This window comes from Camellia sinensis, chromosome 3 (genome assembly GCF_055761805.1).
Source record: "Camellia sinensis isolate YWXY chromosome 3, ASM5576180v1, whole genome shotgun sequence".
Taxonomy (NCBI): domain Eukaryota; kingdom Viridiplantae; phylum Streptophyta; class Magnoliopsida; order Ericales; family Theaceae; genus Camellia; species Camellia sinensis.
The window spans coordinates 178,648,573-178,720,661 of record NC_138963.1 but is presented as its reverse complement, the minus strand read 5'-3'; the positions used below and the strand labels follow the sequence as shown (position 1 = coordinate 178,720,661).

The window sequence follows — 72,089 nt, the reverse complement described above, 5'->3', positions numbered from 1 at the left end:
CTTGGAGGCGGCATATCACCTGTACCTGAAAATGATGTCCCATATAGGGTGACCCAAAGCCCAGTAGAGATATACTAAACCAAATATGAGAAATAACTAAAACATTAGCATTCGATAAATGGTTAACACTTGTAGACCAACATACAACATTTCCCAGTTCAATGACACATACATCCGTGATTCATTCCACTTCCCTTTATTTATCCAATTCAATTCATAAACATGGCTCATTATTTAGCCAAACAATTAGATGAGACTACAACTCATCATTAAAAACACTTCCATTATCCACAATTCAAATGAGACTACAACTCATATTATTAACACTTACGTTCATCAACATCATTCAGATGCACATAAAGTTTCGGGACTTTCACCCTGGACTCTCTGGCCAACTTAATTATCTATGGAGTCCATCCCCTATCTCCTCCCAAACAATGGAGTACATCCCCTATCTCCTCCCACACATTGGAGTACATCCCCTATCTCCTCCCACACATTGGAGTATATCCCCTATCTCCTCCCACACAAATATACATATGCAATGTATGTAACCACTTCATCATATACAATGATCAATCAATACACATATTCGATGTATTAATCCAACCGTCATATTCAATGACATAACTCAGTTGATTAGTTTCAGTTTTCCCTAATCAACATGCAGTGTCTATAACAATCAAGACTATCCTCCACCGATAGCCCAAAACAGCTATCCCTAAACAGATAATAAATTTATCAAACAAATAAATAATTAACATTCTCATAGGTGAGTGATTAATTAATCCAACTAAACCATTCAACTACAATACCATCCAATTTCATGATTTCCAACTCAATTCCACATTTCCATATTTCCCAAATTAATTATTTAAACTTAATTAGGGCATTTTTCTCTTTTTCTCAACTTTAACCCTAAGGCTCACTTTCATCAATTCTACAACAACAATTCCATTTTTCAAGGTTTCACATACACATGGTACTCAACAATTAAAAATCCCTCTTTTATAATTTCAATTCCAAAACCCTATCTTCCCATAATTTCCATAATTCACTATTTATACAAAATGACCAAAATTTATGTTAAAACTCATAGGAAGGAGTAGGTTATCCCTACCTCAAATGAAGAGACTCAATGGAGAAGATGAAGAAAACTCAAGATGCTCCAAATCCCCAAATTTTCGGATCAAAAAGCAGCCCACGCGATACTCCACCCTTTTTACAAAGGAACTAGGGTAGAAACCCTCTAGATCAAGTGTATTAGAAGAGAGAAGAAGTGTGTAGAACGAGAGAGAGATGGATCTAGGGTTTGGAAAGAAATGGAGATGAAAAAGTGTGTAAAAACACGCTGCTGCGAATTGATATACTCGAGGCTCGCTCGAGCGAAGGAGTGGTCGCTCGAGCGACCAAACACAAAGAAACCTCGCTCAAGCGAACAACACGAAGCTTCAGGTCTGCAACCCAGAAGCACGCTCGAGCGAAGAAACCCAAAACATAGTCCTCGCTCGCTCGAGCGAAGGAAAGCTCGCTCGAGCGAAAAAACATAACCTTCAGGTCCAAACTAGATGCAGACGCACGCTCGAGCGCAAGAAAGCTCGCTCGAGCCAAGAGACACAGTACTCAAATCTCGCTCGAGCGATGGAACTAAAACACAGAGCTTGCTCAAGCGACAAAAGCCTCGCTCGAGCGAAGACACCAAAAACTGGATAGCAACTATTGGTTTCAAAACACACCCAACCTACTACAAACCTGCCCAACACATCCTAAAACTCAAATACAAAGAATTAAAGGGCGGAAAGAGACATAAACAACAATACTCAACCATGGAACCCAAGTTCGGATTACCATACATAAAGGGGAAAACCCGGGATCGCTATAAAATGTCTTCAGTGTCAACAAGTTAAAGCTGAACACCAGAAATCAGTAGGTCTACTCCAACCTCTCTCTATTCCGGAATGGAAGTGGGAACACATAACTATGGACTTTTTGTTGTTGGCCTACCTTGGACACCTAGAGGTATGGATTTTATCTGGGTTATAGTTGATAGACTGACTAAATTTACACACTTTCTACCTGTGAAAACTACGTATGATGCATATACATTAGCTACTATTTACGTTGATGAAATTATTTGTTTACATGGAGTTCTGGTGTCTATCGTGTCGGATAGAGATCCTGAAATTTGTATCTAGATTCTGGAAAAGTCTTCAAGCAGTAGTAGGAACAGAATTGAGATTTATTACAGCATTCCATCCACAAACTGATGGACAATCGGAACAGACTATACAGACTCTAGAATATATGCTTAGAATGTGTGTTTTGGATTTTCAAGGGAGTTTGGAGACTTACCTACTATTGGCCGAATTTGCATATAACAATAGTTTCTACTCCAGTATTGGTATGGCACTATATGAAACTTTGTATAGCCGAAAATGTTGATCTTCGATATGCTAGACTGAATTTGGGGATAGGGTCTTGCTTGGACTTAAGCTTGTGTAGACAACTACTAAAAAAATCAAAGTCATTTAACAAAGGCTTAAGACAGCACAGAGCTGACAAAAGAGTTATACGGATGTTAGAAGAAGGCCCCTTAAGTATGAGGTTGGTGATCATGTGTTCATCCATGTAAATCCAATGGAAGGCCAGTTAAGATTCGGTAAAAAGGGTAAATTATCACCCTGTTACATTGGACCGTTTCAAATTCTAGAAAGGTTTGGCCCAGTTGCTTATAGAGTTGCTCTATCGCCGGGAATGGAACAAATGCACAACGTATTCCATGTATCAATGTTGGGGGGCTATCTACGGGATCCGTTCCACATAATTGATTATCACCGAGTAACCCTTGACGAAAATATAGAGTACAAGGAGTGGCCAGAACGAATCATTGATCGACAAGTAAAGTAACTAAGAAACAAATCCATTCCAATGGTAAAAGTGGAATGGAAAGAACATTATGGAAGGGATGCCACATGGGAGAAAGAAAAAGAGATGCAACAACACTATCCATATTTGTTTCCGACGGAAGATAACATAAGTTTGGAGGACCAAACTTTCTGAGGCAGGAGATTGTGATAACCCTGTTCTGTGTTATGCTATTAATCCTAATTATGTCTGTGAATGTGTGCTTAGTTTAATTTTGGGTTCTAATTGCATGTTTAAATATATCTTTGAATTTATATATGTTCACCGTAGAGAAATCTATTTGCTATTCTGCTATAATTTGAAATTGAAGACCGTAGAGGCTATAGAAATTGAAATTGACTGTATTATTGTGATTAGCATGATTTTTAGAGCCTACGGTGAATTTGATTGAAATTTGATTCGGATCAAAATAATTAGATTAATTGATTTAATTAGGTCCATTTGATTAAGCCTAAGCTTTGATTAGTCAACATTACTAGAAATATGACTTTTTGCATCTATTTTTTTGTGGCTGATTATTTAACCGTCATTGAAAATCATTTTTAACATCAAAATCTAATTTTACAATCTCATTTTACTGAGCCAATCGTGTTCTTAACTATAAAAAAATAAATAAATAAATAAATAACCCAAATTAGTAAAACTTGACTCTCTCTTTCTCTCCATCTCAATCCCCTTTTTTTCTTATTTTCCAAATCTGAACTCTTTTCTCTCCCTCTCAAAATTTGTCTCTCGCTCGACTCTCGCTCGAATCTCACTGCCTCTCACTCGAATATGTCGATCGATTCAACTCTCTTAAGTCCACAACTGTTGAAGAATTCATAATCAGTAAGTCTAAACACATCTTCATCGATTCAACTCTCTCTATAATGATCCGAGTTATGTACTTCTCTGTAATGGAATCTGTCTCAAGAAGAATCTGTAACAGCGCTTTATACAGAGCTATGGCGCGCTTGTGCTGGTTCGCTCGTGACAGTGCCTCGCGAAGGCGAACGCGTGTTCTATTTTCCTCAAGGACATATTGAGCAGGTTAGTTTCCAACTCTAGGCAATCATATTCGGGGTTCTTTGTTTCTCTCAGAGGTTAGATTCATTAGGATTTCTCATAATGCTCCATAATTTTATCAATTTTGTCTCTCTTGGTTGTGCATCTCCAATTGTTCATCAATTTGTTCATCAGATTCAAATTTGATGAAAAAAATGGCTCCAAAAGTGCAAATTATTGTCTCTTATGACATTGAAGGTTTACCAAAGTAGAATTTTCAACAAAAGTGCAAATTAGAATAATCTGAAAATGTAGAGATCAGAGTTGTCTTACTCATTAAAGAGAACTCCAAATATTTATATGTTGTTTATGATTAGTCAGAAAAGAAGAGGAAAAAATGTACGAAATATTTCAGGTTGTCCCTGTATAAATACAAATGAAGGATGATTTGTGTTAAGCCATGGATTGTTGATAGGTGGCACAGATTTTTGATTACTTGAAACTTATTGACTGGTCAAAATTATGTTTATAATGTTAAGTTCCACTTTTGGCACATAGGTTGTGAATTTTTTTTTTTCTTTTCAATTTGAACGGGATATCTTATAGAAATGCCTGGCAAGTTGACCACCCCTTGGAGAGAAAGAAACTCTTGTAGTGGTTCCTTTTGTCAACTTTTTAGAATAAAATTCATAATAAGCGACAATGATTAAGAAAGAATCAAGCTATTATTTCATTTTAAAATGTAAGACTTCTTTTCTCTTAACATACTTATTAGACAATTCAAAAAATGTGAGGAAATAATATTTATAGTGTATTTATAGTGTATATTTATAGTGTTGAGTACTCTCAAGTATCTAGACCTTTTTACATTTGGATTAGTCTATCGCATCCTAATCACAAACTATTATTGTTAACTTATCCCATCATGTCACATTATATAAATCTGTCTCGAGACTAAAATCATGCAATCCTCCCCAATCTAACTATTGAAATGTGTGTGAGAGAGACTAAGGGATTGTTTGGAATGATCTAAATAAGTGCACTTTTTGACTTTTTGTGAAATATGAGTAGGGTTTGAAGTGATGTGGTAGAGAGGTGATGTGATTTAAATAAGATGATATGACTTAAATAGGATAGTGACTTTTTGACTTTTTTATGTTATGCCAAAGCTAGCCTAATACTCCACATTATATTGGCTATTCTTCTCGCCATATACAATTGAACAAAGTGGCACATGCCCCAAGGATATTACATGTGCAAGATATTGCATGAACACAACTCAATACTTACGCCTTGTTTGGCATATACTAAAAAATTCAAAAAGTCACTATCATATTTAAGTCACATCATCTTATTTAAATCACATTACCTCTCTACCACCTCACTTCAAACCCAACCCATATTCAACCCATATTTCATAAAAAGTCAAAAAGTATACTTATTTAGAACATCTCAAACCACCCCTTAATATGGTTACAAAAAAGAAAAGTATAACACTCCAGATCTTCTGACAGATCAAGCAACAAGAGGAAACATTCCAACTTCCAAAGCACAATGAAAACATTCTAAAAGACTTGTACACATACACTAAACAAGGTTATAAGGTAATGCATTTCCTATAAACTATAATAGATTGGGATGTTTGAGACATTACCCAACTCTTGCAATAACAATCACATGGCATTAGTTAACAGATCCCCTGCCGAAGCCTAGTAATGACTAAAACAATATGGTGTCCCTGCACGAGCCATCGCTCAAAATCGTTGGTTTTGATTATTTCTTCACAAGTAATACTATTATACATAAATGAATTTCTTACCAAATTTTCTTAACATTAGACACAAATGTAATGAGACACGCACAACAGAATATTCGTGTGACACACTACCATTGTGTCTATTGGTAAAAAAAAAAAAGTAAAAAAATCGTTTATGAATAGCATTTTCTTGTTTCTCATGGCCCTAGTCTGTAAGGACCTTGACCTTCACCTATGTAGTGTCCTTCAACATAGAGAGCTGCATTCTGAGGATGAAGTCCATCCATTACCATAAATTGCATATCTTCAGAAGGTTTCCAGTGTTGTTTCCTTTGGTTGATGAGCCAGTTATTAATTTGTTTATGGTCCAAACCTGTTGATTCAGCCATGGCCACCTTCTCGCTCTCCTGTGAGATTATCACAACAATCTGTTTTAATAACTCAACAAACACAATCTTTATCTTAGAATGCTCTGTTAATTTCATAAGAAAAGCTTGAGAATATAGCCTGAAGAGGATGCACGTACTGATGGGTATGGCCATTTGTAGTGTAACTTCCACCAATTGAGTAGCTTTTGCCGGGCATCTTTAGGTAGCTTCCCTTTCTTCTTTTTCTTGGATAGTTTTTGCTTGAGACTACTCAAATAACCACTGTACTTCCTGAACAGGTGGTTCTTAAGTTCCCGATCTTCAGCATGTGGATCAATCTCTAGCGGTTTTGTATGTAGAGTGAAAGATGCGACTGTAAAAGGAACTTATTGTCTACATACAAATAAATAAGTTAGAAAGCAACCATATAGGTAGTCCAGGGCCTTTGTTATTTTTATTTTTATTGGTATGAAAGTTGTATTAACTACAACTGTTGCTAAAAATTTATTATTATTTTTTTTGAATTTTTGTTAATACTGAAGGATAACTATGAATAATTCTAAAATTTCCACCATGTATGTGACGATTGAACTTTCGATTGAAATGACATCTGGGATCCTATTTAAATTATGTGGGAGGTAAGAAGAATACGAGTTGGACTAGTAGTGCGGTACAAGTATCATTTATTGGCAAGTCTTACCTGAGATGATCTGTAATGAAGTATGAGATGGTTGGATGAGGATGAAAGAAGTAAGGCTGGCCATAGGGTCATCCAACCTGCCCAAACCGCCCTACCCGATCCGAACCGCGCATGTATGGGCGGTTTCGCAAACACATTAGGGTAGGGTGCGGTTTGGCTTTTATCTAATTTTCGGGTTAAGGGCGGGTTGCAGATTTGACACGCACCCACCCAACCCGCCCGCATAAAAACTTTTTTTTTTTAAATTTAAATCTGACCGTTCAAAAAAACCCCTTTTTTTCTCCTTCAAATCTGATCGTTCAAAAAAAAAAACAACCCTAATCAAACTCACTAACTATATCTTCTCTCAGTCTGTCTCTCACTCTCACTCTCACTCTCACTCTCGTGATTTTCATCTTCACTGCATGCACCCACTGATCGAGTCTCTCTCTCATCGCAAGATTGACTGATCGACCTCATCGCACACCTCACAGGTAAAGCCCCTCTCTGAATCTCAGTCTATGTCTATGTCTCTCTCCCCGATCTTTGGTTTTTTTTCCAATATATCAGATCTCTCTATCTCTGATCTGTCTCCCTCACTCTCTCATCTCACAGTCTCTTACTCTCTAGTTTTGTATCTACACCGATCGGCTCTCTCTCATCACAAAATCGACCGATCGACCAACTCTCTCATCGCACGGATCAACCTTACATCACAAGTAAGCCTCTCTCTCTCACCCTAATCTTTGATTTATTTTGCAACATATCAGATCTGTTAAATTTTTTTTTATAGCAACAGATCTGTCTGTGTTTGTTTGGAATGTGTGTGTTTTTTGGATTTAATTTTTGATTTAATGTATGTGTTAATTTTTGGAATTAAATCTGTTGAATTAAATGGAGTATCAGTTCATAAATCTGTCTGTGTCTGTATAATTTTTGGAATTAAATCTTTTTTTTTTTTTTGAATCTGTATTGAAATTGGATTTGTATTGAATTGCACCATAATGGGTTAAACTTGGCTTAAATTTAAGCCTTTAAATGAAGTCCAGGATTTAGTTGCAGTTGCTTAGAAATTTTTATTATTATTATTCTGTTTTGTTCTTTTCTATAACCTCCCTACACCTTCTTTGTATCATCATCTGAGCACACGTAGTTCACTAACACCTAAACAATGGTAGTGCACAACTTGTTAAGTTTTTATATGGAGGACACGAATTATAAGAAATATTCAGTCCAATTCGGTGTCTTGAATTGACTAACTCATATTTTTTTGAAAATATGAGAAGCCAACATGGGGATATTGTAGGACTTTATTGATAAGAAAGTAAAATTTAAAGATCACAAGAGTTGCAGCCTAGGACTCTTGCCTTGTCTAGCTCTTTGAATAAGAAAACCATTAACCCTAAAATAGTAAAGACTTGAAAACTTTGCTGTCATTATAATGTCTCAGTTGACAGAAGAAATCATTAAACAGTTTACTGCTGGCAATTCGCCTATAATGGATAATAGCATATTATGATCCTTTCATGAGGAAACATGAACTCCCAAGTCCAATTCATTTTGGCTGTGGATAGAGGACTTGAAGTGGTTCTTTTATGGTTATGATAACAACCATATCCCTGTTTTGATTTTCTTCAAGATTTAATACTAAGATCTATGTGATTTATCCCGTATGGTAAGAGAAGGGTTATTGATTTTTTGAGAAGTCCACTTCTTAACTTGGAACAAAAGCTGGATAGTGCTTATTGCTTTCAACTTGTCACATGGTTATGTAAAAGCCATAGTTTTATCTTAACATGAGACTCATATGAACATCCTATTGTAATTTTGAGTTGTTGGGCCAAAACTGTTCAAAATCAAGTTATGTTTCTCACCCATGTGCTTAGTTTAACATGTAGAGTTCCTTCTTTCTTTTTCTTTTCTTTTTTTTTTTTTTCTTTTTTTTGAGGTCTGTGACATTAGTTTGCTAGCTATAGTTTTGAAATTATCAGAAATTAGTAAATGAAGTAGATGAAAACTCTTGTTGTTCAATAGTGGGTCATTTTTATATTTAAAAAGAAGAGTTGTGAAGAAAAATATTTGCATTGTCAAGGCCATAATATTTATGTTAATTTGTTGAAGCTAGTTAAATGTGGCTCCTCCTTGTATATTATCCATTTACTAGTGGCTGGTTTTATAAGTGATTACCAAGGTGGGTAATGAATATGATAGAAACCTTTTTATACACTTTTTTTTCTCAAAAGAATTATGAAGATTGAATATTAAAGTTTATATTTTTTTGTGCAGAGTTCATGAAAGTTGGATTGGATGATTCATGATGAAGTTTGATATCTTAGAAATGTTTTTATTTTATTTCATGGGCTTGAATTGAATGAAGTTTGGCAACATTTTTTTTTTTTAATTGCATTTTGGTTTTGGATGAATGTAAGTTAATGAATTTTTATTTTTAATTTAATATTTTTTTTTTTTCACATTTTGGATGAATGTAAGTTAATGAAGAATTACTCCTCTTTTTTTCTTTTCTTTTTTTTTTGTATTTGGGTTAGGAATGATGAATGTAGGATGAATGCAAGCTAATGATGAAGGTAGATTTTGAATGATTTGTTTAGGTTACGAATTGATTTTGTTGTGTTTTTTATTTTATAAGTTTTTTTATAAGTTTTAATTCATTAATTATTAATGTTAGAGCATTTTAGAAAATGGAAGGAAAAAGGTCTAAAAGAAATATTGATAAAAAAATGGTGAAAAAAAGGGTTTAACAAAAAAAAATTGAAAAAAAAGTTCAATCCGCAAACCACCCACGCAACCGCGAACCCTATCCGCACAAACCGCAAACCGCATTGCGGGCGGTTGCGGGTTGACTTTTCCTTAAACCGCATACATGCGGGCGGGTCCAAACCGAACCGCAAACCGTCCCAAACCGAACCGCGGACACCCCTAGAAAGAAGTCAGGTTAGATTTATTTTTTTGGGACCAAGCATTAGTTATGCTTCTGATGGTTCATTAAGGGGACTTGCTCTTGTTATTCATTGCATATATTTGGCTCATAGAAATTTTTACAAATATGTCTTTACGTTTATTGTATATAATATTTGAATATATATATGATTGTAGGTAATTTTTATTTTTATTTTTATTTTTTATTTTATTTTATTTTATTTTTTTTTTTTTTTTGCGACGGTGAGAAGATGGTCCCTAATACATTGCAGGCCTTTTTTAAACTCTTTTGCGACGGCAAAATATCAGTCGCTATAAGTAGGTTAGGTGGTCGCAAATAGTTTGTGACTGCTATTTTGCGATCGTAAAAAGCATTTGCCATCCCCACATTTACGACCCTCATTTGCCGTCGCAAAAAGTCTTTTGCCACTGTTTTTTTATTATTTGCGACGGCTTGTGGTGGTCGCAAAAGGTACTTTTTTTAGTAATGCAATAAGATGAAGGAAGCATATATATATATATGTATACATGCTAATTAAGGGGCTAATTCATATCTTTGAACTCAAAAACTTGTCAAGAGAGCTTTAGAGAGAGAAAACACTTGATTTAGAGAGAAAGAGAGAGAGAGAGAGAGAGAGAGAGAGAGACCAAATTCTTGTAGAATTGATCTAGAGATTGAAGATTTGAGAAGCTTGGCTCAAGAATTTGCTAGAATTGGAAGGATTGAAGGCTCCAAGTGAGTATTTGAACTCTAATTCATGAGTTTAAGTCCATAATTATGTGTATTCAAGAAGAATTGTTGAATTAATGTAAAATACAAACTTAATATGAAGAATTTGGTGCCAAATCACACATGCATTCATAATTTTGTTGAGCCTCATGATTCAGAACATCATTTGTACGATTTTAAAATGGAGTTAGAGTCTATGTTTTACATGGATGCATAATCTAAGGAGTTATGGGACTTGATTGCATGAGTTTTGAATTTATCAAGAAGAACATGAAATGATTTGGGAATTGGACCATGATTTTGGGCAATTGGTCTCAAATTACCTATATTTTCATGTTATATAATGTTTTTCCATGTTTTTGGTATCAAATTGCAAACTTTGAGCCTTTGGAAATGTGTTTTAAGCTTCAAACACAGTTGTGAAAATTCCAGAATTCGACCTGTCCGGTAGAGCGAGGAAAGCGTCGCTCAAGCGTAAAAATCAAACTCCTAGAAGTTTTGTAGAGAATTACACGATAGCTTGAGCGGCAAACCTTGCGCTGGAGCACACCCTGTTTTGCATGGCTCATCGCTCGAGCGATAGAAGTTTTGCTCGAGCGTAAAAATCATGCAACCAGTACTTTTACAGAGTTTTACAGACTGCTTGAGTGACCAAAGCTACACTCGAGCAGAGTGCCCTATTTCAAAAAAATTTGAAAAGCTATTTTATGTTCCAATTTCCGTTCTCTTTCATTTCTAAGCATTCTTAGGCACAGATTGAGCATCCTAAATGAATTAAAGGATACAAAATAAGCCTAAGAGAATTAAGCAAATGAAAAAACGGATTGAATTGTATTATGACCCAATGTGTTGTGAATTATATAGGGTCAAGTGCAAGGACAAATCAAGCACCGGAACACTGTGAGTAATATCTTAGTAAAAATAATTTTGTGTATGCATTATTTTCTGAATGTTACCTTTTCAAGTAGTACTGTAAATGAGTATTCTATTCGCTTGATTCGAAATGGAATATGTGAAGTGATTGACGTATGAATATGAAGTGGGCCCAAGGCCGTTCGGTTTATTCAATGAGGATATAGATTGGGCCTAAGGCCGTTTTATATGACTGTTAAATGGGCCTGAGGCCATTTTTTATGGCTATTAAATGGGCCAAAGGCCATTTTGAATAAGGATCGATTGGATCTAAGGTCGTTTTGAATACGAAGGTGAATGCGAACATGATCATGGATCTAAAAGTGCGCACAAATGTGTATATGAATTGGACCTAAGGTCGTTTTGCCTATGATGGCCCCAAGGTCGTTTGTATACTAATTAGACCCGAGGTCGTTTTGTGTTTGGATATGATATATTAGACCTAAGGTTGTTTTGCTTTGATATTGATCAACAAGCGTAGTTTATGGATTATGATTTAATGAATCTCATTCATGAACTCCTTGACTCTGGTATTATTCACTAGGCGTTAACTAACTCTTTATTTATATGTATATAGGGGAGCAAAGGGGTGTCCCGCCCCAGCCTTAGTGAATGTATGCAAGAGTACCCATTTTTTGGAAGTCAACTAAGGTCGCCTCACTCAAGAGGCCTTACTTTTGTTTTGCTTTTCCTTTTGTTCTTTTGTGGTCATGTGTGACCAAAATTGTGTATAACCTTAGTTTTTGTTAATACTGACTTTTAAATGATCCTAGACTTATGTAATGCCTACTATGGATGTTTGTATAGTGTGACTTATTACATATATGAGAAACGTTTTTGGTTAAGTCATGTAATCACGGCTCATTGGACAATCTTTGCAAGTTTTGCTTCCGCAATTTTGGCCCCTTATTATTAAATATGATTTGATTCTTGACTAAGGTCATAGGTGTAGACAACCCATTTTGACCGACCTTAAGACTCAGACGTCATCGATTGAGCACTCGGTGATTGCGCATGTTGTGCTTGTTTTGAGGTTTCGGAGTTTTTGGCTGGGTGCCTTACCTCTAGGCCTCTGAACACTTTGTGTTTTGGCTCGGTTTGCGAACCAAGCCTTGTTTCCCTTCCCTGGAGGGAGGGACAGGTCTTGTAGACCACCTTTTTTGTGGTCGTAGACCACTTTTCTCGTTTGGAGACCAGTTTTCGATTTTCGAAGCCTTTGGCTGCGCGCCTTGACTCAAGATCGCTTAACGTTCTCCGTTTGGCGTGGTTTTTGAACCACACCTTGTTTTCTCTGTCTAGAAGGACACTGTGGTCTGGGAGACCACTTTTGGTGCCTGTAAACTAGTTTTCGAGGCTCTCAGTCGCGCGCCTTGCCTCCTAGACTCTCGTCTTTCATCCTTTTTGGTTTGTTCTTGGTACAAACCTTGTTTTCCTTGTTTGAAAGGTGGTATAAGGGTGGGAGACCAGTTCTTCCCCTTGGAGACCACTTTCCTTCCTGCCAACCAGTTTTTTGGTCGGGCAACTGGTTTTCTTGGTCTTTGGGCCACCTTTTCTGGTCGGCCACCACACCACTGCCTTGCTTTCATGTTGCAGACCATCTCCCCCCCATGGCCGACCACTTTTTGCCCTGGATGACCACTTCCACTGGTCGGCCGACCAGTAAAAATAGCTGGCTGACCACTTCAAGTGGTCGGCAGCTTTCCGTCACCTTTTTGGAGATATTTTTAGGCCAGCTGTTACAGCTGGAAGGCACAAAAGCCATCCTCCATACACGTGTAGGGAGGGATGGCTTTAGGCCAAAAGCTTGTCCAACAAGCTTGTTGCTTGTTCTCTATAAGAGAGAACCTCCCCCTCCTCCTCCAAGTTCAGATTTTTGTGCTTGAGCTATAGATACACATATATCTCTATATCTCTCTCTTGGTCTCATTTTTGTGGCTTAAAGTGCTTATTCTTCATATTTTAACACACAAACACCATCCTTTTGTTGATGAGGCTCTTAGAAGCTAGTTTTGGTGTTTTTGGTTTGGTTTGGTTTGAACTCAAAAAAGTTGCTGGAGTTATAGCTTCAAAGTGGTTCTACAAGGGTGAGCCTTTAACCCCTTAAACCTTGGTTTTTGCTTAAGATTTTGGACCTATTTGCATGCTGTTTTTGGCTTGACTTTAAACTGAAAAAAGTTCTGATTTTGCATGCTCAACATGTTTGTTTAAGGTCTCTTTTGTGTTGGGGGTAGTCTAACCCCTCTTAGGCCTTGTTTGGCTTTGTTTTGTACCATCCTTTTAAGCTATTGGGACCACCTTGTTTTGGCCTTCTCACCACTAAAACTCAGAGGAATTTCAGTGGTGGAAAGGGTGTTTTGAAGTCCCAAATAGGAGAGGGTCATCCCCTCTCCTTGTGTCTTGTATGCTTACTTTGAATGCCTCATGTTTGAGCATGTTTGTTAAGGTTATGTTGGCCATATCTTAACATGTATTTGGGATTATTTTGACATGGCATACCACTGTTTTGACTTGGTTTTGTCATTCCTTGCATGCCTTATACACTTGTAGTGTAAGTGTTGCAAACTAGCTTTGTGTGCCTCATGTTTTAGCATGCCTTTCTAGCATGTTTTGGGTCCATCTCAGTAGGTTTTTGGTGTTATTTTAACATGCCTTAGGTCTGCTTTAGGTTGGTTTGATAGCCCCTTGCATGCTCCATGCACTTGTAGTGCAATTCCATGAACTAGCCTAATGTGTATCATGCTTTAGACCATTATTCTAACATGATTTTGGCTCAACTCTAAGAAGCTTTTGTCTATGTTTTAGCATGTTCTAGCTCTGATTTGTGTTGTTTTGGTCATGCATGTCATGCTTTGTATAGCTATAATGCATTCTAGCTTGTTAGCCTTGTGTATCAAGTCCATTAGCATGCATTGCTTGGTCTATTTGAATGATTTGGAATCATTTGTCATGTGATTTCAGTGCATATTTCATGGTCATACACTTACATCTTTCACTCTTTCTATGCTTTGGAGAGTTGGTGTTTTATGCCTTAAACATGAGCCACTGCGTATGCCGTCATGCCTAAGCTTGCGAGATATTGTAGATGTCCCCGAACGTCCCGGGAGGGAAATCTCCCCATTTTGTTCATTTGGGCTCACTACAGTTCGGACTCTCAAATTGTCGAGGTTCTTAATCTGATCTCGCAAAGTGCAATGCAAGATTGATAAATCACTAAAGAGTCCAAATCCAGCAAATCGTTTTGGAAAACTGATTTTTAGAAAGAAGTGCCAAACATGGACTGCTTTGCCAAATACAGAGTCGCCACCTAAATATTTTTTATGGGAAAATTTAGGAAACCCTGACTCGTTTGCCTAAGGCCACGTGTCCGTCATCACCAAAGTTGCCTCGGCTCGGGAACTTGGGTACGATTGGGGAAGGTCAGCTATGAGCACCCCCTCTCGCTCGATCAAAGATCGGCCTCTACTAACCATGATATCTAGTTTTGAAAACCTTATGCGTTCTTATTCTGATTAATTAGCTAATCTTACTATGTGATGCGCACGACACAAAAGTATAGACTAGATCGCCTAATTTGGAACAAAGCATCGCATATCCGTTTGTTTGGAAATCGGTTTGAAATTTGCTACTCGCAAGTAGGCTAAAACATGGATTTCAACGAGTTGTTCCAATTCAAACAATCCAACCTTCACCCACAAGCATTCAGGCAGATATATCACATAAGCATATAGCCACATGGTAAGCATGCTGTCATGCTAACATTCACACTCATGCGAGATGCTAAAGCATAAAACACTTACAGTGTACTCCAAGCCAAAACAATGAACATGTTAGCAATCAAATGTATGATCCAAGTCCATGTTATGTCACGCCCTCAAAATAAACCCATTATATATATATCATTGGTATGCAATATTAAAAGAAACCAATTCATTATCTCATTCATCAGAGTATTACAAAAAGAAAACATTACATGTAATATCAAGTTAAATGCCCTATGGGCTTACATCTTTCCAAGCCAACACTTGGACACAAAAATATGAGTTCTAACTCAAATACAGATAAAGCCCTAGGCTTGAATGTTTATCAAATAAAAACAAATAACTAAAGATAGTCTTCAAAATCCAAATCCTTCCAAGCTAAGTCCTTGGAGGTAGCTTATCACCTGGACCTGAAAATGATGTTCCCATAAAGGGTGAGCCACAGCCCAGTAGAAATATACTAAACCAAATATAAGCATTGATTAAAGGAATAGTATTCAATAGATGGTTAACCAAGATAATCAATTACATCATTTTACAGTCTCATGACACTATTGTCTAAGACACGTTTTACTTTCCAACTTTATCAATATGGCTCAGAACCTGGCCAAACTTACAACAGTGAACTATATATATCATATTCACATTCTTCCAATGTCAACAAACAGATGAGACTCAGGCTCAAATCAAAACACTTCATACTTCCAGTTTGATACACATGTTAGTGTTGTATCAATAAAAACACTTCAATATAAATAAGCACACATAAAAGTGTTGCTAATGGAGTCCATCCCCTATCTCCTCCCAAACAAAATTCGGTTTAGAGGTCCATCCCCTATCTTCCCCTAAATCGTGGAGTACATCCCCTATCTCCTCCCACACAAAACAATGTATGCAAACACATAACATATACAACACACAATCAATACACATAATGTCTGTATTAATTCAGCAGTCAAAATTGATGACTTAATCAATGATTAGTTTCAGTTATCCCTAATCCACATGCAGTGTCTACAACAAGCACGGCTATCCTCCACCGATAGCCCAAAACAGTTATTTCTAAACTGAAAATAAATATATCAACAATTCAATAGGCGAGTGATTTAAATAATCCAACTACGCCATTTAATCAATAATTTTCCCAATTCCATGAATTTAACCATATTTCCCCAATTCCATGAATTAATTATACAAATTAATTTATTAATACAACTAGGGTTTTTCCCAAAATTACCAAAGTACCCCCAACATATCAAAATACTAAAACTTAGAACAAAACGTATAAGATGGAGTAGGAAATCCCTACCTCGAAGAAAATAACCCGAATGGAGAAGACAGAGATAAATACCCAAATTCCAATGTGCTCCAAATCACTAAATGTTCAGATTAAATGGAAGCCTTCGACTCACTCTATCTTTTTAATAAAGGATCTAAGGTAGAAACTCACTCTAAGTAGATCAATCCTAAGAGAGAAGGTGTGTAGAGGGAGAGAGAACTCGTAAATAGGGTTTTGGAATCTGAAAGTGTATGAAAAACTGATCTGAAACACGCTGCTGCCTATTTAAACCTGACAAGCTCGCTCGAACGAAGACTTGGTCGCTCGAGCGACCAGACACACGAAAACCTCGCTCGAGCGAAGAAAAGCTCGCTCGAGCCAAGAATGCAATGCTTCAGGTCTGCAACCCTGGAGCACGCTTGAGCGACAGAATGCTCGCTCGAGCAAGGAACTTCGAAAACATACACCTCGCTCGCTCGAGCGAAGAAAATCTCGCTCGAGCGAATAAGCACTGCCCTCAGGTCTATACCAGACGCAGTCGCTCGCTCGAGCGAAGCAAATCTGGATCGAGCCAGAGGACACAAAAACAAACCTCGCTCGAGCGACCAAAACCTGGTGCGACCAACACAAAAACTGGACAGCAACACTTGGTTTACGAACCCAACCAACCTGAAACAAACCTGCCCAACACGTCCTATAATTCCAAATGAGAAAATAAAGGACGACAACAACAAATAAACAATGACAGAGTAAACAGAACCCAAGTCCGGATACAATAATCAAATGGGAAAAGACCGAGGTCGCTATATGTTAAATGGCTAATGCATCGCATACAAAATTCAATCGAGAATAGGCTCGGCTAATCTAAGAGTGGCATGTGGAATGCAACAAGTAACACGTATTCAAGTTAGATTTGAAATACTATGCAGTTAGTATGATGCGCCGAGCCCGGTGCATGCAATACAAATGAATGATGCACACATGCATAGCGTAAGGTATGCTAAATGAAACATGCCCTAGTACTAACCATCAAAAGCAAGTAAGTAAAAGGGAGAAAGAAGTGGGGGTTATAAGACATGCACACGCACCCACACTTATTACACAATTATGCTCTCTCTTGGAGAGACCGAATAAATAATACAAACCCGAATAAATAATCAACTATTCTAGATAATTAAATATTATAGACCACTTAACTAGTTAAGCAAATTAACTAAGCTAAGAAAGAAATAAAATAGCCTCGGGAAGAGGGTCCAATGCATACGTGCTCAGGTTCGCTCGGAAATCCGTCGCCATGCACAAGCTGCCTCTGTTTACACTGCTCTGCATCTCTGACACTTGCACAAATCCCAAGGATGCATCAGCATCACTCCCTAAAGGTTGTTGGATGTCACCGGCCAAGGGAGAACACCACCGACTATAGGGAATTGGTCATCAACCATTGATATGGCTCTCGGCCTCAAATGTTTGGTCGGTCGGCAATAGAGATGGTCGGCCGACCATGTATGCCTGCAGAATCCTGTTTTGACAACAGCAGAGGGCAAACATGGCATAGCAATACATTTCAAGCAAATGTGTGCACCAATACCCTCCTTATCATGTTCCTGACTCCAAGGACGATGGTCCTTGACCCTCGGATCACCAATCACGCATTTCAATGCGTGATGGCCAAATGAGTCAAGTTGTACATTTTGATGTCAAATGTAATGCACACAAACACATAAGGCCCAACCTCTATCATAATCAATTCAAGAGGCAAGGCATGCATGCCAAATGCAACCTAAGCATGCGAGCTAAGTATGCAATATGAGCATAGGGACAAACAATGTATGTTAGGTACACAACCTAAGCAAACAAGCATGCGAGGCATGTAACAACATATGCAAGCTAACAAGCATGCAAGATGCAATGCCAACATGCAAACGTGCAAGACATATTACATGTTGAGCAACCAAGACAAAAGAAAGGATGCATGCCAAATGCAATGTGATTCAAGTATGCAACACATGCGATAGGCCAAGTATGCAACAACACACAAGGCGAGCATGCAACAACATGCGAATGATGGACTCACACCAAGATGGACAGTTCTCTACCAGGCCCAAAATAGTGGCCAAATGCCAAGAACATGAAGTCTAAAATACATACAAACATGCATGCAAGTTGGCCTAAAGACTAAGGCACAAAAGAGGGACTTTTAAGCACACTTAAAAGGGGCAAGCATGGATATATAACCAACATGTTAAACTCTGAAAACATGCTAGAAAAGGTGTCAAACCAAACAAACCATGCAAGTAAGGCATGCAAACAAGCCCAAAGCTTAAGGCTCACCAAAGAGGTATTGAACTACACTTAGCAAAACCAAACATGACATGATTTGAACAACCAAAATCAGAGTTTTAGCATGTTAAAACAAAGCCAAAAAACACATTGACATGGCATCCTAGAGGCCTAAACATGATGACATACGCAATGACACATTCATGGAGCATGAAACACAAACTCTTTAAGGCCTTAAAGGAACATCAAATACAAGCATACAAGCATACCACAAGGACTGAAACGATGCTATAAGTGGTGCCAAACCACTGAAACAAGCCAAGCAATGCATGCTCAACACTCACATACCCAAGGCTAACAAGCCAAAATGTAAGGTGGCTATACGAAACATGTCATAGATGGCCAAAACAACCACGAACAGACCTTAGGCATACTAAAACATGCATAAACGCTTCACAAAGCTAGGCCAAAACAAGTAAGCATAGTGGTCTAGATGCTAAGTACATGTTAAGGCAATTTCATGGCATTACAAGACAAGTATGCTAAGCATGCATGGTGTGTCTAAACCAATTAAAAAACAATGCTATATCATGACAAAAATAAGCACAAATACTACTTAAGACATGGCCAGCATGAACTTAAACAAGATGCTCACACATGAGGCTAAAATGGCCAATATTGAAGGCAACAAGGAGAGGGGATGGCCCTCTCCTTCTTAGGACCTTAAAGCACCGTCCCCACCACTGAAATCCCACTGGGTGAGGAGGCCCAAACAAGGTGGTCCCGGAGCTCACCAAAAATGCACAAAAATGAGGCCAAACAAGGCCTAAGAGGGGTCAAACAACCCCAAACACCAAAACAACCTTAAACAACTATTTTGAGAACTTAAAATCAGAACTTTTATATGTTATAAGTTAATCTTAAAAACAGATGCAAGGATGGCTAAAAGCCTATGCAAAAATGGGAAAAAATCTCACCCTTGTTGACCTCTTCAAGAATGGAGCTCCAGCAGCCTTTCCAAGCTTAAATCAACTCAAGAACTCTGAAAATAACTACTTAGTACCTCTGTAGCTAAGGTATGGTGTAATACTATGTGTCTTAGTGCAAAACTAAGAACAAAAACACCCTAAACACACACAAGTATGCAAGGAGAGTGAGGTATAGAGATAGGATAGATACAAGACTCCTAACCCTAAAACCAGACCTCTAGAACTTCTTTGGAACCCTTGAAGAGGGAAGAGAAGGCCTCCCTTTATAGAGATTCACTCTTGCAAAGCTTACAAAACAAGCTAAGCAAGAGTGAAATCCCTCCATACACGTGTATGGAAGGGGTGCAAAATGGGTGCCAGTTATAACAGCTGGCACAAAATATCTGCCAAAAGCAGATGCACAGTGGTCGGCTAGCCAAAAATGACAATTTGACCAAAACAATGGTCGGCCGACCATAAATAGTGCCGACCGGCCAAACATTTGGCCGATGGCAACAAAACAATGGCCGGTGGCCTCAAGTCATGGCCGGTGAGATGTAGGGATGGCCAGCAAGCCATTCCTTGCCCCTCAAAAGAAAAACACAAGTGTTTGGTGCAAAACCAAACAAAAAACAAGCAAGTCGAGAGGTCTTGAGACAAGGCGCGTGGCCGAGACCTCCGAGAACTCAGGACGAACACGAACATGGATGATCACCGAGTGTTCAAACAGTGACATCCAAGTCTTGAGGACAATCAAAAATGGGATGTCTACAGTTGCCCCTCTTTGACAGAACTCAAAAGTCATAACAATGACGGGAGTGAGTGTTAAAGCCCAGAGACGACCCATTTTTGACAAGGCTGAAGACTTAGACAAAGCATACAAGCTGCAAAGAAAGATTTGCGCCTGAAGGCAAGGGCAAAATGCAAGACAATGCACAAAGCCGAGCATAACTTATGATCATGCAAAGAAAGCAATAACGAAGCATAACATGCGACAGTTTTAAGCTAGCAGAAACCAAACTACATTACAATGCAGAAAGGATGTAAGAGAATTATGTAATTCTCGCTACGTTTGACGCGGAGAATACAACACTTGTGCGGTTCGTCTGGTCGTGCCATCTTCAAATGAATCGTACATACAATATCGTTCCTGTCCGGTTCGTCTGGTCATGCCAGCCTCAAATGAACCGTACATACAATATCGTGCCTGAAAAAGAAAGAGAACTTAACAAGTACAATATCGTTAGCAACATGCATAACAATGCAATTGAAAGGTGCATGACAACGCAAGCGAAGGGGTGCATGACAATGCGGGTGAGACGGGTGCATAACAACGCAACCCAAGTGTGTGCATAACAATGCAATTTGGAAATAGGTATAACAATGCTATGAAGGCACAAACAAATATAAGTAAAGTACACGCGACAACGTGTACAATGTGTGGAGGCGAGGAAGAGTATACACATGTAAGTAAAGCACATGCGACAACATGTACAATGTGTAAAAAAATAAAGGAATTTGAAATGTACACATGTAAGTAAAGCATGACGCGATAACGCATGCAATGTGTATAATGAGGAACTTGAAATGTACACATGTAAGTAAAGCAATACACGACAACGCATGTAATGTGTATAAAAGAAACTTGAAATGTACACATGTAAGTAAAGCAATACGCGACAACACATGCAATGTGTATAGGAACTTGAACACATGTGAGTAAAGCAATACGCGACAACGCATGCAATGTGTATGGCAGGAATGAACACATGTAAGTAAAGCATGCACGCTAACGCAAGCAATGCGTAACCTCCTGAAAATATGCATGAACACATGTAAGTAAAGCACACGCGGAAACGCATGCAATGTGTAAAGCAAGCAAAGTATACACATGTAAGTAAAGTATGCGCGACAACGCATGTAATGTGTATAGCAGGAACAATGCAAATGAAACGTGTACGACAATGCGAGGTAGGAAAATGCATGACAATGCATATACTGAAATGCATGACAATGCATGTAATTGAAATGCATAACAATGGAAAGTAAGGAGATGCATGACAATGCATGATAAAGGTAGATGCATGACAATGTGGGTCCCGGAGAGGACGGGGGCCTAGTTGGCCCGCACTACCCATGACGATGACATGCAGAGGGCAGGGTGGGGAGACTTATCAGATCCCCATCGCTCCCCCTCCGGCTGATCATGAGTTAGTCAGGTTCTACGACTTGCCCTTGGTATGTATTATTACATTTTGTATTTTGCACCGTCATTTCATTTCATTTCGTTTGATATTCCGCAAAATACTGATGCTTCTAACACTTTTGCAGGCTTCCTCCGAGTACACTCGCCAGTCTTTGGAGTTGACCGGCTCCGTGATGGGGATGTTCCAGTGGAGCCTCGACCTGCTGGCCATTTACAGTACCCCGGTACGCTTTTCTGACCACAGTCTCAAACTCTACATAAACTGTTTCACATAATCTGAGGCATCGCACTATCAACACAACACTTGATATACGGCCCCCACGGCATTCGATACACTGTAACCCGTAGACTATTCACAGCATTGCTCACGACATTCATACACTGCACTCAGTCACTGCATTCTGTATTCATACACTGCTCAAGACAAATCGAGTAACACTCGAGACGGCTCAAGACAAGAATCGAGATAGTCAAAACAAAAAACATAACACACAGACGTGTTATAAAAGACAAGAGACCTCTAAGTTTGCGAGGAGCCAGTTTCTCCGGGTATTATTCCCACCCTTTCTTATTTGTGATTCTCACATCACTCGACCCTCAGGCTCAGTTTTTCTCTCAAAACCCCTTTTTGCTCACTTTTCTCTCGACTTGCACCTCTCTATTCTTCACTCTCTCATTTTTCTTCCCTCCCCAGATATGGTCGGTGAATAAACAAGAGGTTGTGGGTTCATGCCCAACACTGTTAGCTCGCAGCTATTTCCTCCGGTGACGTTTAGTCGATGTTCCTGATAAGGGAGTGGAGTATCTTGATCCATTTCGATTCGTGCTTCGCACTTGGATCGATACCTCGTTGCTCGAAGGTTGAGAGAGCTTTCAGCCCTTTAATGACAGCTTCAGCTGTACCCTTTTCGGCAAGTATGCTGGCAATGGGGGAAAGACAGGAAGCCTGACTCAACTGTGCCCCTTAGTTCATCATTTTGACCATTTTTTTGTTTTGGTTTTCTACTAAAACAATTTTGACCAAAATGAGAGTTAGATTAACATACTTGTTCGATTTTTTATTTGAAAATCATGTAAGTCAGGCTATGAGCACTGAAAATTTCCCTTTTTTGGGTCCAAGAAAATGGTCCGGTTTTGGAAAAATGAAATAATTTTTGAGAAAATAGTCAACGTCAGTAAAAACTCTCAAAAACCGTTTTGGCAAACAGCCAGTGCTCAACGAGCATGAAATTTACTCTCGAGATGCACAACCTTGGATCCGAAGGGAAATTGCCCCTTGCCTGAAGAGAGCTGCATGGCAATGGAAAGTTACCCCTTATTTGAATGGCGACTCATGGAAATGGAAAGTTTCCCCTTGTCTGAATAACGCCGCAGCATACTTGTAAACAATCCTCGTTAGTGATGATCGCAACCGAACTCTCGGATGAGGAGAAGACGAAGATGGTCAAAACCAATATATGAACACAGTCACTTTGAAAGTGTTGGTGGCTGGACTTCAGGATGAAGTTGCCTACGTATCCCAAACATGGGAATCAAGCCTTACGTAGTTCCGGTTTCGGTTCACTCGTGTATTAACCCTCACCTTCTACACTCTAACTTTTGCCAAGGCCGCCCTTCCGAGTTTTCAACCTTGCGAGCTTTGCTCTTCTTTTTTTTTCAATTCCCTTTTTTTTTATATTCTTTTCTTTTTTTTCTTGTTTTCTTTTTTGTATTCTTTTCTTTTCTTTTCCTCTTTTTGTTTTTGTTCTTTTTCTTCTTTTTCTTGCTCTAACTTTTGTCTGGGTCGCCCTTCTACGTTTTCGGCCCAGCGAGCCTCTCAAGGGTAAAAGTGTAGCTTTGTCCATGCCAAATGGTTTTAGGATTTTGAAGCCATCTAAATCTAGGAGAACGGCCATTGTATTGATTTGCGGAAGGATTCGTCTTCGGCTCTTCGAGCTCATTGGACATTATTACCCCTAGTTCGAAGGGGGTGCTTCTGATTTAGCTTCACAAGCTTGCCTTGATGACATCTGATCTTCTTGATCTGACTTTGGTGCCTCTTGTTCGAGGGCTACTTTGAATCTGGCCACGCGGGCCTCACATTGCGGTTTGGCCACTGAACATTCTGAATGCACGTTCAAGGTTTGAAAGCAAAGGGGTTGAAGAGCAAGCCATTTCTTGCCCCTCAAAAGCAAAACACAAGTGTTTGGTGCAAAACCAAACACAAAACAGGCAAGTCGAGAGGTCTTGAGACAAGGCGCATGGCCGAGACCTCCGAGAACTCGGGAAGAACACGAACATGGATGATCACCGAGTGTTCAAACGATGACGTCCAAGTCTTGAGGACGGTCAAAAATGGGGTGTCTACAGATATCATTTCAGTGTGTTTTTTGGGTTATTTTGCCATGAATAACTCTGATTTTTGTTGGCGAAGCCATCTCATGCTTGGTCTTGGTAGGTGTAGTGTAATCCTCCCTTTTGGCCTTGCATATTTCATGTTTCATGCTTACCATGCTAGCTTATTTTGGCTTCCTTCCATGCATGTTTTAGACTCATTTTGACATGCTCTAGGATTGTTTTGGGTTGCCTTGACCATATGCTTCATGTTTTGCATAGTTGTAGTGCAATTGACCTTGCTAGCTTCAAGTTCTGAGCACCATAGCATGCTTCATTTGCATTGTGTGCATGATTTGGATTTACCATGACATTTCAGAGCATATAGGACTGCCATGTTCCTATTTCATTCACTCTTTAAGTGCCTTTGAGTGTTATGCATTGTTGCCTTGTTTGTGGCCTAGCATGTATGCTGTCACGACCCGAACTCGCCCCCATGGGTTAAGGACGTAACCGGCCAGTAATCCTAAGATTACCTACGGCCTCAAACCAAAACAGACTTAACACATCAGAGTAAAGGGGCCAAAAGGGAAGCAAAATTTAAAACTTTGTCCATAGAGCCGTGCTTATATGCACATCATAACATTCCATACAGACTCATGTTAATAACTCACGTCAGAAATGTAGTAGCATAAAATTCTATACAGACAGGATCATCCAACTAAGTCAACCCATGAAACTATATACAGACATAATCAAAAACTTCGCCACCATGACAAGATATAAATATATAACTGAAGGGCGAAGACGGGTCTCGTGCGTGAGACACAAGGGCTAACTCTCCAAAAACCTCTGTTGTTCCTCACAGACTTCACTGGGGCTGGGTTTGGACTTCTCCGGGCTCACCTACAAACACATGAATGAGTGTGAGCGATAGCCCAGTGAATAATATCAAATACAGAAGTTACGTAAACAATGTAGAACAACAGGTTCCAAACGGCCTTAGGCCCAATTCCTATTTCTACTTAACAGATATATAAGTATACGAAATTCAAATCGAGTGACTGTAGTTCCAACCATTCTGGCCTTTGGCCCATTCAGATTTCCATTCATGTCAAAACGGCCTTCGGCCCATTCATTTATGTCAAAACGGCCGTCGGCCCATTCATCTATGTCAAAATGGCCTTCGGCCCATTCATTTCTATCAAAACGGCCTTCGGCCTACTCATTCGTGTCAAAACGGCCTTCGGCCCACTCACATATGTCAAAACGACCCTTGGTCCATTCGTTTACATCAAAACGACCTTCGGTCCATTCATTTATATCAAAACGACCTTTGGTCCATTCATTCACATCAAAATGACCTTCGGTCCATTCATTTACATCAAAACGACCTTTGGTCCATTCATTTATATCAAAACGACCTTTGGTCCATTCATTCACATCAAAATGACCTTCGGTCCATTCATTTACATCAAAACGACCTTTGGTCCATTCATTTATATCAAAACGACCTTTGGTCCATTCATTTATATCAAAACGACCTTTGGTCCATTCATTCATTCCTGTCAGACTTCTGTCCACAATCCCAATTAACAACTCATAACGTTTATAAGGGAATAAACAATTGGACATTGACAAGTTTTCAAATATTGATATTACTCACAGTGATCGGCTTGTGGATTTGCCCTGGAGCTTGACCCTACACGTTTCATGAACACAAAAGGGTCATTAACAGTTCAATCCGTTCTGTAATTCACATATTCCTCTTTAGGCTTTATTATTATCTCATTAACTCATTTACAATGCTTAACATATGCCTAAGAGTGCTTGCAAGTGAAAGAGAACGGAAAACAGAACACAAAATGCAAAAACATGATTTTAGAAAATAGGGTCCCCGCTCGAGCGTGGACCTTCCCGCTCGAGCGGACCCTTAGGTCTGCAAAAGTACTGGTTGCCTTCAATTCCAGCTCGAGCGTGAACTCGGCCGCTCGAGCGTACTGCCTGTCTACATAGCTCCTCGCTCGAGCGTCAACTTCCCCGCTCGAGCGGGAACCATGTCTGCAGAAAATGCTGGGAGCTCGATTTCTTCGCTCGAGCGTCACTCAACCCGCTCGAGCGGACATCAAAAATCTGGGTTTTCCAGATTGAGTTCTTGAGCTTCATCTCGACATTCAAAGGCTCTAAATGCATGATTTCGGCCCAAACTTCACATAATCATGTATTAACATGGTACAAACATAGAATTACAACATATTGAAGCTCAATTTCATAATTTATTTACATGCATGGCTCATTTTCCACCAACTCATTACCAATGTAACCATTTCATGCATTCAAAGCTCATATCTTCTCAATTTGTACATGCATGTGATGGATTAGCCATATTCTCAACTTAGATAACACAAATGGTGACCAAGACATGAGTTTCCTTTAATATTTCACATGGGTTATACACATTTGTGCTCAAACATGCAAATTTCGAAGTATTTCTTACATGCATGCACATATTAAGCTTCAATTCAACAACACAACTCAACTTCATTACAATCTTGTTCTTGATCATCAAGATAGCTTGGACATGCACAAAATTACAATTATAATCCAAGAATCACTCACCTAGGAGCTTGATCCTCACAATCTATGGTTAATTCTTGAGCTAGCCTTCAAGACTCCAAAGCTTCAAGAGCAAACTCAGATGATTTCCCCCTTTCTCTCTCAATTTCGGGTCTCTCAGTCTCTCTAGAGAGTTTAATCAGCCAAAGCCACATAAGGGAAGGAATTGAGGGTGTAGTGCCCTTTTACATCAAACCCCACTATTCCAAAATAATAATAATAAACAATTGGGCACTAAATTATCAATTTAATCAACTTAATCTGACCCAAATCAATTTCTAATTAAATTTCACTGTAGGCTCTAAAAATTATGCCAACCACAATGGCGTAATCGATTTCGGGTTCTGTGGCCAATAAGGCCTTCAATTTAATTCCTGAAGCGGTAAAATCAAACAGATATTCCTACGGTGAACAGATAGAAATTCAAAATCACATATTTTCACATAATGGCATACAAAACCAGGCTAAACACATAACCATAAACAACTTAAGGACCAATTAGCATAATACAGAACAGGAATGTCACATATGCCGTCTTGCCTAGGTCCTTGAGCCCTCATCTTAGCATGTTTTGGTCTTTGTTTAGACCTATTTGAGCTCTGTCCATGATTGGTTCATGAATTTGTGCCATGTATTGCATGCCCCCTTTGTAGTCCTCTTTGCTAGCTTCATACTTTAAGGACCATAGCATGCCTTGCTTGTGTTGTTTGAGTGATTTGGCATCATTTCATACCTTATTTCAGTGCACTTAGTGTTGTTACACTTCTATATTTGTCACTCTTTGAGCACTCTTGAGGGTTGTGCTCTTAGGCCTAGTGGATAGGCCAATGCATGTGCATGCTTGTATATGCTTTTGTGCCTTCATTTCTTAGCATTATGGCCACTGTTTTGGCATGACTGAGTTCTGTCCATTTTGGTTTAAGTCCATCGAGTATGTTATGTGAATGTTGTTACATAGCCTCATGTTGTTACATGCTTATGTTGCCTTGCATTGTGTATGCATGCATTAACCTTGACAGCATGCTCATGTTGCATTAGCATTGTTTGCATGTCATTAGCTTTGTTAAGTTGATCATGTCACATTGCATTATGCATGCCATGTTATTCTTTGCATTGTGTATGCCATGTTGCTTTGCATTGAGTGCATGCCATTTGCATTGTGTGTGCATGCCTTACATTGGGTTTAGAATGATTGAGTTGCATTGCATGTTTGCATGCTTGAGTTACATTGCATTTGTTTGGATTAGGTGTTAGTCCAAACACGAGGAACGAGGGACGTTTCATACTCGAAGTGATGAAACGTGCCTTAATTCTCGATCGCCGACTCTCTTGATCGAGCATGATAGAGGTCAAGGCTTTATGTGTTTATTTGTGCATTCATTTTACATTAAATTGTGCAATTTGGCTTCTCGGCCATCATGCATCGAGATGCGTGATTGGTGGCCCGAGGGTCAAGAACCGCATTCCTTTGAGCTCATGAAATGATAGGGAGAGTGGTTGTGCACACATATCTTGCCAATACATTGCCATGCCCTTTCTTGCTATCTGTTGCAGCAAGCTGGAAGAGTGCAACAAAACCTAGTCGACCGACCAGAACAACTAGCTGGCCGACCACTTTTTCTGGTCTACAACAAAGAAAAGTGGTCGGCAGGTGGTTGGCAACTCCAGAAAGTGGTCGGCCATGTTCCTACAGGTTCCCATGGTGGAGTTGAAGCTTTGTGGAGCTTTGTGCAAGGTTCTGAGAACAGTTGCAAACAGAGGCAAATTGGGACATCGCGACGGATTTCCGAACAAGGCGACCGGGCATGCATGCACTCCTCTTCCCGAGGACCTCTCTTTACTGCTTTTCTTAGCTAGTTTATGCTTTGGTTCTATACCTATGTAATTAATGCATTTAGCTGCTTATTTGTGTTGTAATAACTAGTTAGTTAACTTATTAGTTAATTAGCTTGTTTTGTACTTAATTAGTTAACTTGTTAGTTAATTAGTTTTGTGATGTAATAATTAGTTTAATTAGCTTAGATTAGCTAGTTAGCTTCTTATTCGGACCCTCCATCGAGAGGGCCAACTGTTGTAATAAGCGTGCGTGTGTGTGATGCATGTCTTTCAACCTCCATTTCTTTCCCCCTTTTACTTAACCGCTTATGATGGTTAGTTTTAGGGCATATTTCGATTAGCATACCTTATGCTTGCATGCGTGCTTTATTCATCTGTTTTGCATGCACCGGGCTCGGCGTATCATACTAACTGCATTGTATTTCAATTCCAAGTTGAATACATGTATCGAATTGTCGCATTCATATGACATCTAAGAATAGCCGAGCCTATTTTAGTTGCATTCTTATATGTATTGCATTAGCCATCTTAACATGAACTAGGATCATGCATGATTTCTAACTAGTTCTCTGCTTTGGCTCGGAGTATACTATGAGTGTTTACGCTTTAGCATACTGCATGTGTGTAAATGCGGCCATGTTTAGCATGCTTGCCATGAGGCTAACTGCTTATTTGATTAACTGCCTGAATGCCTGTGGGTGAAGGTTGGATTGCTTGAATTGGAACAATTCATCAAACTGTATGTTTTAAGCCCACTTGTGGGTGGCAAAATCTACGACTTAGCCTACTTGTGAGTAGCAAACTTCAAACCATTTTCAAACAAACGAACATGTAATATTTTGTTCCAACTTAGGCGATCTAGTCTATACTTGTATGCTGTGCGCATCACACAGTAATTCTAAGTTAATAACCGGAATAAGAACACATGTGTTTTCAAAAATAAAATATCATGTTAGTAAAGGCCGATCTTTGATCGGGCGAGCAGGGGTGCTCATTGCATGACCTTCCCCTCTCGTACCTAAGTTCCTGAGCCGAGGCAACTTTGGTGATGACGGACATGTGGCCTTAGGCACGAGTCAGGGTTTCCTAAATTTTTCCAAAATAAAATATTTAGGTGGCGACTCTGTATCTGGCAAAGCAGTCCATGTTTAGCACTTCTTTATAAAAATCAGTTTTCCAAAACGATTTGTCAGATTTGGACTCTTTGGTGATTTATCGGTCTCACATTGCACTTTGTGAGATTAGATTCAGAACCGTGACACGAGTCCGAACTGTAGTAGCTCAAAACAAAGCGATTCGCGCCCTCACACGCGCGGAGAACGGGAGTTCTCGGGGCGGTCTATAGTTTCTGGCGACTCTGCTGGGGACTTAGAGAACTTGACTCGGACTCATGATATCTTGTTTTGATTACACTTATGTGTTTCTTTGCATTGCATTTGCATTGGTGTGCCCAGGATACCGTGTTCGCCGTCTACTATTCCTGAACGGTTGACCGGTTACGAGCTCTGCCACGATGGGAACACAAACCCCGGTTTTACCGGGGCACCCTTTTTGACCGTTCGACCTAATGCATATCGGAATCCGTAGTGACCATTCCAAGTTAGGACAAGTTGCTTACCCGATTGTAGGTTGTTTGAAACCGCTGCGTGCGTAATGAAACCCTAGCTCCTGACAAAATAGGACAAGGAAACCCTACCCCAACATAGGGGTGTTTTGGTTCTCATTTGCTTGTTATGTGCTTTTAGAGTGTGCCTCTACAGGAATGCATGTATCAGTTTGCAAGTCTGGGAATCAAGCCTGAGGGCATCAGTATTCAGGAATTAGTTTTACCTGAGGATATTAGATCTGGGGCAGCGATTTGGGCACAGCAAACAGTGTTTGAGAACAGTATATTCAGCTTACAAATACCAACTGTGTGTTGTCATGTCAACTATGTGTTGTCTTTATTTAAGCCGTTATGCTGCGCATTTTTCTGGTTGTTTGTTTCCTTATTATGCTTTATTTATCTTTTTGCAAGGTAGTTTAGCACAAATGCATCCGACTAGGCAGATATTCCCCGAGCACTCTAGGTTAGAGGTCGAAGACTTAATCGATCCAAGGATCTAATAGACGGACAAGCAGTGTTCCTTTCTGTACCCCCGGTTACTAGATGGAGGTCAGTAAGGCGCAGTGTATCAGTACAGTGGTTTCTAGATCAGTGGTCCTTGAGTAGTCAGGTTGGGAAAAATGCTAACTATTAATCACAAGCACTAACAAAAATCACAGAGAAGATCTCTTATGTTCACAAAACATTCAATTGAGATAATTGATTTTCACTAAATTACAAACTTATAATTTTCTCTGTGATTTTCGTTGAATTATAATAGTAAACTTACAATTTTCTTTCGACTACAACTAAAAGTGCAGAAAAATGAAAAGTGCAAAAAAAAATGGAAAGTGCAAAAAAACAGAGAACAAAACCTAGAAAATTGCAGAAAAATACATAAAAAGCATAACAAAAAAAGTCTAGAGAAATTTCTTTTGATTTCTCTGTGATTTTTACTGGATTATAATAACAAACCTACAATTTTCTATGGACTACTAAGAAAAGTGTAGAAAAAAATTGAGAAATGCAAAAAAAAAAAAAAAAAAAAAAAAAAAAAAAAAAAAAAAAAACAGAGAACAAAACTTAGAAAAATGCAAAAAAATAGAGTTGGTCTCCAAAACCAGAGAACAAAACTTATCATTGGTAAACATGTTGACGAAAAACAGAGAACGAAAAATAAACTCCAAAAATCAAAATCAACTCCATTGAGCTGGCCTCTCTCTAAAATTGATCAATAACAGAAAATGAACATCAACTCCAAAAATCAAAAACAATTTCACTGAGCTAGCCTCTCTCTCAAATTGATCAAAACTGAAGACAAAAACCTAATTCAAAATACAATCGGAAAACTAATATGAAATCGGAATCCTTACATAATCAAAATCCATTATTTTAATCCAAACATACTTGATTCAACTCCACGAAATCCCTAGAAAATTCCTAGAAAATAAACACCATCGCAGCTCCTATACGTTCAACACCTACAAAATCCCTAGAAAATCTCCACGAAAATCTCCACAGCCAAGTTCATCCCTACGAAATCTCCTACAAAATGGCAATATAATCTTCAGTTGCCAAACTTCAAAACAACGTATATTATAAAGAAGGGTAAAATAGGTATTTTACAACCTAAAATAACATTAAGGGACCTTAGGCATCAAAAAAAATTATTGTGGACCTCTTCTCATATCAATAGTTGGGCAGGCATCTTAGACAAATTTTCCCAAAAAAATAAAAAAAAAAATTGCATTTGCGAAATTAGAGGGACAAAATAAAATTCTTTTAAGATTTATTAATTTTATATTATGAGCAGGAATTACTAACTTGCAAATGCCAGTCGAAAGTCTCCATTTAGTTTAGTTTTAGGATCCTGATTTGAGTGTGGAGTTATAATTTGAGTATGGTGTTATGAGTTGAGTTTTGAAAAGTGAAAATTTGTTTGGTTATGAGTTTTGAAAAGAATTTTGAGTTTTTGAGTTTTGAGTTATATTTTAAAAATTTTAGGATTTAAATTTTTTAAAATATTTAAAAAATTTTAATTTTTTAGGGAAAATATTTTTTATTGTAAATATTTATTTATTTTAATGTGCATTTATTTATTACATTTGTGTTGTATGTTTTTAAATATTTTAATATTTTTTTAGATATTTAAAAAAATTATTTTTATTTTAAATATATGATTTTTATTTTAAATATTTTTTATTTTTTATTTTAAATATTTTATTTTATTTTATTTTTTAGTATTTTAATTTTTTAATATTTTCAATATATTTTTATTTTTTTTAAATATTTACTTTATTTTTTTTATTTTAAAAAACTTTGGATTGCCATATATATCTAAATCATAACAAATTATTTGGCCAATACTTAAAAAAATAAAAAAAAAATTTATCAAAAAAATTAAAAAAAATTCTTCAAAAATAAAAATAAACAAAATATTCTTTGAAAATATATATTTTTCCAAACAATATTAAATAAAAAATAATTTTAAAGAATAAAATAAAAAAAAATTGATTTTTTTTAAATAGAATTTTGGATAAAGTTTGGTTATGAGTTTTGAAAATATTTTTTGAATTGTGTATTTGATTATGAGTTTTCAAAAGTGTTTTAAATTTTTTGGATTGGAATCACAATTTCAAAAAGAAACCAAACACTACTTTAGTTTTCTGTGCAAAAACAACAATATCATTTATTAGAATTTAAATGAAAATATGATATTTAAATTGCTGAAATTGAAGCTACAAAAATTAAACTGAAATTTTGTTAAAATTATAGAGATTAGTGATATAATTTACCATTCTCTCTAGTCCTTTGTTTAGTTTGAGCCATAGGTCAACCATAGACCACACTTTAATGATTTGATCTGTTAATTTTATTGGTATGCAGACCATTCATAAAAAAAATGAGATTGATAATCAAACAATCTGTTTCAAAATTATACTTGTCAGATGTGATAAAATCATATTGCTGCAATTATCTTATCATTTTTTTTTTATAGATGGTCCACACAGTAAAATTTAAAAGATCAACGAATTGAATCATCAAAATAAGATCCTACCAAACTGGCCCAATCCAAATAGTGTACTTGAGACAAATCCAACCACATAGTGTAAATCAAATCTTAGTTGCACTTCATCAATTTATAACTACTGTCAACACTTAGTCATTTATTTAAGAAATTATCCATATATCCTGAAGTATTTGAATAATATCGATTTACTAATGAAAAACACATATGAAAATGTAAATTAAATTGAAACAATCTAACGTAGGCACATAATTTTATAAAACACAAAAGACAGTAATAATAAATCATCACCCAATTTGTTGTCATTGTGGTCAACAGTACAAAAAAAATCACCTCCCACCATTCATTGGCAACATCATATGTTCCCTCACACTATCATATCCAGTTGCTACTGTGTTACTACTACTAGTAATACAACCTCCAAACTCATACCCACTTAACTTCCTATGAAGCAAGTGATCACTTTCTTCACCATTCAAATCAATTTTAACCCATGGATGCTTCTTCATCTTTTTTATGATCAACGTCTCCAGCTCCATTGTTACTTCCTTCATAGTAGGCCTCTCCTCTCCTTTTACTATTAAGCACCACTTTGCGATATTAGCTACTTTTGTGAGCTCCTCAACAATTCCTTCAATTTCTATTTGTTCATCAATAACTTGGAACAACTAATCATTTTTCATACACAAAAGAAAATGCCTAGCTAGACTACTGTAACAACCCTCATTTCAACTTAGTCATACATGCATACATTTATGTATGATCTTGTTTTGATATGTGCATTTGCAAATCTTGTCTTGTTTTGCTCAAATGTTGCTTGCATACTTTGTTCTTGCCTGGTGTGTTATCAAGGTTATCTTGGGCCTAGACACCTTCGAAACCTTTTCCACTTAGAACTGTCGTGGAATCCCTTCGGTTGACCTCCATCTCCACCCTGGCATATTGGCCGAGATGTCACCATCTAGGCCGAGGCGCGTGTCGCCTAGGCCGAGATGTGCATCATCTAGGCCGAGATGTTAATATCTACGCGTTCTAGATCCTTGACCCTTGCACTAGCGATTTTGTTCCTGGAATGGTATGACCTAGACCGAGGTGTGGCACATCTAGGCCAAGGTGTGGCACAGCTTAGTCAAGTGTTGTCCTTCCAAGCCGATGTCCTTGCCTCTTGCTTGACGGGGTCTTGTTGTCGGCCGATGTTGTTACTTGCTGGAGTGCTCTTGCTGTTTAGCTTGTTGAATACGCTTTGTCTTGGTCTTGTCTAATCAGTCAGTCACCTTTTTTAGTAGAATCAACCAGCCGGTGCCACGTGTCCCAGCAGAGGGATTAAGCCAGTGACTGTCGGGAGAAACATATCATTTTGTATCAAATCTTGTGTTTTAGAGTGAGAGAAACTCTAGGAAAAAGGAAGAGAAGTTTGAGTAAGAGAGTGAGCTTCCAAGCTTGATCATTGGAGCTTGAACCGTTAGATTCGAGTTTTGAGGTTAGAATCCTAACCTACTCTTGTTGTTCTTATTGATCATCTAGCTGCATTGCACGATCAAACCTGTTCTGCACGTCATACATTGAGTTAAAGTTGGTTTTAGAAAGAGAAAATGATTTTCATGTGTTCTTGAAGAAAAGCCTCGTTTGATCCGAAAGTTTGCATTAAAACTCATGTTTTTGTGTTTGTTTTGATAAGATCTTTGAGTATAGGTGCCCAGGTCCATGTTTTTGAATTCATAGCATGAAATCTCAGCTTTCGTAATAGTAAGTTTTGATCTTTGCATTCATCTTCCTCATGTTCATGTTCTTCATGTTCTTCATGCTTATGTTCTTCGTGTTTATCAAGAGGGAAACCCAGATTTTCCCGACTTCACTTTTGAATGTGGCCGTCGGGGCCACACCTCGGCAAGGAGGTGTGGGACCTCGGCCTAGACCTGGTAGTTGCCCAGCCTGTTTTCTAGAAATAAGAAACGGTGTTTTGATTTGATTTGACTTAGTTTTTGAAGAATACCGAGGTCATTTGCATGCATGCTAGACTTGCTTTGAGTAGTGCATTCAATAGACTTTGCCATGTGTTTGTAGGACTGGGACTTGCCTTAACCCCGACGTTTGACGAACTATGTGAGTGGTATTTTTAATAAAGCTATGTTATCAATGTTTTGATGAGCTTTGTTTTGCTTTGTTTTGAAGTGTATTTGTTAAGCATGAATGATTGTCCTTAGTTTTGTATCTCGTCTTATACTTGCTTTGAATGACCTTCTCGGAAAGTCCCTTGTGCTGGAGGACTCTAAACTTTCGCAGCAGATCTCGTTTTGAAAGTCCCTTGTGCTGGAGGACTCTAAACTTTCGCAGCACGTCTTGTCTTGAAAAGTCCCTTGTGCTGGAGGACTCTAAACTTTCACAGCACTCTCGTGTTAAAAGGGCTACGAGCCTTTGTAACATAGGTCCCTTGTGCTAGAGGACTCTAAACTTTTGTAACACCCTTGTTTGAGATGTATCCCTTGTTTTGTCTTGTTTCGTCACTGACGGTTTACCGCGTGGATATGTTTGCCAGAATGTTATCATTTGTAATATGTTGATGCTAGTAAGCATCCCTTGAAACTTTGAAGATTTGTTAGATGGACGAGGTCCATCCTTTGTTTATCTAAAGTTTTGACTTGTATTGTTTTGAAAGGACTTCGGCTATTATTCATGCAAACCCCTTTATTATTTGTACCATTCACTGCGTATCCAAGCTCACCCTCTCTATATATATGTAGGTGATGAGCAAGAAGGCGATGACGCCTAGATGTGATTCTGGAGCTTGTTTTGGATTTTTGATTATGTCGGCTTGACTTGTATTTACGTCGGCAGTCTTGAAAATTATGCTTCTCGATTTGTAATACTTGTATGTTACATACGTCGGCTTGAGAAGCTTTTTGATCAAGATGTGTGCTTTGTATGCATGTTATGTCGGCAGTGAGGATGTCGGCAATCCTGAAGATTATGCTTTTAGTTGTATTTCATGTATTTTGTTTATGTCAGCTTGTGAAGCCCTTTTGTAATATGTATTTTTGGTACTTCATTTTATTTGTATTTAAGTTGTAAAGCTATGTAAAGTTGTATGCCATTCCATCTAACTTATGCACTGCTCTTATGGACCACTTGTATTTGTATATTTTGCTTCCGCACTTTTGAGCCCCGTATATTTATACTCTGATTGTGTGTGAATTTTGTAAGTTGGCCTTCGGTATTCTCGGATTACTGGCCATCACGGCATCAAACTACTAGGGGCGGTTTGGGGTCGTGACAGAATGGTATCAGAGCACAAGTTCCTTAGTATACGTTATTCACACACTTTGAGTCCGAAAGAGCATAGGATTTCCCCTTAGAAGGATGTTAGGATTGCATCATATTGCTTGCTATGTGGACAAGGTGTGCATCATCTCAGCATGCTTGATTGTTACTGCCTGCGTGTTTATTTGTTTATTTTGTTTTAAAGTCGCACTCCGCATACTCATAGCATCATGAGGAGAGGTTGACCTCCAGTTAGCCAAGATCAGTCCGAGGACAGATTAGACAGACTAGAGAGGTTGGTTGAAGGTTTGGCCCGCGAGTTAAGGTAGACCAAACAGCAGTACGCTAGTGCTACCTCGACTTAGGCCGAGCAGACAAACGGCCGAAATGCAGTTCCGCCTCCACCTCCACCTCCTCTAGTACCACAAGTGCCCCCACAGCCAGCTTTATATGAGGACGGCACGATAGCTCTGATCAGGGAGTTCAAGAAAATGAAGCCACCAAGATTCCAAGGGGGTATAGAGCCGATGAAGGCCGAAGCGTGGGTTTTGGAAATGGAAAACCTATTCGAGATCTTTCCCAGCACCGACACCCAGAAGGTGACATTAGCAACTTTTACACTAGATGACGACGCCCGCAGATGGTGGATGATGGTTCGAGAAGGCAATCCAGACTTGACCTGGACCCGATTTTTGGAGTTGTTTTACACCAAGCATTTCCCCTTAAGTGTTCGAAACCGCAAGGCTACCGAATTTCAGACTTTGACGCAAGGCAATAGAACAGTAGCTGAATATGACCGTGCCTTTACCCAGTTGGCAATGTACGCACCCCACATGGTTAATGATGAATATATGAAGGCTAGTAAGTTCGAAAGTGGGCTCCGTGGACCGACATAAGACCGGGTTAACATGCTCAACATGCCGACTTACGCCGGAGTGTTGGACAAAGCCATTCTGGTCGAAGCTAACTTGAACAGATACCAGAGTTCGGGAGAGAGCCAGAGGAAGAGGCAGAGTTATGACAATCGCCGAGCACAGTTTGGTACCAAGAAAAAAGTGAATGTTGGCAGTTCTAGCAACCCAAGGCAGAAAGTGGAACTAAGCCGACCTATTCCAATTGTGGGAAGCCACATTTCGGGGTCTGTCGTCGGGCGTCTGGGGCTTGTTACGAATGTGGTGAAATAGGTCATTTTGTGAGGGACTATCCAAAGACAAGGGCTGATGAAGGTAAGAAAGATGAGAATACCTCGGGTTCCGTACAAAAGGGTAACGTTGGGAAAGGACAGATGAAGCAAGGCAGAGTTTTTGCACTGGTACCAGGAGACACTCAGAATACCGAGACAGTGGTGTCAGGTATACTTCCAATTTGCTCTCAAAATGCATTTGTATTGATTGATTCGGGTTCTACGCATTCATTCATTTCTGCTAAGTTTGCCGAGAAGATTAATAGGAAACTAGAACCCCTTGACTATGTGTTATCTGTATCTACTCCATCTGGGAGATCTATGAATGTTGCATCCATCTATCGAGCATGTGTTGTTGTGATTGAGACTGTTGAATTGTTAGCTGATTTAATGCCATTGGACATAACTCATTTTGATGTTATATTGGGGATGGATTGGTTAGTGGCAAATCACGCATCTATAAATTGTGTTTCTAAGAGTGTCACATTAAAACCCCCAAACCTCGCCAAGGTCAAGTTTCAGGGAAAAGGTGTAGTATCCCCACCTTACTTAATTTCATCCATGAAAGCCTTTAGGTTGATCCAAAAAGGGGGGTCTAGGTTATCTGTGTAGCATATTAAGTAATTTGAATGGAAGTGTTGAGTTAGCCGACGTCCCAATGGTCAATGAATTCCCCGACGTCTTTCCAAATGATCTGCCTGGTCACTTAGTTGATAGACAGGTAGAGTTTACTGTTGACATCATATCGGGAACCCAGCCCATCTCTAAAACACCCTATAGGATGGCCCCTGCCAAACTTAAGGAATTGAAACTTCAACTGCAAGAGTTACTAGATAACGGTTTTATTAGGCCGAGCACTTCACCTTGGGGAGCACCCGTCTTGTTTGTTAAGAAGAAGGATGGAACACTTCGTCTTTGCATTGATTACCGAGAGCTGAATAAGGTAACCATCAAGAATAAGTACCCGTTGCCGAGGATAGACGATTTGTTTGATCAGTTACAAGGAGCACGAGTCTTTTCCAAAATTGACCTTAGGTCGGGTTATCATCAGCTTAAGGTTAAAGCCGAGGATGTTGAGAAGACCGCTTTTCAGACGAGGTATGGCCACTACGAGTTTTTATTAATGCCATTTGGAGTGACCAATGCCCCTGCAGCTTTTATGGATTTGATGAACAGAGTCTTTAAACCATATCTAGACGAGTTTGTGGCTGTCTTCATTGATGATATATTGATCTACTCAAAGAGTAAGACTGAGCACGAGGATCATTTGAGACTTACCTTACAAACTTTGAGGGATCGGAAATTGTATGCTAAATTTAACAAGTGTGAGTTTTGGCTTACCACTATTTCATTTTTGGGACATGTGATTGATGAAGAGGGCATTTCGCTTGATCCTAGTAAGATTAAAGCCGTTGTGAATTGGCCGAGGCCAGTTAATGTGTCCGAGGTTCGTAGCTTTCTGGGATTAGCTGGTTATTACAAAAAGTTCGTAAAGGATTTCTCAAGGATTGCAATTCCGTTGACACAACTGACTAAGAAGGGAGTGGCTTACGAATGGACTAAGGATAAAGAAGCAGCCTTCCAGGAGTTGAAGACGAGGTTAGTCGCAGCACCAATTCTGGTACTACCATCAGGCAATGAAGAGTTTCATGTTTACAGTGATGCTTCGCATAAGGGTCTGGGTTGCGTATTAATGCAAAAAGGTAGGGTTATAGCATATGCATCTCGTCAGTTGAAGCCACATGAAAAGAACTACCCCACCCATGATTTAGAATTAGCAGCGGTGGCATTTGCTTTCAAGATTTGGCGCCACTACTTGTATGGAGCTTCTTGTCAGGTTTTTACGGATCATAAGAGCTTAAAGTACTTGTTCACTCAGAAGGAATTGAATATGAGGCAGAGAAGATGGCTTGAGTTGTTGAAAGACTACGATATGCAGATTCAACATCATCCAGGTAAAGCTAACACTGTAGCCGACGCTTTAAGCAGAAAGGTGGTTGGAAATTTGGCATGTCTAACCACGATCTCAGTGGAGCCGACTATTGTTGAGGAAGTAAAGACAAGACAAATGGAGGATGAATTCTTCAAGAAGGTAGCCGATGAGATTGTCACAAAGCCGAGATAGGGGTACACCATAGAAAATCAAGTGCTCAAGTTTGAAGGAAGATTGTGTGTGGCCGATATCCCAGAGTTGAAAAGGAAAATTTTGCAGGAAGCTCATGGTTCCAAGTTTGCTGTTCACCCAGGGAACACCAAAATGTATCAAGATGTGAAGCAGACATTTTGGTGGCCGAATATGAAAGGAGAAATAGCCGAATTCATGTCGCAGTGCTTGTATTGCCAACAAGTGAAAGCAAAACATCAAAGGCCAGCAGCACTTCTTCAACCTTTACCGATTCCTGAGTGGAAATGGGAGCACATCTCCATGGACTTTGTGGTTGGTTTGCCGAAGACACAAAGGGGTATGGATTCGATTTGGGTTATTGTGGATAGACTAACTAAGTAAGCACACTTATTGCCTGTTAAGACCACCTTTAACGCCGATAAACTTACTTTGTTGTATGTGAATGAGATTGTTAGATTTCATGGAGTGCCGATGTCAATTGTGTCAGACCGAGATCCGAAGTTGGTTTCCAGATTTTGGCAGAGCCTACAAAGAGCTTTCGGAGCCGAGTTGAGGTTTAGCACAACTTTTCATCCCCAGACTGATGGGCAAACAGAGAGGACGATTCAGACACTTGAAGATATGCTTAGACTATGTGTATTGGACCTCCAAGGAAGTTGGGGAGTACATTTGCCTTTGGTGGAATTTACCTACAACAACAGTTATCAAACTAGCATTGGCATGGCGCCGTATGAAGCACTGTATGGAAGAAAGTGCAGGTCGCCGATATGTTGGACCGAGGTAGGAGACAAAGCTCTGCTTGGTCCCGAGTTAATTCAAGTAACAACCGAGAAGATTAAGCTCGTTCAGCAAAGAGTCAAAACTGCACAGAGTCGACAGAAGAGTTATGCCGACCAGAGAAGAAGAGAGTTGGAATTTGAAGTCGGGGACCACGTGTTCTTAAAGATTTCGCCGATGAAAGGAGTTACAAGATTTGGGAAGAAGGGTAAGTTAGCACCCCGTTATATCGGGCCTTTTGAAATTCTTGAGAAGGTTAACCTCGCTGCCTACAGACTTGCCTTGCCGCCAGGATTGAGCCAAGTCCATAATTTATTTCATGTTTCGATGTTGAGGAAGTATATTCGAGATCCGCTACATGTGATCGACTATGTCGGAATTGTAATTAATGAAGATTTAGGCTACGAAGAGAAGCCAATACAGATTATCAATAGGCAGGTGAAACAGTTGAGAAGTAAGTCGATACCAATGGTGAAAGTTGAATGGAAGGAGCATTATGGTGAGGATGCTACATGGGAAATGGAAGAGGAAATGAAAGTCCAACATCCAGAATTGTTTTTGGAACAAGGTAACTGAAGTTTGGGACCAAACTTCTTTAAGGGGGGTAGGATGTAACAACCGTCATTTCAACTTAGTCATACTTGCATACATTTATGTATGATCATCTTTTGATATGTGCATTTGCAAATCTTGTCTTGTTTTGCTCAAATGTTGCTTGCATACTTTGTTCTTGCCAGGTGTGTTATCGAGGTTATCTTGGGCCTAGACACCTTCGAAAGCTTTTTCACTTAGAACTGTCATGGAATCCCTTCGGTTGACCTCTATCTCCACCCTGGCATATTGGCCGAGATGTCACCATCTAGGCCGAGGTGCGTGTCACCTAGGCCGAGATGTGCATCATCTAGGCCGAGATGTTAATATCTACGCGTTCTAGATCCTTGACCCTTGCACTAGCGATTTTGTTCCGGGAATGGTATGACCTAGACCGAGGTGTGGCACATCTAGGCCAAGATGTGGCACAGCTTAGTCAAGTGTTGTCCTTCCAAGCCGATATCCTTGCCTCTTGCTTGACGGGGTCTTGTTGTCGGCCGATGTTGTTACTTATCGGAGTGCTCTTGCTGTTTAGCTTGTTGAATACGCTTTGTCTTGGTCTTGTCTAATCAGTCAGTCACCTTTTTTAGTAGAACCAACCAGCCGGTGCCACGTGTCCCAGCAGAGGGATTAAGCCAATGACTGTCGGGAGAAACATATCATTTTGTATCAAATCTTGTGTTTTAGAGTGAGAGAAACTCTAGGAAGAAGGAAGAGAAGTTTGAGTAAGAGAGTGAGCTTCCAAGCTTGATCGTTGGAGCTTAAACCGTTAGATTCGAGTTTTGAGGTTAGAATCCTAGCCTACTCTTGTTGTTCTTATTGATCATCTAGCTGCATTGCACGACCAAACCTGTTCTGCACGTCGTACATTGAGTTAAAGTTGGTTTTAGAAAGAGAAAATGATTTTCATGTGTTCTTGAAGAAAAGCCTCGTTTGATCCGAAAGTTTGCATTAAAACTCATGTTTTTGTGTTTGTTTTGATAAGATCTTTGAGTATGGGTGCCCAGGTCCATGTTTTGGAATTCATAGCATGAAATCTCAGCTTTCGTAATAGCAAGTTTTGATCTTTGCATTCATATTCCTTATGTTCATGTTCTTCATGTTCTTCATGCTTATGTTCTTCGTGTTTATCAAGAGGGAAACCCAGATTTCCCCGACTTTGCTTTTGAATGTGACCGTCGGGGCCACACCTCGGAAAGGAGGTGTGGGACCTCGGCCTAGACCTAGTAGTTGCCCAGCCTGTTTTCCAGAAATAAGAAACGGTGTTTTGATTTGATTTGACTTAGTTTTTGAAGAATACCGAGGTCATTTGCATGCATGCCAGACTTGCTTTGAGTAGTGCATTCAATAGACTTTGCCATGTGTTTGTAGGACTGGGACTTGCCTTGACCCCGACGTTTGACGAACTATGTGAGTGGTATTTTTAATAAAGCTATGTTATCAATGTTTTGATGAGCTTTGCTTTGCTTTGTTTTGAAAGGTATTTGTTAAGCATGAATGATTGTCCTTAGTTTTGTATCTCGTATTATACTTGCTTTGAATGACCTTCTCGGAAAGTCCCTTGTGCTGGAGGACTCTAAACTTTCGCAGCACATCTCGTTTGAAAGTCCCTTGTGTTGGAGGACTCTAAACTTTCGCAGCACATCTCGTTTGAAAGTCCCTTGTGCTAGAGGACTCTAAACTTTCGCAGCACATCTCATTTTGAAAGTCCTTTGTGCTGGAGGACTCTAAACTTTCGCAGCACATCTTGTCTTGAAAAGTCCCTTGTGCTGGAGGACTCTAAACTTTCGTAGCACTCTCATGTTAAAAGGGCTACGGGCCTTTGTAACATAGGTCCCTTGTGCTAGAGGACTCTAAACTTTTGTAACACCCTTGTTTGAGATGTATCCCTTGTTTTGTCTTGTTTCGTCACTGACGGTTTACCGCGTGGATATGTTTGCCGGAATGTTATCATTTGTAATATGTTGATGCTAGTAAGCATCCCTTGAAACTTTGAAGATTTGTTTGATGGACGAGGTCCATCCCTTGTTTATCTAAAGTTTTGACTTGTATTGTTTTGAAAGGACTTCGGCTATTATTCATGCAAACCCCTTTATTATTTGTACCATTCACTGAGTATCCAAGCTCACCCTCTCTATATATATGTAGGTGATGAGCAAGAAGGCGATGACGCCTAGATGTGATTCTGGAGCTTGTTTTGGATTTTTGATTATGTCGGCTTGACTTGTATTTACGTCGGCAGTCTTGAAAATTATGCTTCTCGATTTGTAATACTTGTATGTTACATACGTCGGCTTGAGAAGCCTTTTGATCAAGATGTGTGCTTTGTATGCATGTTATGTCGGCAGTGAGGATGTCAGCAATCCTGAAGATTATGCTTTTAGTTGTATTTCATGTATTTTGTTTATGTCGGCTTGTGAAGCCCTTTTGTAATATGTATTTTTGGTACTTCATTTTATTTGTATTTAAGTTGTAAAGCTATGTAAAGTTGTATGCCATTCCATCTAACTTATGCACTGCTCTTATGGACCACTTGTATTTGTATATTTTGCTTCCGCACTTTTGAACCCCGTATATTTATACTCTGATTGTGTGTGAATTTTGTAAGTTGGCCTTCGGTAATCTCGGATTACTGGCCATCACGGCATCAAACTACTAGGGGCGGTTTGGGGTCCTGACAACTCCTCTCCTTCTCTGGCTTGTCAAATGACAACACCTTCTTTCTGGTGATTAACTCCACAAGGACTAATCCGAAACTGTAAACATCACTTTTTTCTGTTAATTGGTTTGTGAGCATGTACTCAGGGTCTAAGTACCCAAGAGTTCCTTGTACCACCATTGCGAATTGATCTTGGACTAGTGGAACCAAACCCGATGCTCCAAAGTCCGACACTTTTGCAGTGTAGTTATCGTCTAAGAGTATATTTGTAGACTTAACATCTTTGTGAATGATGGGAATCGATCTTGCAGAATGCAAATACGTCAATACTCCAGCAGTTTTAGCAGCTATTCGTAAACGATTTTCCCATGAGAAATTAGATGCCTTGATTTGGTTATGTATATGCTCAAAGAGAGTGCCATTGGTGATGAATTCATAAACGAGTAGAGGGACTTGAGTTTCCAAACAACAACCTAAGAGTTTGACCACATTCTTGTGATTGATCTGTGAAAGCACGACTACCTCATTAATGAATTGCTCTATTTGACTTTGATTCATAATTTGTGATTTTTTTTTATGGCCACTGTCGTGTTATTTGCTAGAATTCCCTTATAAACTGTTCCAAAACCTCCTCTACCAACAATTCTATTGTCATCATAGTTGTTGGTAGCCTGCTTGAGCTCTTCTAAAGTAAAGATTTTGACCACTTTCCGAGTCGATCTCTCTAGTCTAGAGAGTTGGTGTTTCAATATTAATCCACCATTCTGCCTAAAGAACTTTTCTTTAAGCTTCATGTGCCTTCTTTTCTTGAAAATCCAATAAAACCAAGAGCTACTCACCAAAATAGCCAAAGCACTAATGGTAACACCTGTATTTCAAATAAGTCATTTTTAACTAACAAAGGCTGTAAACATCTTGCTAATATATTGATTCAAAACTAAGAAGAGAGAAAATTATTTGACTCGCGATATTAATAATAAAAAAAATGACATATAAACTAACAAATTTTACAATTTTTTTTATTTATTACTAATAATGTAACAAGCAATAATAAAACTTCAAAATCTGAAGCATAATCCTCTAAAATAAGGGTAAGGCTTGTCTCTAGTCCGGTTATGAACTAGATTGTACTGTTGGGCCTCCATGAGCCTACCACGGAGCCCACATCGATAATCCAAATCATCAATGTGTAGGGCTCATCGAGTGTTTCATCCCTGCAAAAAATCACATTGATCGGATATCAATTATGACTTGATCATATCACATTTCGGTTAACAATTTTTTAAAAAATCTATAATGCCCTCAAAATAAACCCATAAATCATACATTCATGATACAAGAAAGAGATATAATATTCCATACATCAGAGTATTCTTACAAAAAGTACTACATGTTGACAACAAAAGTAAATGCCCTATAGGCTTACAACTTTCCAAGTCAACACTTGGTTTCAACAAAAGATGAGTTCTAACTCTTTTTACATAATAAGCCCTTGGATTGATTTACATGTAATACAAAATGATAACAACAAAAATGATCTTTCAGCCTCTAAGCCTCCCAAGCTACGTCCTTGGAGGCGGCATATCACATGTACCTGAAAATGATGTCCCATATAGGGTGAGCCAAAGCTCAGTAGAGATACGCTAAACATAATATGAGAATTAACTAAAACATTAGCATTTGATAAATGTTTAACTCATATAAACCAACGTACATCTCTTTCACAACCAATCCATATTCACAACCATATTTCAATTCCCTTCCATTTCATTATCCAAATCAATTCATAGATATGGTTCATTGTTTATCCGAACAGTTCAAAATGGGATTACAACTCATACTATCAACACTTCAATCATAATCAATTTAAAATGAGACTACAACTCATATCATTAACTCTGCCATGCTTCAATTCAAAATGAGACTACAACTCATATTAATAATACTTCAATACTTCTATTCATCTATGTTATGCAAACGTAAGCAAGATTTCGTGACTTTCACCCTGGACACTCCGGCCAACTTAGTTATAAATGGAGTCCATCCCCTATCTCCTCCCAAACAGGTTTGAGAGTACATCCCCTATCTCCTCCCAAACGATAGAGTAAATCCCCTTTCTTTTCCCAAACAAAATACATATGCAATGTACTTAAACAGCTTGTCATATACAATGATCCATTAAAGCACATACTCAACGTGTAAATCCAACCGTCATATTCAATGACATAAACCAATCGATTACTTTCAATTTACCTAATCATCATGCAATTTCTACAACAATCATGGCTATCTTCCACCAATAGCCCAAAGCAGATATTTCTAAATAGATAAATAAATCTAACAATAGAAAATTTATCAACTTTTCCAAAGGTGAGTAATTCATAAATCCAACCATAGCATTTAATCACATGTTCCTTCAATTCCAAAATTTCCAAACCAATCTCGTTATTTATACAAAATAACTTATTTAATCAAATTAGGGCAAATCTCCCCCTTTATCAAATATTATACCAAAGATCAAATTTCATCAATTTCTCTCAAGCCTTAATATATTCAAGACCCCTTATGCCCATAAAGGACTCAAATAGGAAACCCCTCTTTTATATACATAGGAACTAACCAAAAATTTACCAAAAACCTTCTCAAGTCACACCATCTATACAAGATGACAATATCTATGTTAAAACCCATATAGGAGAGTAGAGTATCCCTACCTCAAGTTTAGAAGGGGAAGAAGGAAGAAAAACCCAAAAGTCGACGGAGGAGAAACCAAGCTTTGCTCTGATCAAAATGAAGCCCTCAACAAGCTCTACACTTTATCTCAAAGGAGCAAGGTGAGTAGAGGTCTTCAAGCAAGTAAATCTAATAATCTAAGAGTGAAAAGTGCCTTTTGAGAGAGAGAGAAGGTGTTTCACGGTTTAGAGGGAGGAAATGGAAGAAAAAGTGAGAGAAAAGGTCAAGTGAGGGCCTTTATATAGTACTAGGTCAAAAATAGATATAAGCCCCAAAGTCAATTCAAAATATCTAGTCAAAATATCCCCAAAAAGTAGGTCCAAACCGTGAGAAAAATCTGGGAAAAAGTCACAGGTGTCGACCTTTCACAACACAGGTGTCGACACTCAAGAAGAAATCTGGAACACTAAGTGTGACTGCACTGCAGATGTCGACCCTTCCCTAGGCTGGCGTCGACACCAAAATGAAGTGGGTAATTTCAAAACAAGGGTCGACCCTTCCTCAGATAGGTGTCGACCCTTGCGGTAAAAAGAGAAGGTGTTGACACCACCAAGACCGGTGTCGACACCAAAATGCAATGAACAATTTCAAAACAAGGGTCGACCCTTCCCAACTTTGGTGTCGACTCTGGTGGCAAACAAAAGAGAAGGTGTCGACACCACCAAGACTGATATCGACCCCAGAACATGATTTTCAAGTTTCCAAACAACTTTTCAACACGAACGAGCGTGAACGAGCAATCCCAACAAGTTTAAATCAATTTGTACACCTCCAAAACTAAGGTACAACAACACCAAAGATTCCGAAAATAGAATAAAGGGTTCAAATACATTTACCAAAAGCTTTAAAGGGCTCAAGTGCTACAAAATCATACTAAACGTTGACATAAATGTGATTTGATCAAGTGGTTATCGATATCCAAAAAACATCTTTTTTTGCAGGGATGAAATATTCAACAAACACTACACATTGAACGGTTTTGAATTATTGATACAGACTCCGTGATGGGCCCATGGAGCCCAACAGTACAGTCCAATCCAATTATGGAATGGACACAAGTCACACCCTTAAAATAATACGATATGTATCATATGAGTCAGTTACATGAATTTGTAAAATTTATTAATTTATATAGCATTACTCTATTAACAATTATAAATATTCTTTTAAGTCACTTGAGTATAAAAGGATGTGGATCCAATTGGGGAGGTAGGTTACAAGTAAATTTTTCCAAATTCATTAATTATGTGAATTAGGTGTTGTAATTTATTTATTTTACTTTTAATATATATGGCATTACCATTGACATATATGTATATCTATACTATTATATATGTGAGTATATGACTTGGTGTCTAATAGTATAGTAGTTTCTCCTGCCACATGACAAATTTTCATATCCTAAAATTAAAAAAAAAATATTATTCAAAGGCGTGGGTAAGATTTGAACCAAAGACTTTATGTTTCATTAAAAACACTCTTATCATTTAGACAGAATACATATTATGATATTAATTTCTTTATTGTTTATTTTTATTCTTACTTATTTGAATTACACATGCATGGTGTGTGCCACCCACCAGTGTATATATATATACACATACCAATCACAATATGAAGCACAAAATCTGGATCGACAGTGCAATGTGTTCCATCTGTTTTTCCATCACCGTGGTATCTCCTGGGAGCACGTATAATTCCCACGTGGCGTGTTTAAACATTGGCTTCCATCTACACATTGGTTGGAATTTGCACACTTATCTATGTCTGCAAAACAATCAAAATAGAGGGAAGCTCAATCATAAAATTAAAGCATCACAAAAGCAATATATATACGTATATAGAATCAAAAGTAATTGAATCCGAACATGATGAATAAAGCTGGCTAAATGGATATTCCTAACTTTTGCAACCATCTGAGAGATACACATTTCCTTCGTAACCCTCGGAACACTTGCAGATATACCCATTACCATCTTCTGCGTCATAACAAGTAGTATTTTGTCCACATGCATAACTTGTCTGGTTTTTTTTAGCTTCTTCGCAAGTCTCCTTATCCCCTATTCCCCAATCAAGCACCATCAGCACCATTGGTTTAAAATCTTGAAGGTAAGTTGTGGAGAAATTAAACGCACCATCTTCAACAACAAAGGCATAGTTACAGGGATTGAAGTCCGTTATATCCGCATGTTTGGAGAAGCTATTCACAAAAAAATCGATCTGGCCGATGCCTTTTAGGATGGAGGTCTGGTAGCAACCAATTCCAGAGCAAGATCCATCATTAGGAACGCCGTTGATGCTGCTACATTGTGACTGACACCCAATTGCAACTACCAGAGAACTAGTTTTATTAGTGTTGGAAATTGGGCTGGGTATTGGACCCAGATTTGGGCGCTCATGTGGCATGACCCATGACCAATATCAGATCATCTAAATAATTTGATTTTTGAATTTAAATTATTATCTATCCTTAGTTTTGGATAGCCCACTATCTTATATCTTATATCTATCATATCTTACCAACAGATATGGATGACAGATATGGATAGATGGTTAGATAGCCTTTATGTCAGATATGTTATATATGGGATGTGGGATGATTAGAATAACGATTGATATTTTTCCCATACTCTTTCTCTCACTCTCTCCCATTTGTAAAACAATCAAGCGTTTGCACTGTGACTGGTGTGAGTGATACTCGTACTGTGGTATCACTCCATTACTAGGTGTTCGTAGTTTGTGGTTTGTGAAGCACGTGATTTACCCACAAGGTTCATCGTTTCGGATTCCATCACCTAAGGTATGGCTTGAATCTTTTTATTCGCTGCGTTATCTGTATCTTACATTGGTATTAGAGCTATAAATGGGTATTTTCGTGCTTTTTTTGTGCATTAAAATATGTATATAATTATATATATACACATGATATATGCATGAAAATTTAATTTTTTTCCTGAACTTTCTCTGCTCAACCTGAAATTTACATATGTTGTAGTATATTTCACATAGAATATATCTGCCAAGTTTCATAAAAATCCAATGGTCGGATTTTGAGAAAAATGGAGATTCATATTTAATTTTTCGTAACTTTGACTACATGCTGGTTTTACATACTTTGTATTTATGTTATGAAAATTATATATTTGGAATCCTTGTTTCGATACCTTCGAAACGGTATATTATAGGCCTGATTCCAACTTATGGTTGATGAGAAAAAGCAAACCCTAATTTGGGTACGTTTTGTGTTTTTGGTGGCTTAAGGAAGAAGATGAAGTGTAGAGTTTCTGCACTACACTTCATTGTTTGTGTTTGTTAAATGCCATTTTTGAGTCTATCAATATTTTTATTTTCGAAAATGGAGTCCAGCAGCATCAAAATTGGACCAGAAAACACCTCGGAAGGCGACGCGAGTGCCTTACGTGCCAGCTGACGCAGTCAGTGGCGGCCACGTGTTGCCACACGTCATCGCGCGCCAGGCGCGCTTCCCACGCACTTTCACACGCCATCACTCGCGCGTCAGCCACGTTGTCCACCCGCGCTCCGTCCATGCTGTCACGCATGCGCCGCGCCGAGCCGAGCCATGCCGTTTTCCACACCGGCTTGGCTAGTTTGGCAGCTGGGTGTAAGGCGCTGTTTTTTTTTTTTTTTTAAATCTAGAATTGCTTTAAATGGTCATAAGTAATTTATTATAGCTTTGTTTTAAGCGTGGTTGGTGCTGTTAGACTCAAAATTAAATTTTTTATCTACTGTAAAATTTTCAAAATTTTATGAAAATAAAAATTATTTTTCCTGAAATAATAATTCATTATTTCTGCTTTAACATGCTTTTAGTGTTGCATGATTAAGTTTATGGGGCTGAAATTTTTACTGTAGACTACTGTAATGATTTACTATTTACTGGTGTGATTGTTGTATTTTTCAAGATTCTGAAATATTTATTTCTGATTTTATGTGTATTTATTAATTATTTAAAATTCCATAAAAATTTCAGAAGTGATATACTTTCTGTTATGGTATAATCTGAATATTAAACACAGCATATTGTTACTTTTTGCCTAGAGTTTCTAATATGTTGTGATTAGAATAGCATGATTAATTTTTTTTTTATTAAATTCCATTATTAATCGTAACATAGCATGAGTTGATTGTGAATCTACATTATGATACTATTGTATAGAATTAGAATATTTTATCATATTTTAGACATGCCATAGTCAGTGGGAGGTTATTCGGTTGAGAGAAATCTTTGTAGATTTACTCCCGAAAACTAATATTTTGCGCATGAATTAAATTAAATTTTGGATAACTGTCACTTGTGGCGCAAGAGATGATTATGAGCATAACAGATTTTCGATCTTGCAACTTGTGCAATATTATCACTATTTAATTTAGATTTTTGCGGCAAAATTATATTATGCTAATCAAATTAATCACAATACGAATTTCTCTCTAAATTGACTTAGCTTATGGAAGTTAATTTGGTTGACCTAAACTTAGTAGAGATGTTCAAATGTGAACAACGCAATCATATTCTTTAGATGAGAAAAAAAGTCTTGGAGACTTTAGGTCAGACTTTAATTGAGCCAAAGGAAGGAAACATGACTCAAAGTCGCCGTGGTTTTGTTGCCTTGTTTGGCACAATAAAAACTGATGTGTGCGCTATGGTTAACGGCATGCTACGTAGTTTTGGTTGGCGAGTTTTTGGAGCTGTGAAATTTGTGAGCCCTCAATAGATCTGTAAATGATCTTGACTATTGAGCTGCGCGGATTGACTTGGTAATTTGACTTGTAATAATGTTGCATCATTGGATAAAGTAACATTCAAGAGTCACGTCATCCAAGAAATGCGAGCTTAAATGAATTAGTCATTAAGTGTAAGACGAGTAGCTAGTGTGAGCAGTGTTTTGCTCTCTACCCAACTGTTGGGAGTGGATGGAGCAAAATTTCACGCACTCTAATAGTGTGCTTTAAAGTATCACTTGAAGTTAAAAGATTAGCGCTTAGTAGCAGCAAAAATCTATTAACACTAAGTGAAAAGATTAGCGCCATGTGGCAGCAAAATCTGTTAGCATTGCCAACTTGTCCAAGTCTGGACACTTACTGTTTCCACACTTGAGTGTGAGACATGAGAAGGTGCTTCTTTGAATGATTCCTTAGCTAGGCTAACATTTTTTAATAACGTTTACCACTAAGCGCAAACACTGCAGCATAGTAATGAAAATGTCAAGGCCATCAAGGTTGTTATGACTTTAAGAATTTGACACATCGCTTGTGAGAGCATTGTGTTAAATTAGACTCTTTAGCCTAATTCGCATTTAAGTTACTTCAAGAGCCGTCATAGTATGATAGCTTATTCTCTCCTTCTTGTGGATAGTAGAATTAATTATAAGTAACTATAAAGCGAGAAATAGAAATGGCAAGATGAGTATCGTCATCTTTCAACTAGATACAATAAAGTGTATGGAGAATAAAATTGACTTGAAGGTGCAAGGGATTAGCACTTACTAGTTAAATTTGCGACTTAGGCGCACTTGATATATCCATGACATCCTTTTATGATCTAGTGGACATGAATTAGTCATGAGTCATTACTAGTTAGGCCTAAACCTTTAAAACTTGTCTTCGAGAACTTACACATTAGGATGGTTGGAATTAGTTTATGACATTGGTCATGAACTGGTGGCTTTTTATACTTAATCATATTAATGAGAAGATGAAATAGATGGTTTGAGTAGGCCCTCTCGGGCCTACTCGCTTGTGGCATCCTGTTCTCATGTGACTATGTAACTTTGTTCGCAATGGTTGCACACAAGTAAGTAGGAAAGCCGCAAAAGGGCATTTGTATTGGCGCATTTAGTCCACTATGATATTTGTGACTAGATATGTGTAAGGGTATGACAGCTAGCCTCAATCTTGACACATTTATAGATTACGATACGCATCTTAGTCAAGACTATTTGATCTCCCATAAGTCAAAAGTTTTGAGATGATTTTTGACATTGCACACATAAGGTCGAGATCAATCAGATAACAGCTTTTGTGCTTTTAGTTTTGACCAAGGTGGCGAGTATCTATTTGAGTTACTTTTAGAAAGCTCTGTGATGAGAAATGGATGCTTAGAAAATTGATTATTCCTAGTACTCAGCAACACAATGGTGTAGTAGGAATTAAGTATTGTATATGTTAGATGGATGATGGCGCATAGTTTGTTGCCTATATCCCTAACTAAATGCCCTCCATATCAGATTTTACACTCCATTTGAGTAATGGGTTAGTGAAGAGCCATCTATCGACAATCTGTAAGCGTTAAGTAGCTTATCTTTATTTTACTTCTCATAAGGTTGCGAAGTTAAGACCTAGGGTTCTATAGCGCATTATTGTATGCTGTCATGTGCACCCTCAGGGTCATGTACATATAGGTAAGCAGCTTTTGGGAGTGTAACTAAGTCATATAAAGTTTTCTTATTAAAGGTGACGTGAATAGAGTTTTGGAACTCTATAAGATAGAGAATTCTAAGCATAGCGCTTTATGTAGCCTAGTTGAGAATGGAAAGAAATTTCTAATATCCTAGGGACAGTGGGAGTGATGTGCCTACTAATGGATTACTCCATTAGAGAAGAATACTTTACATTCTTAGTTACGTGGTAGCAAATGTAAAAATTTTCCACGTTATCACAGGGTGATTGAGAGGGAAACATTCATGATTGCTCCGCAAGATGATAAAGAGCCTAGGATAATGCCAAAGGCTCTACTCCCCTATTTTTTAGAAAATGGATCAATGCTGTGCAATTTAAGACAAAGTCTTTGAGGATTAATCATTTCTATAATTTGGTTGGCTTTCCATTATGATGCGAAACTGTTCTAAAGTTATGCACAATTTGGATAGTCATTATTGAGGCATAAGGCTCACGAGATACCAAAAAGTCACACTATTGAGGGAAGTGTAGACCATGAGAAGACTTCCTCCTGGGGAGTGAGGTTATTACGACTTAGGCTATGATTGACATAAGTTCGGAACATTGATTTGTGGACGTTGTGACCCAACTTCTTATTGGAGAATTGGATAAGTGGATTTGTAGGGATTTACCTTCTGCTTTTATGGTGAAAAGTTAGGAGCGCAAAAAGGTTACTAGTTCCATTAAATCTTTTACAGCCTAAAACAGTTATCCGAATAGTGGTTCTTGGATTTCGTCGAGCCATGATAGGCCAACAATGATCGATGAAGACTATTGAGGCATGATCAATGGTCCAAAAGAAGTTTTTCCTTACTTAGTCATTATAAGCCAGGAATTTATAAGGTTATCGCCACCTAGGGTGGGTTGTCCTCTGTTTTAAATATGATAGACATGGGTGATGTAATTTATATGATTGGATATACGATCCTTAGGGATTGTTTTGTGAGAATTCCTGGAAACCCATTGACTTTGGGATGATGACATCATCAAACAATTATGGTTTGTGTCATAATGATTAGCAGATGATATGTCAGTAGGCAAGATTGGCTCACTCACACGAGCAATCGCCCTTGGCGCTTGGGAGCAAGCAAGGATGAGACTAGTGGTTTATTTTTATTTGGAACCAAGAGAGGTTTAAATTATCCACTATGTATGTCGCCTTGGTTACAACCAAGATGAGGTAGTGTTAAAGACCCAACATCGATGTTAGTATCCACTTTCCATGTTGTGCCTGTTATGATTAGCCAGATACGAGATCTCATTTGGCGCCTGGAAATCGAGCAAATAGAGAATTCGAGTTAGGCGCTAGAAAGCGACAAGACTAAGATCTATACGGTGTATCGAGTATGACGTCACTCTTTGGAAGAGTTACTCCACCGTAGCATGTATTCATACTACATGTGCTTGGCGACCGAGTAATGAGTTGAGAGAATGGATCCCTATTTCCTCACCATGTGAGTCTTACATGTCATTATTGATATGACTTTCATTTATGTACCCTTTTGTGACCTTTGACTATGTCATAAGGTAAGGGGTTGATGTTCTGCTACTTTGGTATGTTGCCTGCGGTCATGTATGATTTGGCCTTAAGGGACATCACTGGGAAAGCGTTCAATCCTAAACTAAATGGCATGAAGGCAAAGGGAAGATCATTTAGTATTACACCACTGTTGTATATTCATTGTCGGCAACTCACATTGCTCTGTATGAGAGACAGATTGAGTGTGAATATATTGCAAGAATTGAGAGGGTCAAACATGCTCTTTTTTTGAGGGATTAGAGATATTTTTTGGACCAGTGTAATTAGATGGGTCTGGGGTATATGAGACATTATTTCTATTCTTTTTGGGTTGATGTCTCTATGCTAGCTCATTTTGAGATTCTAGTATAGAGCTCCCACATGCAGGTGTTTCTCAGCAATCACACGGTTCATTGGCTAGTGTGTGATTGTTAAATATTTGAGGAGATTGAGATAGAGATGTGGCAGTGTCATGCCAACTCATGTGCGAGTGAGAGATGTTGAAAATTAAGCCGGGTATTAGACTCGGATTTGGGTGCCTATGCGGCATGACCCATGACCAATATCAGATCATCTAAATAATTTGATTTTTGAATTTAAATTATTATCTATCCTTAGTTTTGGATAGCCCACTATCTTATATCTTACATCTATCATATCTTATCAACAGACATGGATAGATGGTTAGATAGCCTTTATATCAGATACGTTATATATGGGATGTGGGATGATTAGAATAATGATTGATAGTGTTCCCATACTCTCTCTCACTCTCTCCCATTTGTAAAACAATCAAGCCTTTGCACTGTGACTGGTGTGAGTGATATTCATACTGTGGTATCACTCCATTGCTGGGTGTTCGTAGTTTGTGGTTTGTGAAGTACGTGATTTACCCACAAGGTTCATCATTTCGGATTCCATCACCTAAGGTATGGCTTGAATCTTTTTACCCGCTGCGTTATATGTATCTTACAATTAATGATTTGGATAGATTCAATGTGTCACAACCGATAGAAGTGAACTTGTTCTTGCTATTTGATATGAAGAATGTGGAAAGGCCGAGCGATGCGCTGTCGTGTGATAACAGGCTACCAGTAGAGTCATAACATTCATTGGCTATAGACAGCATGATGATGCGTAACTCACCCTCCTTAAGCGATATATTTGTAGCAAGGACATCGCCACAATATGGCTGGGAAACACTACAATTAATCAAGAAATTTTCATTGTGATAACAATCCTTTTTCCCGCCGAATGGGTATGAGATGCTTAAATTCCCACAACTATTCATACAGCCAAGATTCTTCAAATCTGCTTCTATTGGTGGTGCTGCAATTGTTGTTGGTGCTGCTGCAATTGTTGCTGCTAATAATGAGAATATCACTACCACTACTACTTGTACTTGTACTTGTACTTGTACTAGCATCATGATGATGGGTTGTAGTTGCAATTGCATTCCTTGCAAGGAAGCCAGGGCTAGCTTGCCTCTTGGAAAAAAGCTTTTATGTACTCAAAATTCATATATAATTGTCACTTGCGAAACATTTCTAGGCAATCATGAAGAAAAAGTATTCCAAGTCAATTAAAGTAAATCAATGCAAAATGGATAACATAACTTATTAGAGTGATCTGCAATACAACTATATGGATGGTATTCACCATAATAAAAAATTAAAAATCATATTAACTTTGTCGGTTATATTTGTCGGTTATATCAATTTAGTCTTGTAGTTCCTATTGTATCAATTTTTCCCTATAATATTTTATATTGTGTTGATTTAGTTTAGTTGATAAACATTCGCTGGTAAAATAGAAAAAAAAATATCCATATAAATTAGACATCAATTTCTCAATGACTTTTAATGAGTCTACATATGTCGATTAATTTCAATCAAATTTCTAAAGAGATCTTATTAATTTGATTAAATTGACATAATATAAAATATTTAAAGGTAAAATTGATACTCAGATATTGACTCTGTATGTTTAAGTTTTCATAATCTGTCTGTAACTTTTTTTCAAAAAATTACATACTAGTTTTGACAAAAATAAACACCAAAACAATTATTTTTGAAAATTTTAAAATTATTTTCCTCCCGCAAAAGAGAAAATTATATAAAAATATTGTGTTTTTAATTTTTTTTCTTTTACCAAACTATTTTCTTTTTGAAAAAAAAAGTTCTCAAAACTTGACTGGAATGAGCTTGTTCATGATACCAAACGCTAACCAAAGCATACAACTTCAAAAGGCAAATCATGCTCTTATGATAGAACAAAACGTTTTTAGAAACCAAAAAATGATAGTACTAGAGAGAGATCATGCAATATGACAACCAAAACCAAATCAAACCCACGAAGATGTCATGTAAATGAGATGCAAACACCAAAATTGGATCAATTGAACAATACAAATGCCTACCTTAGAAAAGAAAAACCTTTAAAACAGTTTTCTTGGCTTGGAGTAGTCCCCTCCCCACTTTTGCTTTTGTTGGTTGTAGAGAGCTTGCTTTTGAAACAATTATATATATAGGAATTTGTTGCTTCGTTTTGCAAGACTACTCTGGGGTGTTTGTTTTGACTTTTTTGAGCCAACTTATAGCTTCTAGCTTTCGAAAAGCTATTTTAGTCTATTTGGTTAAACTTATTACAAACAGTTTCTAATTCTAACAACTTATTTTAACTCAAAAAAGCTGATTCTGAGAAGTTGCTCACCTCTTGCTTCTGATTACTAACTTTTGCTGTGGACATGTTAATTTGCGGTTATACTCTTAGAATTTTTTTATTTTTTATTTTTTAAAAAATAGAAAAAGACTCAAATGGACTATAGATTATTATTTTTTTTTTATGAGAAATGTAGATAAATAGTGAATAACAAAAAATAAAAGTTAATTGAAAAAGCTACTTCACAACTTATTTAACAAACATCACTCAACAACTTAAATCTATAATCTAATAGCTACACCAAATAGATTAACAACTTCTGATTAAAGTTATAATCTATAATCTGTTAAACTATAATCTATAATCTATTTTAACAGTTACACCAAACGGGGCCTCTGTTTGTTTAGTACCCTCTCTTGTATTTGTCTTTAATACCGTAGTGCCTACTTGTTTTTATGGGGTTGTGTGACCATAAAATTTAGGGGAATTTACAAATGAGTATAGTATCCTAAAATAATTATATATTGGTGAAAATATTTATAATATTAATTATTAAAGTGTATAAAATTAGAGTATTTGGCCAAATGTTTGCATAGCACCCTTTATAGTGTAAGATTTCGGGTTCAACTCCTATAGAAAGGAGTTTGATACCTGTACGAGGGCGAAATATCCTCTGCTTTCCGTACTCCTTGCACTCCAAGCCTCTCTTGACGGCATCTAACCTGGCAACATAGAAACAGTGAGCTGCCCGACGGTGGTGTGCCGGATAGACCCTCCGACGATCAAGTCAGGCCACTTGAAGAAGAAGACTAGAGAGAGAGGGTGTTTTCTTAGAGAAAGAAGTTGCATACCTCTAACGTTCTCCTTCCTCCACTATTTCTAGGCTGGCCATGCAGCCCCAAGATCGTGCGCGCACCACCTCTGTCGTCCTTCCCTGGATAGGTGGCAGTGCCTGCCTCTCACCACCTTACGCGTGTAAAGATTTTGTCCTCCAATCAGCACATGCAGAACTGCCAAACGGTATTGGTGCGTGCGTGGAGCAGATGTCCTCTCCCTCACGCCATTGGCCCAGGTGGCACACTTAACCAGAGTACCACGACCGGCCGGTTCCTTGTGGAGGAAATTCTCCACAAGCACATAACCGAGCTAATAAACGCCGACCTGCCACTTGGCAAATGAGCCAAAGTGTTATGCTTATGACCGGGCAATTTATGATCGGTCCCACCTGACTGACTGGCCATGAAGCACGCTAGATTTCTACCGTTCTTCATTCTTGATCACATGAAGCCCGTCCATCTCGGCCGATCGGTTAGGCGCATGCCGGCGCTAATCGCATCTCAAGTCTAGTCCGGGCTCCTCTTAGCTTGGTCATCAAACACCACTGCGCGCTCGGCCGCGTCATAGCTCGGCCAGGCATGGGTTCGTGTCTGGTCGGTCGACCTCTCCGGCCGTACAAGTCAGGCCGCTGGGCCGTGCAAGAGAGGAGTCTGCTCGGCGCCATGCGGTTCGTCATGATCGGTGTTATCGTAGCTCGGCCGTACTAACACGCAAATCTCTTCTCTCAATTGCCCCTTAGCCCCATCCGACCTAGTCGTGATTGGGGTTACCATCGTGACCGAGCTAACGGATAAGTTGCGCCATTACCAAGCAGAGCGCGATTAAGAGCATACCTGTTGCGGAGCTGTCCCATTTGGTCGACCATTTCCTCCGCAGTCTCATCAAAGGTCGTACAGCCGTACTGACAGCCGCGTTCCCAGTGCCACGTGGCTTCACGCTATTGGGTCGTGTAGCCAGCTGTTCTGCACGCGCAGAATTCAAATGGCTGCGCCGTTTGGGTTTTTTCCCCCTTTTTATGTACAGCCCAAGAGTCATTCGAACCCATCATTGTCCATTCTCTCCTCCAAACAAACCCTGAACCTCCCAAACCTTCGAACCTCCGAGATCACCGCCATTACTGTCTCTGTGCTACACCCTCCATTTCAGTTCCTTTTGAAGGCTGTAATCGAGCTCTCGAGGTTGCGTTCACCCTCGCATCTGCCCCCCTGGTAAGTTACACTACCCTCCCTTGCATTTTGTGTTTCTATTTCTCAAAAAAATTTATACCTGTTCTTCATTTTCGTGCCACTGTGCTTCGTGTTTTTTTTGTTTGTGACCACCAGTGCCCCCTTTCTTTGCTTAGAACCTGCACACCCTAGGGCAAATGGGAACTTTGAGAATGGAAGGGGCCTCCGAGCCCTATGTTCCTCCTTGGTTCAAACGAGTTGTCCCCGTTTCTGGGATGAACAGTTTGAATCTGGGTAGAACCGAGCTAAACGCTCATTTAGATCAGTAAGTAGGGCTATAGCCGATCAAAAACTGGTTTGTGGCTTCTTACTGAGGTCGCAACCGAGCTGAATACTCTAATTAGATTGGTAAATAGGAACGCACCGAGCTGTAACTTGAGGTCTCCACTTCAAAGCCTAACCGAGCTGAATACTCCATTAGAACTGCAAATAGGAATGAACCGAGCTAGGAAATCGACCAAGTAGTCTAGCTGAGATAGGGGTCAGGCCGGTAAAACACCAAAAATCCTTCATTGAGCTATTTCCAATAGGAGTCGTGGAATTTATGTCGCGCTAACCCTTGGCCTCATTTTTTAACAATGCAGAACAAACTAGGACCGATCAGTTCAATCAAGAACCATCACTGGTGGAGCTCAAAGACCGAGCAAATACACCAAACATTTTTGTCCGGGATACAAGTTAGTTCACCAAATAAAACTGAGATAGATGGGCAAGTACCGATTCATGGTGAGCTCGCCCGGTGCGATGGCCGAGTTTCGTAGGGAGTACAACATCCCAGATGACGTCGTCTTAGAGGTTGCCAAAAAGGGAGACACCCCTTGGGGGGATCTAGACCGGTGCCTCTTCACCGTCGTATCAATAGTAGAGGGAGGGCTCCGCTTCCCAGTTCCACCCTTGATCTGCGAATTTTTGAGGCAGACAAGGCTTTGCCCGACCCAAGTTTCAAATAACACTTACAAAATAATAAACGAGGTCGCTGAGCTGAACCGGAGGCTCGATCTCAATCTCGGTCTGGCCGAAATTTTCCATCAGTATAGTCTAAGTAGAAATAAGAGTGGGCTTTGCTGGTGCCTCAAAGTCAAGAAGGGCCGAGCAAAGCTAATAGAGGGCAACCCGGACAAGGAGACCAACGACGACGACTTCTTGTGGGTGTCCGATCGCTATAAGGACACCGAGGCACCCATACTGGGATGGTATATTAGAAAGGATTTTGGCAGTGCCAGTGAGTCGCTCGGCTGACCGCGCTATTTTCTTTATGCATCAATTACTTTCCATGCCGATCTAACACTTGTCTTCTTTTTGCAGATAAGCACCTAGCAGTAGACTACCACCAGGCCAACCAAGAGGCCATCAGAGCCCTGCTGTGCCATCATGCCGAGGAGAGGGAGGCTTCGAAACTGCTCGGCTTCGAACAGACCTACCACTACACCGCACCGCGCAAGAGCCGTGTTACCAACTTTCTGCGTGCGCCAACCCCAGAACCAGATCCAAACCTACCACCGATCAGGATTGTTCCACTCACCGCCGAGCAAGAAATGGCAAAAATCAGGGCCATTAAGTCCATGATCACCAGGGAAAAAGGCGAGTCCCAAAAACCAGAGGCAACCGGGGGGACATCATCCACACCCGCCGGGTAACAAGAAGGGGCAGTACTGGCACTTACCAGCGAGCAACCAGCTGGCCGGTCAAAGAAAAGACCGAGGAAGGACCCGGCTGGGCAAAGCCTGGCTAACGAAGACTCCACTGAGCTCGCCGCCACCGAGCTGGGCGACCAGACCGAACAACCATTGGGCGGGCCTTCCAAATCCCCAAGTTCCCCCCCCCCCGGTCTGGGCGCCCGAGATAACGTAGAAGGGCCGAGCAGTCTCGTCTGCGGATTCGGTGTATGCTGACAAGGATTACTAGGGGCTAATCCTTCCAGCCGACGTGAAGAAGCACGACAAGCTGTCCGATCTGAAAGTGATTCACTCGACAGCCAAGTCGATAGTGCTGGTAAGTTTTTCATTTTGTTTCATTTTGTCTTCAAGTCATTGCTCAGTTTTTGTTCGGTTGCCTTGGTACTCATGATCTCTTATTTGCTTGCAGGCCGCGCAAAAGAATTACCTCGTCCACGAGCATATGATCGCCGTGCGGCAGAGTCTGCGTAAGGCCATCGCCGAGAATAAGGCCCAAAAGGCCGAGATAGCAAAACTCAAGGCCGCGCAAGAAGCGGTCGCGGCAGAGCGAGACATCCTGAGCCAAAAGGTCGACCGAGCTAACGAGGACAAACAACGGGCCGTGAAGTCGGTGAAGGCTCGGTACCTTGCCGAGCTGAGGAAACTGCGCGATGCCAACAAGCTAGCCATGGACAAGGCGGTCGATGATGCCGAGGATAGGGGATACGCTCAGGGCGAGAAGACTTACGAGTGCCAGGTCCAAGCGACCAAGGACATCTTTTTCCAGTGCGGTTGGAAAGCCGCCGTGGAAAAAGTTGGCCTTGGTCAGGACGCTGACATGTTCCTTAACCCCCCTGCAGCCTACATCCCGGTCTATATGCAGGCGTACACCAGTGCTACCCAGAACCGGCTTATCGCTGAGGCAAGGAAAGAGGCCGAGGAAGAAGCCGCCGCCGCGCAACAAGCCAAGAAAACCACTACCGAAGCATTCCAAGATGTAGAAGATGAAGTGGCTGACCGGGAGGTTGCTGTGGAGGATAGAGCAGACGATGACGCCAAGGAAAACCTACCCGAGCAGACGATGGAGGCAGCCGAGCAAACCGTGGACCTTGAACTGGACTAAAGATCTTCCTTGTTTTGTTTTCTTTTTTTTTTTTGGTTTTTTGGATGTAACGGGCTATGTCCCCCATCTTGTACTGAAATTTCCTTTATCAATGAGAATTTTCAACTTTTTGATCGTTTAACTTCCATTTCTGTTCAGTTGGCATGTGCATAAATTCCTTGATTCAATCGTTGACAATTCACAACTGCCAGGTCGACTATGCTGCACAATTTGCCGAGCTAAAATCACCTTAAACTTTTCTAATCAGAATTAGCAGTTCGGCTCCTCGAACTTTCAGATGAACTGACATTTTAACTCGGCCGAACAAAATCTTCTCGGCCTTGACTAGTTTGTAGACTTTGTAGAATTCCAATACTTCAATGTGACCGAGCAAAATCAGCTCGCCTTTTAAGTTGGGTAAGCCGCCAACATTTCTTTTCCGCCGAGCAAAGTCAGCTCGGCTTTTTATCGGTTGGACAAAACTCCAACATTGCGAATTCTGCCGAGCAAACTCCGCTCGTTTTCCATATTGGACAAGACACCAATTTACCAACTAGGCCGAGCAAAATCAGCTCGGCCCTTACATTGGGCAAAACACCAATGTTTCAGTTAAGTTGGTCATGACGCCAACATTTCAACCGGGCGAGCAAAACCAGCTCGGCCCTAATGCGAATTGGTCCATACGCCAATTATATCGTTGGACAATGCACCAAATGTTTGTGCGATCTCCTTGCCCTTGGCATCCATAATTGCCTGACATCCTTGCGATGTCATTGTACAAAGATGTAATACCAAACAACAAGAGGGCTATTTTTCATTACAAAAGCATTGCTATCTTTTACATCAAGTGCCAAGAGGCTAAAGGTCTAGAAAAGCTAAACAACACAAGAAAATTACATCTTAAAAGTAAAAGACCTTAAGGTTGGCCACATTCCATGGTCTGGGGACAGCCTTGCCATCTAAATCTTCCAGATGGTATGCCCCTTTACCAGCAAGACCAATCACCTTGTATGGTCCTTCCCAATTTGCACCGAGCTTTCCTTCGCCAAGGACCACCGTATTTCCAAGCACCTTTCTCAAGACCCAGTCCCCAATCTTGAATAGCCTGGGGTGCACTGCCTTGTTGTATTTTTTCGATAGTTCTTGTTGGTAAGTAGCAATGTGAATTAGCGCTCGCTCCCTCCTTTCTTCAGCGAGGTCAAGTTCCAATGCCACGGCTTCATCGTTTAGATCAGGCTGGAAACTTTCAGAGTGGATGGTTGGCATGCCAATTTCCAACGGGATGACGGCCTCCATGCTGTAGGCCAAAGCGAATGGTGTTTCCCCGGTCGACCGTCTTAGGGTAGTGCGGTATGCCCAGAGCACATTAGGGAGTTCTTCAACCCACTTGCCCTTAGCCTTCTCAAGCCGCTTCTTCAGCCCGTCCAGGATGGTCTTGTTTGAGGCCTCTACTTGACCATTCGACTGAGGATAGGCCGGTGTCAAATTGTAGAACTCGATCTTCAACTCTTCACAAAATCTGCGAAAGAGTTTACCATCAAATTGAGTGCCATTATCCGAGATGAGGGCCTGGGGTATACCAAAACGGGTGATGACGTTTTGCCATACAAACTTCTTCACGTCCTTTTCCTTTATGGTCGCTAGTGGCTCGGCCTCAACCCACTTGGTGAAATAGTCGGTGGCGGCGATGAAGAACTTGAGATTGCCCGGTGCTGCTGGGAGTGGTCCAACAATATCCAATCCTCAAAGCGCGAACGGCCAAGAACTTGAAAGTGGGAGTAAATCTCTAGCTGGCTAGTGGATCTGGTGAGCGAATTTCTGACACTTTTCACACCGGCGAACGTATTTCTGCGTGTCCGCCTGCATGCACGGCCACCAGTAACCTTGGGAAATTGCTCGGTAAGCCAAGGACCTGCCTCCAGTATGGCTTCCATAGATGCCATCGTGTATCTCATAGAGGAAAGCCTCCACCTTGGTGGGGTGGACACATTTCAAATACGACCCGGTGAAAGATTTCTTGTACAAGGCCCCAGACGAGGAGAGCCAAAACCGCTCTGACTTTGCCCGGAAACAACACGACTGAGGTTGTTGACTTGCCTTTACCGCTCTGACTTTGCCCGGATCTAATTAAGGGGATAAATTATTATTAGCATGTCTAATTAAGGGGAAACAATCTCAGTCGTGTTGTTTCCTTCGCGGTTGATCTGCTCTACCCTTATGGCATCGAACTTCTTGATCTCTGCATGCACCAGCGCCTGATACTTGGCCATTCTTTCATCCCTGGCCTCATACTCGCCTGAGACTTGATTGACCACCAGCTTGGAATCGCTGAACACCATTAGGGCCGACGCTTTCATTCTTAGTGCGCTTCTTAGCCCGGCAAGGAGGGCTTCATATTCCGCCTCGTTGTTGGATGCCGGGAAACCTAGCGTAATTGCTTGTTCAATGATCATTCCTTCCGGTGAAGTCAGCACGATACCCAGCCCGGCCCCATGTCTGTTGGATGCCCCATCGACGAAGAGTTTCCACATCTCGCCGACAAATAGCTTCCAGCAATCAGAAGGGTTTTGGGAACTCCTCAAATCCAAGTCTCTGGTTGGCTCATTCTGGTCTCTTTCCTTGTCATGGTCGATTCCCTCCTTCATCTAGTCATTTGCCTTCGCTGGTTCGGTCGCTCTTTGCCCTTCCTCCTCTTGCGCACCAACACTTGCCTTTATTGCCTGAACCATGGGCTGTGCTAGATCCGCACTGGCCAATTCAACCGGGCAAACTGGATGCGTTCCGGGGGAAAATTCCGCCACAAAATCTGCAAGAGCTTGAGCCTTGATCGCGGTGTGCGGGCGGAACTTGATGTTGTACTGTCCCAATTCCACGGCCCATTTCAGAATCCTCCCAGTGAAGTCTGCCTTTTCGAAGAGCACCTTAAGCGGAAACTCGGTCAACACAACTATTGTATGGCCGTGAAAATAGTGTGCCAGCTTTCTCGACGCCATCATCAGGGCCAGTTCCAATTTTTCCAGCGGAAGATATCGCGTCTCGGCGGGGAGCAGAGTCTTGCTCACATAGAAAATGGGCAAGTGTTGAATGCCTTCAGCATGGACTAGAACAGCGCTCACCGCATGTTGAGAGACTGCCAAGTAGAGGTACAACTCTTCGCCCGGCTGAGGTGTGACCAAAATAGGGAACGAGGAGAGGTACGCTTTTAGTTCTGCCAGTGCGTGGTCACACTCATCGTCCCATAAAAACTTAGCCTTCAAGGTCTTGAAGAAGGGCCTGCAACGATCCGAAGACCGGCTGATAAATCTGTTCAGCGCGGCTGCCATCCCAGCATGATGTTGCACGTCCTTTGTGGAGTTTGGGCGCTCCAGCTCTTGTATTGCCTTGATTTGGGATGGGTCGGCTTCAATTCCTTGGTTTGTGACCAAGAAACCCAGAAACTTTCCGGTGCCAACTCCGAAGGCGCACTTGGTGGCGTTCAAATGAAGCTTGTGGAGCTTAAGTATGGCGAACATCTCTGCAAGGTCGGTGAGGTGTTGAGACTTCTCCTTACTCTTCACCACCATATCGTCGATATAGGCTTCCATTGTTCGGCCCAAGAGAGGAGCGAACATTTTTGTTACCATCCGCTGAAAGGTCGCCCCGGCGTTCTTTAGTCCGAACGGCATGACTTTGTAGCAATATAAGCCTCTGGGGGTTGTGAACGACGTGATCTCTCTGTCCGGTTTATACATGGCTATCTGGTGGTAGCCGCGATATGCGTCCAGGAAGCTAAACCTCCGATGGCCAACGGTTAAGTCCACCAGCTGGTTAATTCGTGGAAGGGGAAAACTGTCCTTGGGGCAAGCTCGGTTGACAGTCTTGTAGTCAACGCAGACTCGCCACTTGTCGTTCTTCTTCGGAACAACCACCGTGTTGGATATCTACCGAGGGTATTGCACCTCCTCTATGCCCCCAACTTCCAACAAATTCTTCACTTCTTCTGCCACCACTTCAGCATGGTGCAAGGCTGAGCGGCGCGTCCTTTGAATGACTGGTCGTGCATTGGGGAAGACATTCAACTGATGACAAATGAAGCTCGGGTCGATGCCAGGCATGTCGTAAGGCGTCCAGGCAAAGGCCTCCAAATTGGAAACCAAGAAGTTGACATAATCCATCCGCTCGGCGCTAGACAAGGATGATCCCAAGAGAAAGAATTTAGTTGGATCGTTCTCGTCAATGCGCACTTTCATCAAATCTTCGACCGATTTTTCCTCAGCCTTTCTTCCTACGTCTTCAAGGACCTCTTTACCCTCGGGCCCCTCAATCATTTGGACGAACCCTTTGGCCGCTCGGCTGCCATTTACCGCAACGAAGCATTGTTTTGCCATCACCTGGTCCCCCCAAACTTCCTCTATTTGTCCGCTTGGTGCCGAAAAGCGCATGACTTGGTGGAAGGTCGAAGCAACTGCTTGCATGGCGTGTAGGCAGCCCCTGCCTAAGAGCAAGTTGTAAGTCAATGGAACTTTGAGCACCCAGAATTCTACTTGCTTTACGACCGATCCTGCTTTGACCGGCAAAATAATCTTTCCGATTGGCCATTCTGGCTGTGAGTTGAAGCCGACCAAAAGGGACGTTGCGGGGCCAAGTCCTTGTCTTCCAACTTCATTTGTTTAAACACGTCATAATACATAATTTCTACCGAACTCCCCTAGTCGATCAAGATTCTCTTGATGTCAAAGTCTTTGACGCGAAGAGTGACTACTAAAGCATCATTGCACGGCATCTGAACTCTTTCCAAGTTCTTGGTCGAGAATGAAAGGATGTCCCTCTCTTCAGTCTTTCCCCTCTTCACAGCGGGCTGAACACAGAGCACTTCCCTCATGTGCTCGGCCTTCTTGATCATCCCTCTCAGCTCGTAGACCCTGGCCGGTTCAATGATACCATGGATAACGTTGATTACACCTTGCGGGGCCGCATCCAGGGCGGCTAGGCCGTTTGGCTCGGCTTGCCCTGATGGTGCAGCCTTCATTCCCCCATCTATGTATTGGTCAAGATGTCCAGCCGCCACCAACTCCTCCAAGTGTTGTTTGAGCGGCAAGCAGTCCTCCGTTCGGTGGCCCCGTTCTTCATGGAAGGTGCAGCGATATTTTGAATTGAAGCCCCTCTGCGCACTCCCCAACTTGGCCGGCCAACGGACGAAGGGTTCACCTCGAATCTTGCTCAAAATGCGGTAGATGGGGATTTTAAAGATCGTGGTGATTCCAGTCTGTGCCTTCAATTTTCTTTTGGCATCCTCTGCTGCATCATGGGGAGTGTCAGCCCGGTCGTGTCTACGGCCCTTGTTTCTGGCATCACGGTTTGAACCATGGCGCTGATCTTTTGACCGAGTGTTGGGGCGGTTATCCTCCTGCCCAACCAAGTGAACTTTCCCCGCCACCCTTCTGTCTGTCACGACCGGATTATCCTTCTCGATCGCGGAAGCGGCATCATCCTCGACGCGAATGTGCTCATTGATCCGCTGCATCAATGACTCCATGGTTGTGGGTTGATGCATCGTGAGTAAATCTCGCAGCCTATGTCCGACTGGGAGACCTTGTTTGTATTGAGTGATTGCCAGATTGGTGGGGCAGTCGAGGATCTCATTGTAAGTTTCCCAGTATTTTGCATTGTATGCCTTCAACGAACATCCAGACTCCATCTTGACGCCCAGAGATGGTCGACCTCCTTCAGCGTTCGTGTGTTGGTTTTGAATCTGGTGACGAAGGCTTCCGCTAGTTGCTGCCACCCCTCAATACTCCAATCCGGGAGCCTTTCGAACCACTTCAAACCCAACTCTCCCAAGCTTGATGGGAATATGAGGCACATCAAGGCGTCGTTGCGCCGGTGGCCAGCCATTACTTGCCGGTAATGGCTCACATGCATGTACGGATCTGTCTTGCCGTCGTACAAAGTGAACTTTGGCTGGTGGAATTCGATGGGGAGTGGTGTACTCTCAATCTCTGGAGACAGCAACGTGGCTGTAAGTCGCACCATCTCTTTGTCCATCAGCGCAGGGGCTATCATTTTGGGGGCTGGCATCGCCACTTCCTCACTACAACGAACTGGAGCGCTCAACCTCTGCAATGCCGACACTCTCTGAGCCTCCCGACGGCGCGCCCTCTCCTCCAATACGTCCCTCAAGTCCCTGGAACGTCTGGAGAAAGAGGATCGCGACGTCGGCGTCGAGCGTGAGGGGCGGTAAGTGCTGTCGCGAGAGAGGGACCTGCCCTCTCTTTGGTCGGAATCTCCAACCCCATAGTTCCTGGTGATGGAGAGAGAGTGAGTCCTCCCCTGGCGGCGACTGCTACAACGAGGGGACGGGGTGCGCTCACTGAGGTTGCCCTCTCCAGCAACACCCTTCCCTTTAATCTGGCATTCAGCAGCTCCATCTCCGCCGCTCCTTGAGTTTGTGCTCCAGGCGCTGCGCATAGGACTCCCCCCGGTGTCGGCGGCCCTCTGGACTCGGCGAGCGATCAGTACTCCTTCCACGTTTGTCTCGTGCACCTCGTGAAGAAGTCTCTAGGCCTGCCATGGCTGGAATATTCGGGGGGCCTTCTCTCAAGCAGACATACTCAGGTGTGACGCCATCGACGACGGACAGTGGGGCTTCGTCGTTGTTGGCCATGGAAATGGTCAAAGAGGCTCAAAGAACAAGGGTTGAGTACCAACTTTTCCCACAGTCGGCGCCAATTGTACGGGGGCGAAATATCCTCTACTTTCCGTACTCCTTGCACTCCAAGCCTCTCTTGACGACGTCTAACCTGGCAACACAAAAACGGTGAGCTGCCCGGTGGTGGTGTGCCGGATAGACCCTCTGACGATCAAGTCAGGCCACTTAAAGAAGAAGACTAAAGAGAGAGGGTGTTTTCTTAGAGAAAGAAGTTGCATACCTCTAACGTTCGCCTTCCTCCACTATTTCTAGGCTGGCCATGCAGCCCCAAGATCGTGCGCGCACCACCTCTGTCGTCCTTCCCTGGACAGGTGGCAGTGCCTGCCTCTCACCACCTTACGCGTGTAAAGATTTTGTCCTCCAATCAGCACATGCAGAACTGCCAAACGGTATTGGTGCGTGCGTGGAGCAGATGTCCTCTCCCTCACGCCATTGGCCCAGGTGGCACACTTAACCGAAGTCCCACAACCGGCCGGTTCCTTGTGGAGGCAATTCTCCACAAGCACACAATCGAGCTAATAAACGCCGACCTGCCACTTGGCAAATGAGCCAAAGTGTTATGCTTATGACCGGGCAATTTATGATCGGTCCCACCTGACTGACCGGCCATGAAGCACGCTAGACTTTCACCGTTCTTCATTCTTGATCACATGAAGCTCGTCCATCTCGGCCGATCGGTTAGGCGCATGCCGGCGCTAATCGCATCTCAAGTCTAGTCCGGGCTCCTTTTAGCTTGGTCATCAGACACCGCTGCGCGCTCGGCCGCGTCATAGCTCGGCCAGGCATGGGTTCGTGTCTGGTCGGTCGACCTCTCCGGCCGTGCAAGTCAGGCCGCTAGGCCGTGCAAGAGAGGAGTCTGCTCGGCGCCGTGCAGTTCGTCATGATCGGCATTATCGTAGCTCGGCCGTACTAACGTGCAAATCTCCCCTCTCAATACCCTTTTTGTTGGTTGGTCTATTTCTTCCCATTATGGGGTTGTAAGTGATTATTAGTGGTTATTGGCCTTGGCTTAGTAGGTTTGTTAGACTTTGTTAACTTTCTATCAACCATTAAAGGGATCGTATGTAATTGGTAGTGGTTGTTGGGTTTGACTTAGTGGGCATGGTAGATTGGTTATTGGACTTCATTAACTTTATAATTATTGTGTGGTAGTGGTATGTTTGATAATGTAAATATTTTTGATAATGCAATTATTCTCTTATCTATTGATACACAAATTTTTTTATATTAAAATGTATAAAATTTATCATGAATCTGTAATTATTTTTCAAAATTAACATTGACCTATTTTTTCTAGGGGAAATTACATTTCAGTCCAACTATTCAAAAATAATTATAAAATTATAGGAAAAGTTTATGATTTTAATTATTAATATTTATAAAATCAATAAGTCTATGCATACAAATACCAAATACAGAATGGGACACATATGTCTCACATGGGGTAAATCTTACATGCAGGTCCCATACTACGTATTGGATTTTCAAGAAAATAACGCTTATGAAGTTTAAAAGAAAAGTTCTTCAAGCAGAATAGTGGATTAATGTTGAAACAACAACTCTCTGGACTAAAGAGATCAACTCAAGCAGTGGACAAAATTTTTGCTTTATTGGAAGAGCTCAAGCAGGTTACCAACAACTACGATGACAATAAAATTGTTGGCAGAAAAGATTTTGGAACAATTCAGAAGGGAATTCTAGCAAATAACATGACAATGGCCATCAAAAAATCGCAAATTATGAATCAAAGTCAAATAAAGCAATTCCTCAACGAGGCAGTCGTGCTTTAGCAGATCAATCACAGGAATGTGATCAAACTCTTAGGTTGTTGTTTGGAAACTCAATTCCCTTTATTTGTCTATGAATTCGTCACCAATGGCACTCTGTTTGATCATATACAAAACCAAATCAAGGCACCTAATATATCATGAGAAAATTGTTTACGAATGGTTGTTGAAATTGCAGGAGTATTGTCATATTTGCACTCTGCAATGTGAAGTCTACGAATATACTCTTAGACAATAACTACACTGAAAGAGTGTCGGACTTTGGATCATCAAGGTTGGTTCCACTAGACCAAGATCAATTAGCAATGGTGGTGCAAGGAACTCTTGGATACTTAGACCTTGACAACATGCTAACAAACCAATTGATAGAAAAAAGTGATATTTATAGCTTTGGAGTAGTCCTTGTGGAGTTAATCACAGGAAAGAAGGTGTTGTCATTTGGCAAGCCAGAAGGAGAAGAGTCTAGCTAGGTATTTTCTCTCGTGTATGAAAAATGATTGGTTGTTCCAAGTTATTGATGAACAAATAGAAATTGATGGAATTGTTGAGGAGCTCACAGAAGTAGCTAATATTGCAAAGAGGTGCTTAATAGTAAAAACAGAAGAGAGGCCTACTATGAAGAAAAAAGCAATAGAATTGGAGGGGTTGATCAACAAAAAAAAGAAACATCCATGGGTTAAAATTGATTTGAATGGCAAAGAGAGTGAACACTTGCTCGGTGGAAAGTTAAATGGGTTTGAGTTAGAAGGTTGTACTACTAGTAGTAGTAACACAACAACTGGGTATGATAGTGTGATCTGATGTTGCCAATGGATGGTGGGAAGTGATTTTTTTGTACTATTCAATGATGACAAATTGGGTGATGATTTTTTATTATTGTTTTTTGTGTTTTGTAAAATTATGTGCCTACATTAGATTGTTTCGATTTAATTAAGAGTTGATTTAGTGATTGGGGTTGTCTCTAGTACACTATGTGAATTAGGTCTGTTTGTTCCGGATTCTATTTTGATGATTCAATATATTGATCTTTTAAATCTTACTGTGTGGGTAATTTTATAAAAAAATTAAATTAATTGGATAATTGTAACAATATGATATTATCGCATCTGTCTTCACTGAAATAGATAACAAGTATAATTTTGAAATTGATTGTTTGATTATCAATCTAGTTTTTTTATGAATGATCTGCATACCAATAAAATTACCAAATCAAATCATTACCAAATCAAATCATTAGAGTGAGGGCCAGTGATTGACCAATGGCCAAAATTGAACAAAGAACTTGAGAGACTGATAAATTACATCATTGATATCTATAATTTTAAAAAAAATTCACTTTAATTTTCGTAATTTCGATTTCAACAATCTAAATGCCATATTTTCATTTCTATTCTAACATGAACCCACTATCGTTTTTCATTATTGTTTTGCATAGAAAACTAACACTTTTCGACTAATATGTGCATGTTAGCAATTCCCACTCATAAAAGAAAAATTAATAAATCTTAACAAAATTTTATTTTCTCCCACTAATTTCGCTAATGTCTCTTCTTCTTTTTTCATTTGAATATTAACCGATAATGATAGATGGAGTGCATTGGAACCAAAATGAAAGTACATGGACAAAATTGATAAAATTATTGCTACGAAATCTAAAGTGAAAAATTATAGG

The 72,089-nt window shown here is 40.1% G+C and overlaps 3 protein-coding genes and 1 pseudogene across 3 annotated transcripts; all 4 read right to left on the bottom strand.

Moving 5' to 3' along the window:
• Nucleotides 1–5,862: 5,862 nt before the first annotated feature.
• LOC114293139 (homeobox protein knotted-1-like 4) lies at nucleotides 5,863–6,797 on the bottom strand. Its single transcript, XM_082918643.1, has 3 exons — nucleotides 6,734–6,797; nucleotides 6,192–6,406; nucleotides 5,863–6,093 (listed from the first exon to the last, which is right to left on the bottom strand). The coding sequence occupies exons 1-3, from the start codon at nucleotides 6,795–6,797 to the stop codon at nucleotides 5,863–5,865; spliced, it is 510 nt and encodes a 169-aa protein (XP_082774769.1).
• A 26,692-nt stretch (nucleotides 6,798–33,489) lies between these two features.
• On the bottom strand, nucleotides 33,490–55,917 carry LOC114293140 (putative wall-associated receptor kinase-like 16; annotated as a pseudogene).
• Nucleotides 55,918–62,842: 6,925 nt separating this feature from the next.
• LOC145822058 (uncharacterized) lies at nucleotides 62,843–63,238 on the bottom strand. Its single transcript, XM_082918641.1, has one exon. The coding sequence runs from the start codon at nucleotides 63,236–63,238 to the stop codon at nucleotides 62,843–62,845; it is 396 nt and encodes a 131-aa protein (XP_082774767.1).
• An 863-nt stretch (nucleotides 63,239–64,101) lies between these two features.
• Nucleotides 64,102–64,587, bottom strand: LOC145822057 (uncharacterized). Its single transcript, XM_082918640.1, has one exon. The coding sequence runs from the start codon at nucleotides 64,585–64,587 to the stop codon at nucleotides 64,102–64,104; it is 486 nt and encodes a 161-aa protein (XP_082774766.1).
• Between the last annotated feature and the right edge of the window lie 7,502 nt (nucleotides 64,588–72,089).

Bases quoted from the DNA above. Each gene is read 5' to 3' on its own strand.
- LOC114293139 (XM_082918643.1), bottom strand. From the start codon at position 6,797: ATGGCCAGCCTTACTTCTTTCATCCTCATCCAACCATCTCATACTTCA. The intron at 6,407-6,733 runs GTAAGACTTGCC...TTCCTTTTACAG, and splicing joins TTCATTACAGATCATCTCAG to TCGCATCTTTCACTCTACAT. The intron at 6,094-6,191 runs GTACGTGCATCC...TTATTAAAACAG, and splicing joins ACAAATGGCCATACCCATCA to ATTGTTGTGATAATCTCACA.
- LOC145822058 (XM_082918641.1), bottom strand. From the start codon at position 63,238: ATGGAGGCCGTCATCCCGTTGGAAATTGGCATGCCAACCATCCACTCT.
- LOC145822057 (XM_082918640.1), bottom strand. From the start codon at position 64,587: ATGAAGGAGGGAATCGACCATGACAAGGAAAGAGACCAGAATGAGCCA.